Raw genomic sequence first — 72,089 nt, 5'->3', positions numbered from 1 at the left:
AGATTTTCGCTTGTCTCAAATGGGAAAGACAGTGAAAGAGGTGCTCATTGAGCATGCATATATGCACTCCGAACTACGACTACAACAGTCACCTTTGGGGTTTCCTGCTCATAGACCAAACTGTGTGACTACTATATTGCTAAAAAGTCTTTAAAGATCCTTCAAGTTATTTTGTTGACTATTTCTTGTGACCATTCTCTTATCTTTTGTTTTTGCAGATATTTATCCTTCTAACAAAAAAGACTGGCAACCAGTTGAGTGCATAATTGGTATTTTTGATGCTTTTCATGCTTCGGTGGGAGAACTTATGTACAGAACTAGTGCGAGAAGAGCTCTCGCAGAGAGGGGAGTTTTCTTTTACGACTACTTTTACAACGCCCCTTGCTTTGTCCATGGATTTGGCACTTTGAAACCTTTCCCTCTTCCCCAACAAGATTCCCGAAAGTGGCCAGTTCCAAATTCAGAAACCTCTGAGTGTTTTAAACTCAAGATTCATCAGGAAATTTTGAAGTGTTTGCGACCAAACATTGCAAGCAGGCAAGTACGAGTTAGTCCATTTATGCCATTACATGTCTTTATAGATTTCTTCCACGATGAGGGGGTTAGAAAAACAGAAACCATGTTCATCTGCAAATCCCAACCTTGCCTTGATTTTTTGGATGATAATTGGGATGTCAGTGATTCTGAAGGCATTTTGTGCAAAGTTGACAAGCGCTCGGTTGTGTGCAAGTGTATGATAGCATCACAGAATTTTATAGTTTCTTTCTACTACATGAGGTGGCATCGAGTGAATGGTCAGTTGGTAGCTATGGATCAATATTTAAGTGACAATGCTTTAAATCCCTTGATGTCCATTGAGATATGGTTTTCAAATTATTTGCTTACAGTTGTTGTGGTTAGATCAAATGTCACTTTAAGACAGGTTCGAGAGGATCTGTTAAATGAGTCCGATCTCAATTTGCCTTCAAGGTTTGAATTTTCGTTATGGACCCCTTCAATGTTGAAGCGGAGGAGGAAGTGCCTTGCTCTGAGGGTGCCCCCCAAGCCAAACTATCTCATTTTCTATACCGCATTGGGCTTCAGCAGCGTGAGACAGAGATCAGGCCGATGTTCAATCCAGATTTTTCTTTGCATGAGTGGATTGTCTCCGCGCAACATTACCTATCAGGTTTTGAGCAGACCTATCAGCAGCAAACATTTGATGGCATTGTCGAGATACAAGGAGTTCGTTTTGTTCACATGAAGGATATCAATTCGGACTCCTCGAAGAAACACATATTTTCTAGGAGTTTCCTTAAGCTGCCAGTGCACTTGCGGATAACAGACTACAAGTGTACACTTCATAACCGCAAGTGTCGAGTGGCTGAATATTATGCAGGTTTTATTTTATATTTGCATTTAATTTTGGATGAGCATGTTGATGCTGCAGAGGCCTCGCTAGAGGATCAGGCTGGGGAGGGTCAAGAGTCCAAGTCTCGGGGAAGCCTTGCCTTGCAGGTTTCAGAGGGAGTCCAGCTTCAGGTTGGTGCTTTGCCTACTAGTGTTCTACCTACCATACCTATTGGTGATTTGCAGTATCTCATGCTTAACGACATTATGGAGCTTTTTGACCTTCGAGAGGACTATTGCCTTGCCATTGTGGCACAGAATCTCGAAGAGGATGATGCTGTCATTGACCCTGAGCACGACAAGTATTCTGTTATAGATGCCCATGTAAATGACGATGAGTTCGTTGACCCTGCAAGTGCACTTGTGATGATTTACAATGATGTTGTTAGGTATGAGCGCACGCTTCCAACAGAAAAGGAGTTCATGGAAGTGCAAAAAAAGCTAGGGATTGAAGAAATGGGTAAGGCAAGCACTTCTTCATCATCTTTGGCCTCAACCTCCAATGCGTCCACTGGAGGACAGGGCGGCATCAACCTATGGAATGAGGACTTACTTGAGGAAGATGAAAACCAGAAGGTAATCTTTTTTTATTTGCCTTACTTTTTTGGTTTCTACTTATCTCATTTCATAACTTCAATTTGTTGCAGTTGGTGGTCTATGATGATACCTTCATTCCTCGCCCTCGTGGACGAGGCATGGGTGATTTAGGGAAGAATTCCTCTCTCGACCAATACTGAAAGAATCTTAAGTATCCGAGTTTTTTGGTCTTCCCTTCGTCCTTCTCCAATGACAACGCGGAGCTACCCTTCATGACATTGAAGACACTTTCAAGATATTTAGGAGGGGCCGTCATTAGGTGGAACGCAGATCAAATAATGCTTTTAAAAAAAAAGGCCGCATTGTATATGTTTGGCCAAGGGCCAGGAATGTATAGTTTGCGTAGTCGCTATTTTTTGACCCAAGCAGCATATGGTTTGGCATGCGGAATCACTGATCCTGCGCAATTACTAGAGTATGACAAGCATGCTATTTTTTGCAATAAACAACCAATTGCGCATCTGCCTACTGAAGAAATGTCTCTTGTGGCTGTGGAGGTGGAGACAAATGTACTGTCGACAAACGAACCTACAAGACTAGGTTTCAAAAGACCAAGGCAAGAAGAAGACAATAACACACAGCAGGCAAAAAGGCCAGAATATTTTGTAACTTTTCCTGACGAAGATGAAGAATAAAGAAGCTCCAATGTATATTGTCGATGCCAAAAAATATTACATTTTCTATCAAAACAATGAGTACATTATGTTTCTCACTTTTGTGACTGGTTGTCTTCTCTTGGCACAAAAAGTTATATTGTGTTACAATGCGCCATCTTTAGGAAGTCTCAAACAACTTGGGTCGGAGTTGCCCAAGTTTTTCCAATGCGTTCTTTTTGAAGTCGCCACTCTGCATGTCGCGATGCCGCAGAAGATGCCTCCCATATTTCCTTCTTCCGTCGTTTGCTTGCTAATCTCATTGCTTGGCCAATCTGACTGTCTTTGACACATTCCTTTCGGTGTGTTCTATGCATAAGTTTTTGATAAGTCCATTGATGTAGTTCCTCCAAACTGTTGGCTTTGTTTGCACCACCTCCGTGACGAGTGTGGCTGAAATAGCCAATACGGGCTTGGTAGTGAGTTTTCTCCATACCTTGTGTAGACCATATAGCCAAGCTACCATACTGCCTAGCAAACCAAGGCATGTGGTTGCATATGATATGCTGTAAAAAAAAAACAGCCTATTGTTTATATGTAAATATATAATCACAATTTTATCAAATAAAGTAATATACCATGTAATGAGTTATGTGTTGATTTGTCCATGTAGCTATGAAAGACCTGTGGAAGGTCTCCAGAGAGTCTTGAAACAATGTATAGTCAATATCTCTCCAAGTATTGAGCTCACAAAACTTGAATATGGAATCCAAACTTTTCCACACGTTCGCTTTGCGAGTCCTTGCAGCACCATTGTCTGCGTGGTCAACCATTGCATTATGCAGGTTTCTCCACCGCTTGTATCTCAATGTCAACCTTTCCTGAGCACTTTGGCTTTTGCATTGTCTGCCACTTGTTGGCATCGACAAGAAGAGACGGGCTTTCACACCGCCAATAACCAACTTCTTTGGCACATCTCGACCATTCTTAGACCTCTTCTTGTCCTGCTCTATTTTCACATGTCCTCCATGCAAGCCCATATCTAAGAAATATGTTTCCAATGATAATACAGCCCTTTGTTTTGTTGATGCTGGCCGAGTGGTCCAAGCAAAACAATTTACAGAAACATAAGTTTCTCAATGATTGTGGAGAGTGCATGCATCGTGCAAATATGTACTTTGGATAGTGGAATATCCAACACTGGGCGGAAGTTAAGGTCCTGCAAGTGCTTGTCCGGTGCTCTCCTCTAATTTCTTTTGTCAAGACCAATGACTCCTCCCATGCAATACAAACAAGGGCTTTTACTTGTTGCTCCTTGTGAGATGTTGTACATACACTTTAGGGTTTTGAGATCTCCAGCCATATGCCACTCTACTGTGTATGAACCCATGCCTAATACATCGAGTGTCTTTCCATTTCTTTGTTCGCTTATGACTTCAGGAATACTTGTTTGATGGAAAACCCAGTTAAGAATATCGAAATTCTGTGAAGGCACCTGAAATGGGAAAACCAAACCAATCAAATGAAACATGTCTAACCATTTTTTAAAGCAAAAACTTGTTGATATCAAACCTTGAATGTGGCTAATAAGAAAATATTGTTTTTGGATTGCACGCTAAAGTTTCTAGGGTTGTCTGAAGCAATGCTTTCATCTAGTGCTCTATTCATAAGTGTTATTGTGACACGCTCAACCTTTGTCTCTTTCACTAGCTCGCACTCATCCAGTTTAAGCACAAACTTCAAGACTCCAATGCATTCCTCTTGAGAAACTTCGAACAATTGAACAATATATGTCTGCAAAGCTACTAAATCATAAAATATATTATTGTATTTATCATAGACCACTTCCTCTGCTGATGGCGATCTGTACATTGCTTCAATGTGAAAAGGAGTGCCCAATGTCCGAAGCACTTCGTGGTTGACCTCCAGTCTTGTCTTTCGAATGGAGAAAGGATTTGGCAGCAACGTGTGCTTGAGATTGAACTTCTTACTTTGTTGCTGCATAGTTATGTAAAGAGAAAATTAAGTAAATGGACTATTTCCAAGTTTTCAAATGCTACACATATCCAATATACCTAAAAATTACAGACATTTGATTTGACAGGTGAAGACAATTGATTCAAACACCAGACATACCTAAAAATTGCAGAATAACCTTTGTTGGATATTCCGGCTTCATCCAGAATTGACTGAACATCACGTGTTTGGAGTTGATTCTGTTTCAAAAGAGTGTCAAGTTGCTTAGCAAAAATCTTTTAGTAGCGCTTATCGTCCAAAAGTCCGGCGACATCTTTGCGTTTCAGTATGAGACCATAAGGAATTGAAGAAGTTGGTGTGTTGCTGTCAATATTTGACTGAGGATGTAACAAACGATCTAAGCATAAATATAAAATGTAAGATATAAAACTACAAATGTAAAGATGCATTAAACCTGCTTGAATGATAATCTTACTTGATTGCTTTAACCCTCTTCTTCAAACCCCCAGAACCAACCTTCAGCTGTTCAATTTCTCGTAAGCGTCGTTCTCTTAACCGAGGACCCAAGACATTATTTTTTTCTCTGAGATCCTACGTGAGCTGCGTGATGCTTTCGTCCTTGCCTTTCAGTTGCTGAGCGCACTCTGTCGCAGTTTGCTTCAAGCAAAAGTTTTCTCAAGGTCTCTCTCAAGCTTAAGAATATCACTTTTGGCCGCCAAATGCTTGGTGTAGCCATATAAACCAGAATAACCGTCTCCTACATAGTTCACCAATGACGTTATGTTTCTGAACGGTGGAGGGGCTCGTATTCTCTGGACAGTTTGATATGCATATGATACACATCGTTTTGACTCCTTGTCTGAGTTCTGTGTGAAGATGATAATGACATTGAGACGACTTGGTGAATGAGAAAGCTCAAAACAGAGGAGAGCGCAAGAGTGGAGCAAATGGAAGAGAGCTCAAGGGAGGAGACTACGCGCAGGCGGAAAGCAAGAGAGACGTGAAAATGAGGAGAAGAATAACATTCAATGCACCTCGTTGAGCGCCAAATCTTAGTTTTGAAAAATCCAAAAGATTGAGACAATCGGCGTTCAATTCGGAGCCGTCGTATGTTATCATTGTCTGAACACTTTTTGAGAGTTTTAATAAACGTACCCCCCAAATCTGATATCCGAGTTTTTTTGAAAGTGAATATCAAAAATGAAATCAGGGACTTTTTATTATCTCTCTCTAAGCTGACCTGGCATTTCTTACAAGGCCCATTTTTGAGTCCAAACTTTTCCTAATGATAATTTATTTATTTTTGTGTGTGTGTGTGCAGAGTTGGGTGCACACATAAAGCTTCTTGAGGCTTTAGAGCGAAAAGTCTTCTCCACTGGAAATAAAGATTGATTGGTTGGTTGAAAACTAATTTTTTCTTCAACTTCTCTTCATCTTTAACTCTTTCTTGCTTCTTATGTTAGACGCAATTGGCTATTCCTCAAACCGACTCCAAAAAGCTTCCAAGCTTGTTGGACACAAAATTTCCAAAATCCTTGGGGATTCTCTTTGATCTCCAACCCTTGAGATTTCTTCGTCTTCTCCAAGATGTGTGTGTTTCCCTGCATCTCTATTTCCAACAATTGGTATATGAGCAGGCTGCGACCTCCTGGGCTTAGTCGCCGCACATGCCTGCTCACTTTCTCCGCTTTCAGTGAGCTTTGGTGAGTGTTAGCAGGTCGACAAATACTTTGGGAGATCTTATAGAGCTTAGTCTGCTCAGATTTTCCGTTCGAGCTCATTCTGGTCTCCGTTTCCACTACTGATAGTGTTGTATAGGCAATTTTGTCCTTTTGTGCAGATTTTTTGTCAGTGCCGTTTTTGCATAATATGTCCCTTATAGTCTTCTTTGGGTTGTGCTATATAGCACGCATAAGCCCCACTTTGTTTCTCCTCTTTTTGAGCAGTTTTCACATGAGGTGTAGGCATTTACTATGGCTGACAACAACACAAATGTGTTCAAGATGTTTGCTACTAAGGATAGATTGGATGGGGACAATTACCCAATGTGAGCTTACATGATGCAACATGTTCTTGTGTCAAAGGGCGTTTGGAATCTTATGCAGGGCATTGAGGCTTTCGTAAAAATCCAACAAAAATCACATTGTATGTGAAGTGTGAGGGCAATGTACTTCTCATCGTTGTTCTCTATGTGGATGATTTGCTGAAATATTGGTCTAAATCAGACACATATTGCTAAATTCAAGGCTGATTTGAATGCTACTTTCAAGATGAAATATTTGGGGTTGTTGCATCAGTATTTGGGCATATAGAGTAAGCAGTGTGATGATGGTATTGCCTTGTGACAGATAAGTTACATCAAGGTATTGCTATGTAAGTTTGGACTTGAGGATTGCAAACCTATTGCCACTCCCATGGAAAAATGTTTGAAATTGAGTCTTCATGATGCTGATGATCCTTCCAATGCCACTCTTTACCAAACTGATGTTGGATGCCTTATTAATGTATGCAACACAAGGCCATATATTCAGTTTGCGGTCTCACAAGTCAACAGATTTATGCATAGCCTAGGGTCTAAGCATTGGTAGGCTGTCAAGCGGATCTTTCGCTACTTGAGTGACACTTCACATGTTGGGTCGCTTTATCCCAAGGGGGAATCATTTCCGCCATATTTACATGCTTTTTTGGACTTAGATTGGTCTGGTTGTTTTGACACACAAGTGTCCACAAGTGGTTTTTGTTTCATGCTTGGTAGTTCCTGCATCACAGCTATGGTTGAGTGGGTATGGCTCAGATGCCTAATGACTGATTTGGGTGTTGGACAAGACATTGCCAACATCATCTACACTGACAAACATAGCACATTGGCAGTTGCAAGGAACCCAGTTTTTCATGCTCTCACAAAGCACATTGAGGTGCATTATCACTATGTTAGGGAGAGATTCTCAGCAGGAGAGATCAGCTTGGCTTATGTGCCAACACATGACAACTTCGCAGACCTTTTCACAAAGGCATTGTTCCGTGAGAAGTTTGAAGCTTTCCGCAAAGCTTTGGGCTCATTCCCCTTTGTGGATTGATCACGTCCTTAGAGCATGGCACTTCCCTATACTTGATGTGCCAGCTCTCGTTCATCACATCACTCTCAGGGGGGATTTGTTACCATATACATGTGGCAGTGATGTGTGTGAACACATTTAGGACCACTGTGACATTTTTCCCCTCAATAGGAGGTTTTTTCTCCCGTGCATTGTATATACGCCCATCACTCTAGGGATATCTTATCTTTTTATTGCACACTAAGTAGTATTACTAGTCTCTGTTGTGTGACTTGAGCTTCCTTCGTCTTCTCCAAGATGTGTGTGTTTCCCTCCAACCCTATTTCCAACATGACGTAGACAAGATTAATAGTATTAACACATAGAGTAGAGAGGTAAAGGAGCAATTTGCACGACACTGGCTTTAATTCTAGCCCCCAAAGTAGATGGCACAAGCCTCTATGCACTTGGGTATTTGAGAGTTTTTCATTGAAATAACTTGTCTTGATTTTAGACCCCTCTTTACAAGCATGTCATTCTCATCCACCCTCAACCACATTTTTACTAATTTATTCCAAGCTAAGCTATGTACAAACTTAATCTATTGGGTGGCGGCCATAATGACAACTGTAACAAAAATGTAAAATTTCTCTATAAACCTCCTTTAGCTCGAATCTACATGCCATTCATCCACATGCTAGTTAAACAACTAACCACAAGAACAACAATCAACTATAAACTATCCCCTACTTTACATGATGATGCTAAACCACACCAACATGATGATTTTTGAAGCGTCCCAAATCAATCAATCGAGGGGACATATACAATCATAATAGAGTGACTGCAACAAACCTGGTTGTTTTCCTATGACATACTTGACCTTTTGACACTTAAGACATTAAGACACATAGTTTTGAATATCCTCTTTCATTGTGGGCCAATACCCTTCTCATATGCAATTGTATACCCTTCTTGAAGTAAAATTGCTCAAGGAAATCATTGCAAGCATCACAATGAACCAGGAATGGTTTTGAGAAGTTTGGCAACACTAGCACAAGTTGAGATGTGAGATTTTCTTTGTGCATAGAGAAGGCTTGTTCTTCCTCACTAGTCCATCGATACTTAATGTGAATTTTTGGTTAATTTATGGAGTGGACCACCTATGGAAGAGAATTTGTCAATGAATTTTTTATAATGGGGACACATGCCTTGAAAGTTTCTTAATGCATGTACATTTCTTGGTACAAGCCACATGTTTACTATCTCAAGCTTTTGAGGATAATATGACTTAAATATTGAATCTCTTCTAAGCAGAAATCACTCTTCTTACAACTGATGTAAATCTTATCAAGCTTGCAATGCTAGAAGACTACCTTGACGTGCTCTTCGTGCTCTTCCAAGGACTTAGAATAGACAATGATATAATCAAATAATACTTTGTATAAGCCTTATACTACTGAAAAAATCTATGTATCGGTTAATTAAATGTGGTTGGAGATATTTTTTGCCCAAAAGGGATAACAAATGCTTGTACAAGTGAAATGTGGTGTGAAAGGCTTCTTGTACAATGCAGAGAGTAAGATGGCCCGACTTTACAATAAAGTGGGTTTAAGCCTTTTGTGAAGTTCGAGATGAGTGCCAAAGGATGAAGATTTTTTTACTACGAGAGTGGCCCTTTTAAAGACGCGATTGGCTCTTCAATGGCATTTATCACATGCTTTGAGTTTGGATGGTTGCCCAATCCAAAATTCACTGAGATTTGAACGCTAGACCTTTGAGAACACCCTTTTTTGGGTGGGCTAGCCACAATCCCGATTAGATGGGCTAATGAAGCCCAACTTGCGGAGTTGAAGTTTCAAATGAGAGGTGTTTGTAGAGGCTTTGAGATGATATGAGTAATGCAAGCTAATATTGGTTTTCTACTAAGAACCAATTTGTGATGCAAAATAGGGAAAATGCAACTATAAATATAAACAAAAGAGGATGCAAATCACCCAATGCTTAATCCAACTGATGAAACTGCCAATCGAGCACTTTAAAATGATTTAAACGCGATAGATTGTGGACTAATCAATGGGTTTTATTGGCAAATGGGATTATGAATATCTAGGCATAATTCCCCACTTATCAAGAGATTACGTTTTTGTGAAGATTAGTGGCTCAATGGGAGTCAAACCCAAGAACATTATCAAGCATAGAGTCTTCTCATTGATCAATGTGAGTTCTAAATTATTAAATCAATAAGCTCTAATGGATTAGCACAACACTAATCCTATATGGATCTAATATCACTTGTTACTCTTAATGATGCCTAATTAGTGAAGCATTCATATTGATAAGCAACAATCAATGGCACAATACACAAGAGATAATCAAAATGAATTATTAATCATGAAACTAACACTAAAAGTGTGCACAAGATTATGCTATTTAAATAGAAGTAGCAAGGTGTAGTACCAATGTATCTGGCTCCAAGAAGCACCTTGAATTATCCCCTATAAAGGGGGGTTGACCCATGAAGCTAGGCGAGTGGTTTAGACCTTTGTACAACTCATTTGGATGCTAGTTAACCTCGTGCACTCACATGGATGTCACATGGAAAGTGCCACACAGGCTATTTTGGAGTTATTAATCTTATATGAATGCATGACATGATCAATCCACAAAGGGAAGCAAGCCCAAAGCTTTGCAAAAAGCTTCAGACTTCTCATGAGGGAATGCCTTTGTGAATAGATCCTCAAGGTTGTCCTGTGTTGGCACATAAGCCAAGCTGATCTCTTCAGCTGAGAGTCTCTCTCTGACATAGTGGTAATGCACCTCAACATTCTTTATGTGAGCATAAAAGATTAGGTTTCTTGCAACTGCCAATGCACTTTGACTATCAGTGTAGATGAGAGTGCCCCAACTCCAAAATCATCCATAAGGTGTCTCAGCCACATGCATAATCGTGGCTATAAAGCTACCATGTACTCAACCTCACAACTAGAGGTGGCCATAGTAGATTTCTTCTTGCTTAGCCAAGATATGAATGAACTGGGTATGAAACATAACCACTCATGAACACCTATGTGTCATAGCAACTAGGCCAGTCCGAGTCAAAAAAAGCATGTAAAATTGGCAGCAATGATCCCCCCTTGGGATAAAACAACCCAAGATGTAGAGTGCCACTCAAGTAGCGAAAGATCCTCTTAACTGCCAACCAATTGTTAGGCCATGGGCTATGCATAAATCTGCTCACTTGTGAGACTTCAAGTTGAATGCCTGGTCTTGCATACATAAATGAGGCAACCAACAACTCTTTGGTAGAGGGTAAAATCAACATGATCTCCAATGTCATGTAGTTACTAAAAAATGGCCTCGACCCTTGCTATACCTGTTGCCACCCGATGGGATCCCCATCATTAGCATTTAAAAAAAATTTGTTGTGTTAAGGGGCAAAAGATCCATGCTCAAGCATCTCAAGACATTGCAGGAAATCGGGAGGTCATCACCGTTCAGAGGAACTAGGACCAACATTTCAAAACCCAACCGTGGGGGGGTGGGGGGGGGCTCGTAGTCACCATCAGATGCTCAAGCCCTTTGTGTCTCAAAAAGCAAGGCTAGTGGGGAAGGTGTTATCGGTGAGGAGCTGTGCATCGAGCATTTCAAGATGTTGATGGCAAAGAACACCTAAAGGCAGAGGCACCAAAAACACTATGCGAGCACCATGACACCGATTTCCCCCTATGTTTAAAATGATGCCTAGGAGCAATGGAAAAAGGCCAAGAGACAGGAGGAAGCACCGGCTTTAATATCTTAGCACATGCTAGTTCTCCCCCATGGCTCTAATAGCATGTCAAAGTTGGGACGATGCGAAAGTGTAGAGTGATGGGGAGAATACGAGAGAGAGAGAGAGAGAGAGAGAGAGAGAGAGAGAGAGAGAGAGAGAGAGAGAGAGAGAGAGAGAGAGAGAGAGAGATACTGTCGAACCAAGGCGGTGCTTACATATTCACCTTAGCAAATTTCCCTACCTAGACTTTGAAAAATAAGTAAAATAAATACCTAAAGCCAAAATAAATATTGGGATCACATTGGGCTATTCACTTGAGATGCTATAACTTTAACAATATCATGCCATCTCCATAAGTGACTTATTTTTCCTCTTAGCAACACTATTTTTTTGAGGTGTATAAGGCACTCTACATTAGTGTTTTATATCCCACAAGCATCTAGAAATGCATCAAATTCTTTTGACATATACTCCCTCCCTCGATCAGAATCAAGGATGTCCACAATACAATTGGATATATTTTTACTCTATAGAAAAATTTATTTGAAGCGCATGAACACTTCAGACTTAGCCTTAAGTAGATATACCCACATGTGCCGTGAGTAATCATCAAAGAAAGTCACGAAGTACAAATTGTTTCTAAAAGGAGTGTACATTGGGCCACAAACATCCTTGTGAACAAACCGCAACTTGCTAGTAGCCCACACCGAACCATTTTTTGGTAGTTGCATTTTTTCCAACATATAGTCTTCACAGACGTGGCTTAGATGGTGCCTCCAAAGGGGTCAATGAGGTAGCCATATTAGTTTTTTGCAAAGGCATCAAACTGGAAAATTCAGATGCCAATATGTGCATGCCATAGTTTAGCACATGAAACAACTTGAGACTTTGTAACTACATTTGCAAAGTTTTCCACACACTTTTCATAAGAATTGAGCTTGTATGGCCCACAAGAGAAGGTACCTGATGCCACAATAGTATCACTTGAAGGAAGATCGTGAACAATGCAATCCGTTGTCCATAAAAATTTTAACAAGAACAAGTGTTGCAAATGCTTTTCGACCCCATAAACTGGAGAAGAGGCAATGTGGGTGCAAGTGATAGTATTCCCATTGGGGACAACATCAAGAGAAGTGAACAATTCACGATGAGATGTAATGCGCTTTGTAGAACCATTGTCAAAATACCACACATGTGAATCTGCAGCCTCAATCATGCATGCATCATGGAGAGAAGGGTCATACTGACAATGCACACTCAAAGGCCATTCTACATCAACGATAAAATTTTCAAATCCTACAATGGGTGCATTTGAAGAAGATTCAGTTTCTTTCTTACATGTCTCTTTAGCCTTTATCATAGAACATCGCTTTATTAATGATAAGCAGTTTTGCAATAGCTGCAATGCAACTTTTTCTTTCCTCTCTTGATAAATTTACCAGATGCATTATTGTTATGGCGGCATTTGTCACAGATGGTTTGCTACCTAAAGAAGGAACATTGGAAATCTCTTCGTGCAACAACAAAAACCTGATCAACAACACATTGCTTAGCCCTATTTTTTCTTGACATAACCTCTTGTAACAACAAAGTGATCAACCCATCAAACTTCATAGCATTATCATTGCCCTGTGCAACAAGCCTCAAAGTAGAAGCAAAAGTCTGATACATATCTTATAATTATTGAAGATGGTATGCACAAGTGAATCATCGGGAATGACTTCATCGCCAACAATAAGTTTTTCGTTGATATTTTTGACTTTAGCAAGAAAAATGTCCCAATTCATCTTCCTCATGCATGATTTTCGATTCTAGCTATTTGCACGATATGATATTTTTGCCTCATTGTGATATTTCTGGGTCGAAAGAGTGCATGTGTTGATTATTAGAAAAATAGGCATTCATTCATTGACCTTGAGTTCATGTCTAGGAAGCGTTCAAAAACAAAGTCATTATCTTGTAGAGTTGCTTGGTTCAATTTCTCAACACGTTGGGAAATTCGCTCTCTTTGTTTTGCTTTGAAAAGCTTTAATTTCCCGTTACATTCGATGTCAATGCCATCCCCTCGGAGTTGAAGTACCTGACTCAAAGTCTTGTACTAACAAATTGGCTACATCTCTCTCTCTCTCTCTCTCTCTCTCTCTCTCTCTCTACCCGCGGTCAAATTACCTCTAGTCATGCCTGAGATGGAGGTAACACCCCCGATCTTGAATGCCCATTAGGTGCTTCATGAAGGCTCTAGGAAGGGTCGCCTTGTAGTTGGGATCAAAACCCATGGCAACAATTTTGTGCGCGTATTGTACCCCATAGCTAGTAATGGCCAAGAATTCCCATTAGGTGCTTCATGAAGGCTCTAGGAAGGGTCGCCTTGTAGTTGGGATCAAAACCCATGGTAACAATTATGTGTGTGTATTGTACCCTATAGCTGGTAATGGCCAAGAATGCCCAATTTTTTCCAGAATTCCCAAAATACCCCTTGTTATTCTCACAAACATCTCCAAATACTTTCCTTTTTGCAACTCTTCATCAAAAGATTTATTCTCCCTCAATAAAAAAATGATAGAACTAGGCTTTTAGATGGCATTGTGGGCCCTCGAACTGAAATGGCTTATTATTAGTAGACACAAATGTCTTTATTTGTGAAGTAATTGGTATTTTTTTTAAAATGTAGGGCACTTAAAGATAGATCTCTATTGCCGAAACACTAGCTATGCAAAATTGGAGCAATCCTCGAAAATTGATTAAAAGGTATGTTCGGAGTTTTTAAAATTTGAGGAGGTATTTTGGTAAATTTCCCCTAGCTCTGAGTCCCGCAATTTCTCCAAGCAACAAGGTGCAAACTTGCAAAGTGCGAGGAATGGAGGAGCGTCCACGTGGGTGAAGCAGCGGACCCCAAATGTCGAAACAAGAAATGCCCAAAGTTGTCTGAGCAAGTACTGCGGACGCATCACACACCGCCCTCTCTCCCCCCCCCCCCCCCCCCCCCCCCCCCCAATACACACCCACGCCTAGTCCAGTAACACCACCGCCATCAACAACAACAGCGACTACGGAACCACCCTTCGCAACAATGGCTTCAATCGCAACCCGCACTGTCTTACCCGACCTCCTCTCTCATCAAAAGGATGAAGCGGTGAAGCATACATTGCGGTCTAGCAGCCTCCTGGCTTCTTGCACACCCTCGGTACAGAGGCAACCCAGCAGCCGGAGGAACCTTCAATGCGCAGCAGTCACTGGTGGCTCAAAGCGAGATGTCGAGAAGCTTGTTGCAAAAACACAGCACCGCCGACCCAGTAAGTATCAGTGTGTTTGAAATAGAACAATCGCTCTAGACCAAAGAGTGTTGTGTGTTTCGGCGAAAGGGCAGTCACTTTTGTGACTTTTACCCTTTCTAACTTAGAGTACTTTTTGGCAGTACTCTTTGGCAGCATCTACAGTCTGCTGGTGCTACCTTTCTACACTTTAAAGCTTTGTTGCAGTTCTTTGTCATATGGAGTGTTGATGGCCTTTTTTGACACAGCTTTCTAAGTCTCTGTTTTGAGTTCATGCTTTCCTTAGACTAGTTTAGCCAGTATCCATAGTCTGCTCGTGGTACCCTTCAAGTCTTTGAAGCTTTTATGTAGTCTGTTCTTTGTCACATGGAGTGCTCATGGCCTCTTTTGTCATAATTAATTTCAAAGAATCAATGGGGAATGGATTGGGTGACACCAACTGTCAGAGTTGAACTTTCCATTGAAGTGATGGATGAAAGTCCTCTCTTTTTAATAACAACGATGATGTGTCCCCCAAGAAGACGCTGGCCCAATCGCCCTCCACCAAGGTTGTACCATAAAAGAAAAGAGAAGCTTTGGAACAAAGGAGCAAGAGAAAGAGCCATGGTCAAAGAAGGAAATGGGGGAGCCAGGAAGTCTCTTAATGATTTAACAATAGGGGACACTGCCAATCACATCCTACTGGGGATAGGTCACATTGCCTCCAAATGTTTAAAGAACAAGGTCACTTTTTTCATGTTTGATGAGTGTATGGAAACACAACTTTAGCCCTACTTCTTCGCATCATGTTTCTCTATCTTCTCCGTATTCTTCTGTGTGTAGAAGCTATGGACACCCACGCTGTATCAGTATAACTTTCAGGACCTCATCATTTGCAATGCTTTATCTGGACTCCCAAAAGTTTGAACATGCCATGCATTTCTACTGGTAGCATGTAATTGATTGTGATACATCGAAGTTTTCCATCTTCTTAAATGTATATAAGCAGAAATTTTCTAGGCATAGAGTTTGGAATGTCAATTTTGTTGCCCATTCCCAGTTTTGTAACGGAAACAATCAAGTAAACGAATGTATGGGATTTTAAAATGTTTAGTAAGGATAGGATAGGATATAAGGGGAAGCACACCAAGTGTGGTATGGGAAAGGATGGCATAATTATGAAATTATAGGCTTGTAAGTCGGCATGACTTGGGTGTTTCAATGCTCACTTTGTTGTAATTGAAGCGGTATTTTTCTATCTGGCTTGGCTTTCAAAAAACTTGGTTAATTGATGCTTTACAATTCTAAGCTGAGTACATCAATCAAAATGAGGACTTTTAATTATGTGTGCGCGTAACTGCAGGACACAGAAAGGGAGTGACACCTTCAAAGCCAGATTTGATGGAAGAGCTAGAGGAGGAAGAAGCAGCAGAGGAGGATGTTCCAAAGGAAGTTGCCCAACTGATGAATGGAGATAGTAAAACAGGATCATCAGCAGATCTTTCTGAGGATGCGAGTAATGGCAGCTTGCAGCCAGAGGATAGGCTTAGAAGTGATTCACAAGCAGAAGACACTCTCCAAGGGAACGGCAATCAAAAGTCAGATGATTCAAGTGTGTCAAATGCTGTGAATGATGCTGCAGAGGGTGTGAAAGGAGTACTTGAGACCACGGAGGATACTGCTAAGGATGTGGTTGATAAATCTGCTGATACACAGAAGCAAGTTGTCAGTGATGCTGTGGCAGGAGGCGAGAGCTTAGTTGGGAGTATTACTGATGCTGTTAATGAGCAGTCAAGTAGCTCCTCTTCTGACTCTGAGAAAGAGCTCGCCGATGACATAGGAAATTCAGTCAGGACACTTGCCGATGTCACCTCGGACACCACTCTAGATGTTGGTACTAGAGTAAATGAAACAGGGGAACAGGTTCAGCAGGATGTTGCAGAAGTGGCCTCGAATGTAGAAGACACATTGAAGTCTCAAACAAACAGTGCTCTTGACAACTTCAGTGAGCAGGCTAGTGAGGTTCAAGCTTCTGCAAAGGCTGTTGCAGATGTGGCTGCGGATACAACATCTTATGTGAATAAGAAAGTTGGTGAAACTGGGGAACAGCTGGGACAGGATTTGTCTGAAGTGGTATCAACTGGCCAAAGGCTTGTGCAGAATAATAGTGATGTTATGAGGGCACAAGCTAAGGACTTCATATCCCAAGCAGAAAGTGTACTAGAAGAAGAAGGGAATCTGCTACAGCAAGGAGCTACAAGAATTGAAAGGGAAGCCAACAAATCATTGGGTCGGGTTCAAGATTCTGTACAAAAAGCTGTGCGGGAGTCTGCACGAGCAGCTAGAGATGTTGGCATGGAGGCACTGGGAATGGGAGAGCTTCTTATGGACACTGCCAAAGAGACTATTCAGGGTACTTCTGCTATGGTTCAGAACGAAGGCATGAGAATCAACGCACAAAGAGAACAAAAAGGAAATGGATCATTGACAGAGAAACCACAAAACTCCCAGCAGGAAGACAGAAGCAATTTTACTGGGTTCAAAGTGCTGGTAGCTGGTGCCTCTGGACAAACAGGAAGGTATGATCTCTTCTGTTTTTGGTTCTGTTTTTCTTTTTTTCTTTTTTTTTGGGGGGGGGCAGGGGTTTCATTATTTGTGATGACTGATACTGCAAAGATGTGAATGAGTGCATTGTCTGTGTTTTTCTGCTAGCTTGCACATGTGCACATGGAAACACGCCTTGTGTGCAAGGGTGGTGTCTCATAATGAAAGCTTGTGGTGACATTCCCGTTTGTGAAGTTCTAGTTTATAGAATGATGGTCAAGAAAGTAGGTTGTTTCGAGCTTGTATTGAATTCTGTGTGGAAAGGGCTTTATTGTAGTTTGTGCTTAACAAGCTTCCATCATACTATGAGATGGATGCTCACTTCTTTGCCATCTCAGGCCTTGGATGAGTTACAGGCATCCAAGAAAATCTGAGTGGAAATCTTGTCTCTCAGCGGATCAAATGTTATTTTTTCATACATTGACAGATCCAATGACCTTTCAGAGGCATTGGAAGTATGATTTTGTCCAGACACGTTTTCAGGCACACAGAGGTGTCCATAGCTAACTTGCATCCCATGGATTTACACTATGACCTGCTACTCTCACAAAGTGCCAGGCTAGATCCTAAGCTAACTAAGACTGATGCTAAAGTGTAGCAGTAGCTTGTCCACGTGGCTCCAGTGCAATGCGCACATGACAACATTCTTGCAAAGTGTCCTAAGAAAGAACCTAAGGAGCAAGCTGAGGACAAGTTGGAGACTTCAAAATTAGTAGAGGAGCAGGCAAAGACAGGAAAGACAAAGCGTTCCAGGTTTTGTGGGGATGACCTTGGAGAAAAAGGATGAGAGTATCGAGCTTGCAGAGCATGGTTTAAGTATGAGACTAGGATGTCCTAAAATTGTTCGATGGAGAAGCCAAGGCCAACTTCATCTCACAAGAATTGGTGGCTTGACTTGGGATTATGCCGGAAGAAATGAGACCACAGATGGATGTTGTCACGAGACGGGCACCACGTGTCAACGGAAAAGAACAGATTGACTTTTAGCACTTCAATAACAACTGAACTGAAAGAGATAGACGAGATAGGGAGTGGCGGAGTTCCACCCGAGAGAGCAATAGCCCCAAACCTTGGCGCCCCTTTCGGTATTTCTTTATAATACTTGAACTCGGTACAAGGTCGGTACTCACGCTCTGCACCTTCACTCATAAGAGTGCCAATGAATGAGCCCTCTTCACATATGGAAAGGCCCTTGGCGTTGAAAAGCAGTTACATGAAAAGCATTCAAACTCAAAATCATCACTAGCGCACTAAAAGCTGCCAGTGCATTTTGCGAAAATCCGTACAGCCTGTCAGCGCAAAATCTGGGACTGTCCGTACAATCTACCACGTCATCATGTTAGCGCGAAATTCAGGATTCCGTACTGCTGCTACATCATCACAACCAGTGTGAATTCCAGGAATCCGTGTAGTTTCCACGTCATTAGTTCTCCGTGTGTGTGGGCTTGCTTTATTTTAATGCCTTTATGTCACTTGGGCCCCATCGGACGGTGTTTCATAAGTTGGTGGGAACTCTTCTTTAAAAATAGGCTACTCGGTAAGACTTTGTAAGTCCGTAAGCTTCTTCTGCTGCTTCATCTTCTTTACTTAGGGTTTAGGCTTCTCGGCCAGGATTTGCAGGTTGGCTCCGTTCTCCAGTGGCTTGACACGTCAGCAATTTGTGACGGATGCGGTTTTAGCGGCACCAGGGCATGATGTCCCCATTACACATGTCATTGGCAAACTATGGTTGGATTGCCAAGGGTTATCTAGGACAGGAGGGCTTCTATCATGCCACTTGAGGGGTGTGATGTACTCTTGGGGGTACCCGTGTTCCACAAGAACCATGTCGTGGTGTGTGCAAGGAAGGAAACATTGAAGAATAGAAGAACAAAGAAATCATCCTAGATGTAAAAGCAAAGGGCGAGTCCGTCCCACTTGTATCGGTTTTTAACCATTTCTATATTAATCAAATCCTTTTTTTTGTTTACTCCATCTTTTGGAGAGGTTTAGAAGAACATAATAAGTAAAATTTGTTAGAAAAAGTATAAGAACGGCAAGAATTTTTTCAAGTTTAAGTTGATTCTTTCTCTAAGAGTTTGCTTGAAGAGATGCCTCTTGAGAGACATTAAGATCATATAATTGATTTGATACTTGGCAATACGCCACGCAATCGGCCTCCTTACTACAAGGCTAGCAATCTCAAGTATTGATTGCCCTTGTAGTAAAACTGCCTTTTCTTCTTACGTAAATGGAGCTTTAGGTCATGTAGTTACTACCGATTGTTCTATCCTTCCTTTGGATTCCTTGAAAGACCTTTTCTCAAGAGGTACTAAATATAGGCTCCCTTCCTCAAATGACTCTTGCTTCTCAAAGCCATAGAAAAAGGAATTTCTAGTTTCGTAGTAAAGTTTGAGGAGTCTTTAGGAGTTCAAGGTATTTTTACCCATTGGAAGTCTGTAGTCCTCAAGAAAGCTTCTTTGAAATTAGCATCTTGCTCTCGGAACCTTTCTTCAGGAAGGAATAGCTTATCTTCTTCTGATCGTGATGCTCTTAGGAAATTTCGTGGTGATTTTGTAATCTCTTATGTAGATAAGTGCTCTAATAACTTTGTTGTTACGTGCAAAAAGTTCTATTTAGAATGCTTGTTAGGTGAAGTAAACTCTCAGACTTACAATGATTGTGATCTTTCAATGCAAGAGGTTATCTTGAAACATCAAGACTTTTGTAAGTCTTTTGGTTTCAAGCGCCAGCTTAAATTACCTTTTTTATATACCGTTTGGAAGTTCCACAAGAACCCTATAAAGCCTAGATTTATAGCTGCTTCTTGTAACAACTCTTTGATCGAGATTTCCAAATGGTCTAGTTATTGTTTCAAAGCCATGCTACCTAGCGTAAATGAATTGTGGAAAAATATGCTAAAGGAAGCAGACGTACCTACCGATTCAAGTTGGATTTTAAATGATTCAGTAGGTGTGATTCCCGTTTTAAAGTTTTGAACTCTTCAAGAAGCCTTAAGGAGAAATCTTCTTCTTTATGTCTCCAAACTTTTGACTTTACAACGCTATGCACGAAGCTAAATTTGGAGGACCTTAAATTTAGAGTCAAGTCTCTTATTTCAAAAGTTTTGCGTACAAGCTTGAGAAGGATAGGTACAAGGCATTGCTAGTAGAAAAGTAAGCCTTGAACTTTGACTTCTTATGGCTGAAAAATAAGAATGTAGATGTAGACAAAGGAAGAAAGAGATTCACCAGGATTGTAGATGACATTGACATCATATCTTGGTTAGATTTTTTTTTGGACAATTTATATATAACCATTGGCGACTTTCTTTTCAAGCAAACAATTGGTATCCCTATGGGCACCAATTGTGCTATTTTTCTTGCTAATTTCTATCTTTTTACTTATGAGTTTGATTCTATGGAGCGTCTTGTCCTTGCTAACACTTGCCCAATATTTTTGCACAAATTATGCAATGTAAGACGCTTTGTAGATGATCTTTTTGTCCCCGACGTTCCTTCTTATTAAAATTTTATGTACTTGAATTCGAGTTCTGTAGACGGAGGAATTTATCCCAAGGAGTTTTGTGAACTTAACTGTACCACAACTAGTGATTGTTCTGCCTTTTTAGACCTTAAGATTTTTCAGACTCCCTTGGGATTAGAAGTAGATATCTATGATAAGCGCCTTGAACCAGAATATGCCAATCTAAAAATCATCCGTATGCCTCACATTTTTTCGAATATTTCTCTTTTAGCTAAGTACGGTGTCATTTGCTCTCAACTATTTAGATTTACTCGTCTTTGTTCTAGTAAAATTACATTTGTTGTTCAATCTTGCCATCTTATTTCTTTACTAGTTGAAAAAGGATACTCATTCAAAAGAATCATGAAAAACGTTCGTTCATTTTTGCATCGTAGTAAGTTTATTTTTAATGTTTCTTCCTTTGGAATGTTCAAGATAATCAGTAGTAAATTCAATAGAAGTGGGGAAGCTAAAAAGCTCACTTAATGTTTGACTTAATAACACCTTGTGTTGTTGTTTTGATCTTTAGCGCTTCTAGTATTTTTACTATAGCTTGACAAATGCTAGCCTTTATCATCCCAAGGGTGATAGAAACTCAGCTCGTTGGTTTTGTAGAGTACTTTCAAAGCATGAATGACCTCTATATAAACCTGCACCTACTCTTGGGCACTGACGACGTGAGTAGGGATGTCATTGCTGTTGTCCAAGCTATGCATGATAAAGGTGATAATCTTATTCTTCCTGTTTGGACAAGCAGCGAAGTTGAGATCACATATTGTCAAGTTTGGTTCTTTGCTCTTCGTAGGTTTGTAGTAGTATTCATTTTTCGATTTCGTATTTAGCTTACCCGAGGACTTAAGAATGTGTTCCGTTAGAAGTTGTTGTGTGAAGTTTGATTTCTAGGATTAAGTTTTTAAGATGTCTTATCCTTTTTTTGCTTAAAGTTGAGTACTTGTTTTAAGCCAAGTAAGTTGCGTCAACTTATTTTACACATGCCTTTTCTAAAAACATTTTTAAGTTAATAATGTTTTGTTTTATGTAGTTTTGTTTCGTAGCAAACAAAGTGATTAGTTTGTTTGTTTGTTTGTTTTTGTTTTTCTTTTCTTTTCTTGTGTCCCTTGCGTTTATAGTTTTATGAGTGCTTTATTTCCTCTTATAATTCGTGAGTTCAGACTATTCTGAACTTATGAAGGCATATCCTTACAGAGTGAGCAAAGCCCAAAACGAAGAAATAATGAAAAAGAACTTCTTGAAAAGGGTCACCAATGCTTCTAATTTTGAAGAAAGATGGATCTAGGAGAATGTGTATTCAAGAAGAAAACATTAGAATCTAATTTTCTTATTTTTAAAGAGACCCGAAAATCACCATCAAAAACAGGTTTTCAATACCATGGAGTGATGATATACTTTTTTTTCTCTTTACGAGAAAGAGATCCTTCTATTAGTTAATGAAACTGCCCATAGAGCTACAACCACCTCTACTAGAGAGGGCTACAACAATCATAAGGGCAGACTCTCCCAATGAAAAAAAAACAGCATGTGAACAATGAGGCTAAATCAAGAGATGGGCGGAGGGAAAAGCTACGAGGTCGATTGTAGTGCTATCTGAGGACACCCTGGACCATGGTGAAGAAAGGCCCAAGGCGCCAAAGTCGAAGGAAAGCCTCTCTACGCTCCCGCATGCGGTCGGAGCTGCCCTGGAGTCTCTCGAATTGTCCCTTGAGAGTATTGATCAGCTCTAGCCAAAAATCTCGAACTGTCTCTATTGGTGGCTGGCGAGCCTCAAAGATGCTAAAGCAGCGGGCCCGCCAGATGAACCAGAGTGTCAGGCTGCAGACGAGCTCCCAACACTCCTCTCTCACTGCACCACTGTCACAAACTGCTGATGTGTCAAAGCCTAAAGAATGGAGTCAACTTACAGATGCCGGCCGAGGGGCCTAAACCCTAAGAAGAACAAGTAGCAGAAGAAGAAGAAGTCCTACCAACTTATGGGGACCCCGTCTGAATGGGCCCCAACGACATAAAGGGATTGCAGGACACACACACACTCACACAAAGCTGATGACGTGGCAAGGGTATGGAAATTCTGGAAATTACGTTGGTTGATGACGTGGCAGGCTATACGGATTTCCGCGTCATCCGCGGGTTGTACGGATTTCCATAAATTACGGACCAAAAGGTTTTGAGTTTTGAAGGCTTTTCACTGTAACTGCTTTTCAGGCCAAGGGCCTTTAAATATGAGGCTAGGGCTCATTCTTTGGCATGCTTCCTAGAGAAGGTGGAGAGTTTGGAGTACCGGCTTGTATTCAATATGAAGAAATACCGAAAGGGGTGCCAAGGTTTGGGGCCAATACTCTCTGGGGTGGAATTCCACCACTCCGTGTCGCGTGTCCTCTCTCTCTCTCTCTCTCTCTCTCTCTCAGTTCTGCTTTTATTGAAGTGCTAAAAGTCTGTTCTTTTCTATTGGCACGTGGTGTCCGTTTTGTGATAGTGGTATCAGAGCATTAGGCGTGTGCTTTTCTGAAAGCATAACGGTCTTGCATAAGAGTAGACAGAGCTATTGGAATTTTATTTGAGGTATCTTCGGCCTATGACCCCGAACTTGTTAGCCACTCCCACCCTTGCTTCATCGTGCATCGGGCGTGCTCCCGTCTTCATCGTTGTGTCTTACAGGGCATAAGCCATAAAGAACCCAAGACTTGGAATTCATGGATTCAGCAGAATACTTGCAGTTTCTGCTCAAGCAGCTTCGCGACATTTTTTCGTGGCATCCTCGGCAGAATCTTCCGATGCTGCAAAGTTTTCAACAATTTTTGAACTACATGTTACCCCCTCTGATGCCCCAGGAGGCACCTCCTCCAATGGCATCAGAAAGTACGAGAGCTTCCAACCAGCAACCTTTTGAGCCGTCTGTTCCGATTGGGGGAGTCTTCAGGAATATGGTGCAGCCATCTGACCCTGATCCAATGCAACCACCTTTGCCACCTCCATTGCCCCCACCTCCACCACCACCGCCACCAGGCTACAATGGTTGGAGCCCATATAGATACCCTTATTATCCATACCTGGGATATGCGCCTAACCAACCCAAAGATTTCAAAGATGGCGGCACGACAGTCAAATTTTTCACTTTTTTCGGGGTGAAAGATCGCAACAAAGCATTGCAGTTCCTACAACAATTCGACAACATCTATGCTTTGGGGAACAATACAGAAGAATCCAAGATTTCTCGAGCAGCGGGATTTCTTAAAGATAATGCTATGCAATGGTCGCATGCTCCAAGGACCTGGCAAGCTTTCAAGATAGTTTTTGCACTTAGTCACATGACTTCTATGTTTGAAGTCCGGATTTTGGCAGAGTGGGGCAACTTGAAAATGCTTGCCACCGAAACCATGGACGAATATAACCAAAGGTTTCTCGATTTCTCGACATGTACCTGCTGGTGTCCTTCTTTAGATTTGTTCCCTTGGAGGCCCAATGCAAGCGATACACCATTGGACTACCATCACCATTGTGGGAATATTGTCTATCCAAGCAAGTCTCCACCATGCAAGAACTTATGGACCATGCCGCGGCTGGCTACAAACTGATGAAGGGAAAGGTAGAGTTTACCACAGAAGAATCTCCGGCCACGAACCACAACTCTCGCCAACAAAGAACAAATTCTCGAGAGTCTCGTGAAAGTCAACCACAAAGGCCTCGTTTGACGCCTCAACAACGAGACACCTTACTACAAGAAGGCCGATGCTTTGGATGCTTTCAAACAGGGCATAATCATTCTAATTGTCCCAAACGCAGTGATAGACCAAAGGAGCCGACGCCCACACCAACGGTCGACAGAACCCGAGTGCCACCTCCTTCTAAGAGAGCTAGACCTTCTACTGGACTAGTTCCTGATATTTATGGCATACGCCTTGAAAGTACAAATGAATTGTGTCGAGCATATGGCAAAGTCAATGGCCAAAGCCCTTATTTTCTTTGACCCTGGAGCTACAGAGAACTTCATTCATCCAGAATTCTTAAAGCAAATGCACTTTGATTATGATGCAAAGGATGGAGAAATTGGAGCTGAGCTAGCCACAGGGCAAACTTAGAAAGTGGTACCGCTCATTGGTGCTCTTCCACTAATTATTCAAAATTATCATGGAAAAGATGATTTCCACATTATGAAGTTGGGCAATTGCGACGTTCTCTTGGGCATGCCTTTGCACGCCAAGAATGATGCAACTCTCCAGGTTCGGAACCGAACCATCACCATGATGCAGAAGGACAAGCCAATTGTCCTCAAAGTTCGGTTGTCCGAGCAAAACCTCGAATAAACTCTCTACTTGTTTTTTTTTCTTTATAGCTAGAAAGTATTGTTTGAAAATTTGTTTGAAATGGATGGTATCTGTTTTGAACTTGTCTTGGTGCCGATTTGAAATGTTTGACTCTGGTTTTAATAGTGGTTTCAATGATTGGTGATTTTACTCCCGGGTGGAGTAGTGAGAATTGTTGTTTTGCTATTGTTTGAACCTCCGAACGGCGCAGATGGGATGTCTGCGGAGCGTTTGGTTGTATGCTTGTAAAATAATTGTTGTTGTGACTCCCGGCCCGGACTTGGATGGTTATGCGGGAGGGGTATTAAGAAGTCTGAGCAGTGGTTACTCTCAGCACCTCCAAACGATGCAAGCTGCGGTCTGGGGGGCGTTTGGTTGTAAAAGGCCTCTTATATCTTCCGGTCCGGACCTTTTTAGGTTATGTGGGAGGAGTGATGAGGGAGTCGTTGAATATCTACCGGCCCGGACCTAGGTAGGTTATGCGGGAGGAGTGTGTTCATTGGCGGCTTTATGTTTCTATGTCTTGTAACATGCATATGTGAGCATTTGTGTTGCATTGTGATGTGCCAACCACTGAATATTCCTAATTGAATGAGATTGCCTGGGTATGTAATTTTAGTGCATCAAGACACTCATGGAAGATCAGTATGGTCTAGGTGTGATGGTTAGTTTTACTACGTTGGAATATCAAGAGTTCCGATCTGGACGAAAAGGAGAAGCTAACTCCTTGATCAAAAGAGCCGAAAGGAGAAACTAACTCCTTAACAAAAAGAGCAAACTGATTGTCCCTCGGAATTTTTTTTGAGCTAACTTGAGTTGTTTTGCAGATATGCAGTAATCGCGGTCGATTACTCTCTTTTAAGAAGGGAGACGTCACAAACTGCTGACGTGTCAAAGCCTAAAGAATGGAGCCAACTTACAGATGCCGACCGAGGGGCCTAAACCCTAAGAAGAACAAGTAGGAGAAGAAGAAGAAGTCCTACAACTTAGGGGGACCCCGTCCGATGGGGCCCCAGTGACATAAAGGGATTAAAATAAGCAGGACTCACACACACACTCATGCAAAGCTGATGACGTGGCAGCTGTATGGAGGTTCCAGAAATTATGTTGGCTGATGACGTGGCAGATTGTACGGATTTCCAAGTTTTGTGCTGGTTGATGATGTGGCAGGTTGTACGGATTTTTGTAAATTACATTGGCAGCTTTTGGCATTGCTTTTGGGACCAGAAGCTTTTGAGTTTTGAAGGGTTTTCACTGTAATCGATTTTCAGGCTAAGGGCCTTTAAATATGAGGCTAGGGCTCATTCTCTGGCATGCTTCCTGGAGAAGGTGTAGAGTTTGGAGTACCGGCTTGTACTGTGTTGATGCAATATAAAGAAATACCGAAAGGGGTGCCAAGGTTTGGTGCCAATACTCTCTGGGGTGGAATTCCGCGGCTCCGTGTCGCGTGTGGTCTCTCTCTCTCAGTTCTGTTTTTATTGAAGTGCTAAAAGTCTGTTTAGTCTGCTCCTTTCTATTGGCAGGTGGTGCCCGTTTTGTGACAACCACTCCTGTGGAGTCATCTCTGTAGCAGGCTGGAGTGTAGGTCGACCCCCCTTATCACTATCATCCTGTTGGTGGAGGATAGCTCAAACTGTAGTGCCGGGCTGGTTAGAGTGGACCAAGCAGCTACCCCCCAAGTGTACTGCCATGCTGTGGAAAGAGCTAGCATCAGCCGAAGGACACGAAGCCAAACCTGCTGTGCCATAGGGCAGTCCCAAAGATAATGGCGCTGACTCTCCACTCGATGGTCACAAGCTACACATGCTGTCGAGAGACCACTATGTAGAAGCCAGCTCCCCACTGCTGTAGCTCTATGTGTAGCGAGCCATTGGAACAAAGTGATTCACAGCGGCTGTCTGGCGTCCCACAGCCTCGCCCAAAAAAGCTAACAAGAACTCATGTGTGAGACCCTCCTCCTGCCAATGAGGTGCTGCAGCAGTACGAGCCTCTCTGTGCTCCCAGTATGTGACGTCCCAGTCGAACAGTGTACTGAAAGAAAGGGACACCTGGATGGTCGGTTGAGGAGAAAGGGTCCCTCTAAACCACTCTCCAGGATCCCACTACACTCGTGCCAGTGGAAAGCTCTCCTAAGCCCACAGCCTCCAATGGCCCGTCTCAAGAGCTGCTGGGTCAGGATCTATGACACGAAGTCCTCCCACAGATGCCCGCAACTTTGATCCTCTGAAAACAACACTCTGCAACCCGTGGGGATTCAATTGAGACTCTGTGGACCCGACCCTCACCCTGTAGCTCGAAAAACATGTAGAGTACCGTCTCCGAGCAAGCCCGAGTTGCGATGAGGACCTCCCGTCGCGTGAAGGCCCCCCTCTCATGCCCTGTATAGCTGGATGCTCTGAAGCTCATCTGACAAACCTGAGAACTGTAGTCAGTCATTCAAAGTGCGTGTTGGACCCTCTGCCACGGGACCCCAAGAGACATGAGGCCTACTACCAACCAAGTGGCCTCTTGAGTGCTGACCATGGGGTTCCAAACAAAGGGATGTCTTAGGTGCTCCTCTCTGTGCAAGTAGGCTGGTGCTGCTACAGGCCTCTCCGCAGCTGCTCCCAGGAACAAAGAAGGCTCATAGAAAAATGGTCCTCTAGTCTTCTGCTCATGCCAACTCTACGCATCTCTATGAAAATCCATATGGTGGAAGGTCTCCAAGGGTCTCCAGCCTGAGGCACTCTAGCTCTAAGCCGCTGAAGCAAAAACTCCTTCCAGCGCTCCTCCCCTGGAAGCAGTCCTCTGACAACAAACGAAGGGCTCTGCTCTGCTGTGCAGGGTCTATGATCCCCAACCCCCCCTGAGAACAAGGTAGAGTGATGACCTGCCAAGCCACTTTGGCTCGGGCTATTTGAGTATCGCGCCCTGACCAAAGGATTCCTGATCAGCCTCTGTACCTGGCTAATGCAGGAGCTCGAAAAGATTCAACAAGATGTAATATACCACATAGTAGCCAACAGCACCTGGTTGGCCACTACAACTTTGCCTGCCAAAGAAAGTCGTGCCGTGCTCCAATGTAACAGCTTCCTCTTGATGGATAAGAGGAGGGGAGAAATCTGATGCTCAGGAGACAAGTCCAATCCAACGTGACAGCCCAAGTAACGAACAACAGTCCCTATGGGGATCCATTTGAAACCCTCACGTGGCACCCAATCAGGCGTTGGAGCACTGCCAACTGAGAAAGGCACTGTCTTCCTCCAGTTGATCAGTGCGCCGGATGCACAGCGAAAGGTCTCAAGAGCCTACTCACACCTGTGTAGGCTGGCCTCCTGGCCCTCCAAGTACAAAGTTGAGTCGTCTGCAAACTTAGTATCCAGTAACTTATCGCCCCAAATAGAAAGCGCTAAGCCGCGTAAACCAACCTACTGTGAAGCCAAAAATCTGCTCATCGCCTCAACATAAAACAGAAAGAGGAAGGGGGCAAGAGGGCAGCCCTATCTGACCGAACGTGTGAGCATGAATGGATCTCCTCTACCTCCTGCCAAAAGCACCTGATTGTGTGCACGTCTGTAAAGAGCTGACACACCTCTGATCCAGGCATTTGAGAAGCCCATCCTGCGAAGAGTGCCCTCCAAAAGTCGCAATCAACTCTATTGTAGGAATTCTCAAAATCAAGAAGAAGAATCACTAGATTCTCACCACAGAGGCGCGCGAGGGCAGATGCCTCCCAAAAAGTAAAGATGTTATCAAGGATAGTGCGCTCCTTGACAAAACCTGTCCGAGTCCCATGGATAATGCTGTCTAGAAGTGAGCCTTGGCAAGAATTTTGTAGGCTGAGTTAAGGACGGTGATGGGTCGCCACTGCCGAATCTCATCCAAGGAACCACCCTCCTTGGGAATGAGGTAAATCAAACCCTCACTCATGTTGTCAGGCATCTCTCCGGTGTGTAAGATGTATTGAAAAGCGCTGTAGAGGTCTGAATCAAGCAAGTCTCATTTCTCTTAAGAAAAAACTGGGAGTCATCCTCACCTGGACAGCTACCACGGGGAAGTGCTCTGAGGGCCACGTGGAGCTTCTCTAGCTGAAGAGGCAACTCAAGCCTCTGACGCATCTCGTCAGTCACAAGACAAGGCATCTGTGCCTAGACCAACTCTCTGCATGCATCCTGACGCTCCGACTTAGGCTCTGTTGACAACAGGTTAGGTAAAAGTCAGTAGCAAGTGCACACATGTCCTTGGCTCTGAAGCAACTGACCCGTCAGGCCTCCTAAACGGGCTGACACTAGCGTGCGCATGGCGAGGTCCCACAGTCTCAAAGAACGCCCCCGTAACTCTGTCACCCACCTGGGTCCACTGAGATGCCTGTCAACGGAAAGCAAACTCATGGCGCCTCTCCTCTGTGCTAGCAAGCTGCTGGCGATCTTGTTGCAATTGCTTCTCCAACCAGGGACTGTCTGGGTGCTGCTCTTGCATCCTCTGTAGGGAAGTAACGCCGCGTCGAAGACGCTGCTCCTCCTCCCTCGCTGCAGCCAAGCGGGCCGTAGACTCATGAAGAAAGAAACGGCTAAGCTGAGCAAGTCCAGAGGCCACTCTGTTAGCAGGAGAGTCCTACGTGTCCAAGCCCCCTATCCAAAGGGTCACCACTCGCTCTCTGAGCTTAGAGTCCAACAAGATCCTCTCAGGGATGCGTAGCATCATGCTGCCCCTCCTCTGTCTATCTGTCACTGTTAGGATCACTCGTGCATGGTCTGAAAAGGATGTCCCAGCCAAGATGCAAACTGACCCACTCCAGTCACAAATGTGGTCACTAGCATAGAAGCGATCTATCCTAGATATATTCACTCCTCCAACTCTACGATCAGAACGTGAGAAAACAAGGCTGTCAGGGGGTCGTACCAAACCTGAGTGCTGCCAAATATCAGAAACCCTCATAGTCACACAAAACCACTCCCAAGCTACCAGCTTAGCCCCGTGTACCGTGACATGGCCACCTCCAATCCGATCAAAGGGGTCCTCCAACATCTTGGAAGTCTCCCCCAACACACTACTGCTCTGCATGCGGCAAAGACTCCACAACCTGAGACTAGAACTCTGCCCGTGCACTTGCCACATTGGGCGCATAAATGTTCAGGAAACCCTCAAGGCAACCCTGATCTTGCATAGTAATCCACTGAGCTTTGCCTGGTACAATAATACCTTTGCCCACAATGGCCTGCTGCAAAGAATCCACAATAGTCATACATACCCCTCCCTGGATGCCTCCAAGCCCAAATGCAGCTGACTAAAACGTCTCATAGCAACCACGCAAAATCTGACCACACCGTCTAATGCGACTCTCACAAAGATGATGCTCCTGATGTCAATCTCACCACCCACAAGGCATCTTTGAAGCTCTTGACGCAGTCGACCCCTCTGACGCTTAAACCGGGGCCCTCCTAATCCCTGCACATTCCATGAGATGATCTTGTGAGATGCAGCGGAAGTGAATGTTGATATTGCTCAAGATGAGTGCTCCGAACTAAGATGAGTGCTCCGAACTGTTCCTTTTACTTACGGAAGGGAGAGCCTTCTGTTCCTTTAGAGAGAGAATGCAATGATCACAAACAAAGTGAATGCTACTGTGAATGAAGGTGGAGAGAGAGAGAGAGAGAGAGAGAGAGAAGAATACGACACCAGGCGGTTCTCAAACCCTCCTCCAAGGGCTCCCCTCTCTATTGCGAGAGAGATCAATGCTATAGATTGCACAAATCTGGTATAATGGTCTAGATGCAATGGACTTGCCGAGGATGTCGTCGTCATCATGGCTGAAAGCTGAAAACGCTAGGGCTGAAATGCTGAAATCTGGAAGATGCTGACTTTCTGCTGAATACTGACACTATGTCGATGAGGATGGCGATGACGACTACTCGATGACAATGCGCTGAAAACGCAGATGCTGAAATCTGAAAACAGCGGGCTGAAACTGTAAATGCTGGCTGACCCGATGGTACGGCGACGATCTGTTGCGGGTAGGTCAGATCTGCGAGGCTAGGGGCTGGATTTGCAATGGCTAAATGCTGAAAACTGAAAACGCTGATGTGCTTGGCTGATCTGGCGCCGGATTCTGCAAACGCTAGCTTGATCTGCAAACTGAAAACGCTAGGCTGATCTGCTATTGATGAAATCGCTAGGCTGAATCTGCTATGGATGGAAATGCTAGGATGAATCTACTGTGGATGGAAACGCTAGGGAGAATCTGCTACTGAAAACGCCAAGGGAGGGAATTTCAAAAACGTTGGCTGCTTCTGTTGGCTGAAAATGCTAGCGCCTTCTGCCGGTCTTGCTGAGAAGCTGCACTGCAAGTTGCCTGAGCTTCTTCTGCTGCCTCTTCTACCTCTACTGAGTGACCATTCGGTTTCTTTTATATTTCCTTAGCAATTTGCTCTACTTACTTTTCCAACAAGTCACTTATTAATAAATAATTGAAAAATGTGTATTTTGGCAAAAAGGGTTTTACTGAATGTCATGCTAATGATTATGCTGTGTGCAATCAAAGGATATGCAACTACTCTTAAGTGTCTGGACATGCATGGCCTGCTCACAGGCTCACAAAGGTGCCAGAACACTTCCCAAGTTGATGTCACAAACTGCTGACGTGTCAAAGCCTTGAAGAAGGGAGTCAGCTTGCAGATGTCGACCGAGGGGCCTAAACCCTAAGAAGAACAAGTAATAGAAGAAGTCCTACCAACTTATGTCCGACGGGGCCCCAAGTGACATAAAGGATTAAAATAAAGCAAGATTCAGAACTGATGACATGGCAGATTTTTGGAAATTGCGCTAACAGTGATGACGTGGCAGGTTGTACGGATTTCCACGTTTTGCGCTGACTGCTGACGTGGCAGTTATACGAATTTTCGTGATTTACGTTGGCAGCTTTTTGGCTTTGCTTTTGGACCAGAAGCTTTTGAGTTTTGAAGGCTTTTCACTATAACTGCTTTTTAGGCCAAGGGCCTTTAAATATGACGTTAGGGCTCATTCTCTGGCATGCTTCCTGGAGAAGGTGCAGAGTCTGGAGTATCGGCTTGTACGGTGTTGATGCAATATAAAGAAATACCGAAAGGGGCGCCAGGGTTTGGGGCCAGTACTCTTTGGGGTGGAATTTCACCCCTCCGTGTCGCGTGTCGTCTCTCTCTCTCTCTCAGTTCTATTTTTATTGAAGTGTTGATGCAATATAAAGAAATACCGAAAGGGGCGCCAGGGTTTGGGGCCAGTACTCTTTGGGGTGGAATTTCACCCCTCCGTGTCGCGTGTCGTCTCTCTCTCTCTCTCAGTTCTGTTTTTATTGAAGTGCTGAAAGTCTGGTCAGTCTGTTCTCTTCTATTGGCACGTGGTGCCCATCTTGTGACAGTGGTATCAAAGCATCAGGCGTGTGCTTTTCTGAAAGCATACCGGTCCTACAAAAGAGCAGACAGAGCTATTGGAATTTTATTTGAGGTATCTTCGGCCTCCGACCCCTGACTTATTAGCCACTCCCACCCTTACTTCATCGCGCATTGGGCGCGCTCCCGTCTTCATCGCTGCGTCTTACAGTGCATAAGCCATAAAGAACCCAAGACTTAGAATTCATGGATTCAGCAGAATATTTGCAGTTTCTGCTCAACGAACTTCACGACATTCTTTCGCGGTATCCTCAGCAGAATCTTCCGATGCTGCAAAGTTTTCAACAATTGTTGAACTACATGTTACCCCCTCTGATGGTCCAGGTGGTACCTCCTCCTCCGGCATCAGAAAGTACGAGAGCTTCCAACCGGCAACCTTCTCAGCCGTCTGTTCCGATTGGGGGAGTTTTCAGGAATATAGTGTAGCCATCTGACGGTGATCCAGTACAATCGCCTTTGCCACCGCCATTGCCCTCACCTCCACCACCACCACCGCCACCACGCTACAATGGTTGGAGCCCATATGGATACCCTTATTATCCATACCCGAGATATGCGTCTAACCAACCCAAAGATTTCAAAGATGGCGGCACGACAATCAAATTTTTCACTTTTTCCGGGGTGAAAAATCGCAAGAAAGCATTGCAGTTCCTACAACAATTCGACAACATATATGCTTTAGGGAACTATACAAAAGAATCCAAGATTTCTCAAGCAGCGGGATTTCTTAAAGATAATGCTATGCAATGGTGGAGTTCAATCGCGACACAACCGCATGCTCCAAGGACCTGGCAAGCTTTCAAGACAATTTTTGCACGTAGTTACATGACTTCTATGTTTGAAGTCCGGATTTTGGCAGAGTGGGGCAACTTGAAAATGCTTGCCACCGAAACCATGGACGAATATACCAAAGGCTAATAAGTCCGGGCTGGAGGCCATAAGATCCCTCAAATAAAATTCCAATAGCTCTGTCTCCTCTTTTATAGGACCGGTATGGTTTCAGAAAAACACACGCCTAATGCTCTGATACCACTGTCACAAGACGGGTACCACGTGCCAATAGAAAAGAACAGACTGAACAGACTTTTAGCACTTCAATAACAACTGAACTGAAATAGAGAGAGACGACACGTGACACAGAGTGGCAGAATTCCACCCCAGAGAGTATTGGCCCCAAACCTTGGCGCCCCTTTCAATATTTCTTTATATTGCATCAACCCAGTACAAGCCGGTACTCCATACTCAGCACCTTCTCCAGGAAGCATGCCAGAGAATGAGCCCTAACCTCATATTTAAAGGCCCTAGGCCACAAAAGCTAAAAAGCCTTCAAACTCAAAAGCATCTGGTTCAAAAGCAAAGCCAAAAAGCTGTCAGCGTAAATCACGGAAATCCGTACAGCTTGGTACGTCATCAGTCAGCGCAGAACGCGGAAATCCGTACAGTCTGCCACGTCATCATGCCAGCGCAATTTTCAAAAACTGTTGTACAACTATCACGTCATTTGTTTTGCGTGGGTGTGTGCAGGTCCTGCTTTATTTTAATCCTATGTCACTTGGGGCCCCATCGGACGGGTCCCCATAAGTTGGTAGGACTTCTTCTTCTGCTACTTGTTCTTCTTAGGGTTTAGGCCCCTCGGCCGGCATTTGTAAGTTGGCTCCCTTCTTTAGGCTTTGACACGTCAGCAGTTTGTTACAGATATGCTGTAATCGCGGACGATTACTCTCTTTCAAGAAGGAGAGATGTCACAAACTGTTGACGTGTCAAAGCCTTGAAGAAGGGTGTCAACTTGCAGATGTCGGCCGAGGGGCCTAAACCCTAAGAAGAACAAGTAACAGAAGAAAAAGTCCTACCAATTTATGGGGACCCCGTCCGATGGGGCCCCAAGTGACATAAAGGATTAAAATAAAGCAAGACCCGGAACTAATGACATGGCAGATTTTCGGAAATTGCGCTAACAGTGATGACGTGGCAAGCTGTACAGATTTCCACGTTTTGCGTTGACTGTTGACGTGGCAATTGTACGGATTTCCGTGATTAGGCTGGCAGCTTTTTGGCTTTGCTTTTGGACCAGAAGCTTTTGAGTTTTGAAGGCTTTTCACTGTAACTGCTTTTTAGGCCAAGGGCCTTTAAATATGAGGTTAGGGCTCATTCTCTGGCATGCTGTGGAGAAGGTGCAGAGTCTGGAGTACCGGCTTGTACTGTGTTGATGCAATATAAAGAAATACCGAAAGGGGCGCCAAGGTTTGGGGCCAATACTGTCACCAGGAGGTGTATTTTTCCTGTTGCCTTCCGTAAATAAGTATTAGATATATTTATTTTATTTTTACTTGTTTGTCCCAAAACCCTTGAAAAGGTGCAAGTGGACATTGCATGGCCAGTGTGAAACGGCTGCAGCCAAATGGGTTTCTTACATCAGGGATCTAGGTCGGTCAGACAGGGACTACCCGGGCCAGTTAGCACTGAATTCTGATGAGTATGGAAGCTCGTGTGCGCCAAACTGGAATTTGGGCCACTCGTCAAGTCACTACAACTTTATAAGTTGAAAGGGGCTAGTAAATTAACCCACATTGTAGATGTTGGTCAAATGGTAGTCTTCAATGATGGTCAGGAGACCGATAGGGACGCCATGGAAGCATCTCCTAAAATTTAGGGAACTGCTATTTTTGACCGGAAAATGTGTTCGTGTCATTAGCTCTGGAATGACAAGGGGAACATTTTATTGCTCTGCTGCCAAGTCAACTGACGCACCAGTTGAGATATTTTTAGCAGGGAAAGCCCAAACTCGGAAACCAGGCGACGCGTCAGCCTGTGAGCGATTCTGCCACTCTGGGAGGCACAAACGAGCTGCATATCAACAAAGGGGGCGCCATTTTCAGCCTCAAGTGGATTGTAGTAGGTACAGAAGCTATGGAATGCTTACCTTGCCCTCTATGCACAGTATGGTGACGGGAGTGATGCCCCGCACGCTACATACTGCTCTCTTTCTCCCCTACGTATAGTATGTTATGCCCCATTAGTGGGCTTCTCATTTGACCTATGTACAGTTCTGGGGGTTTATGCGCGTTTGCCAAGGCAAGAGCCTTCTGAACAGGAACCGGATTAGCTAATTGCTAATCCCCCACAGGTACGCACAGTTCCATCACGAAAGATTGCGAGTTTGGAGAGTTTTCTCTCGTGAAAACTCGTCCAATTCACAGGGGAACTGTCCCATTGCGTGCGGGAGCCCTTGGAACACGCGTAGGCGTGTTCGCTCCGCTAAAAACGATCCGAAACAGGGAATTACAGCTTGCTGTGTTTTTCTGCAGGTGTAGGGTTTCGCACCTAAACTGCAAGGGAACATCGGTGGAGCCTCGTGAGAGCCTTGGGATGCGTGTACAGGCTTTTGGGCTCCCGGCAGTGAGAAACAGAGAATTACAGCCCGCTGAATTTCTGTGACAGCTCACCAGAAAGCTTCTAGATATCGAGGGAATCCGTCCTAGACAGGTGTTTTTGACCTACAGGGGTTTTTGCGCCGTTATGTTGTTGAAATCCGGTCGAAAACCTGCGTTTTCAGCCCTCGCCAGGTTTGGACAGCTTTGTGAAAGCTTGTGCTAAGTGGTCGGATCGTCTACCTTAATTTGAATAAAGAAATACCGAAAGGGGCGCCAGTCTTTGGGGCCTACAGGGTGTCGGTCTCGTGTGCGCAGTGACATTCTAGTCGCTGGACGCAACTGTGTTCTCTTCCCTTCTTAGTGCTCTGTGTAAAGTTAACAGGTAATTGAAATAGTACCGCCCTCTACGTTGTATAGGCCGGTTATATGGTTCCATCGACGGGATAGTCACTTTTTCTTCAAAAAGTGCAGCGTGGATTGTTGTGGGTGAAAGCAACACAGAGCTTGTCGATATGGCAGAGAAGAGAGACCAAGTACCTGAAGAGGGATCTTCCTCACATGGCACAGAGAAAATTCCTTCAACTCTTCAAGAAGAGGACAGGTTGTTTAGAACTCAACTGCGTTGTTGCATGGACATGTTTCAGCAGTTGGCTAACAACCCAAGGATGCAGGAATTCTTACAGGCTCCGACACAGAGTTTTCAGCCTCCTACACAGGGCATGACTGAGCGGTTGCAGGAAAAGGAGATTTCCAATGCGCAGAGGACTCATGATGCTCGAGGGAAAGCCCATGTGGTTGAGCAACTAGCGGTGTCCAATGATCCAAAGCAACTTGCTTTAGCTGGACAGGAACCGTTTGTGAATGGTCAAGGGAGCAATGAACAGGCTATGCGTCAGACCCTTCCATTACCTAATACTTATCCTGGTTATTTTGGAGGTGGTTCAGTGTTTCAAGCTATGGTTGGACCTTCCACAGGTTATATGCCAGGGAATGTGTTCGGGACAATGCAAACAGGCATGGGTAACCCTATGTACGCGAACATGGGTGTCCAACCAGGTTTTCAGGGTGCCTATGGCCAGTTTCGAGTGCCTGGAACACAATTTGGTATGGCTGGTTTTTCGCAGCCATACGTACAAAATGTAGATATGACAGGGAAAACAGTTGATGCGAGTGTTGGAATGAACACTCATGGAGCACCACTGCTACAGGCACCTGTTTATGATAATGTGGCTCCTTTGAGTCAGCCTAAGGATTACAAGGAAGGTGGTCAGGGAGTGAAGTTTGAAACTTTCAGAGGAACTGAGGACCAAGTAAAGGCTTTGACCTTTATACAGCAGTTCGATGCAGCTTATGCTGGAGGCAACTTCACGGAATCTTCAAAGATACGCAAGGCTGCCACTTTCTTGAAAGGGAATGCGCTGCAATGGTGGACCGCATTGTTGAACCAGGGTCAAGCCCCAACAACGTGGGTCCAATTCAAACAACTTCTTGCGCCTGCATGGTTGACAAACACTTTTGAAGTGGATGTGATGACGGAATGGCACGAGTTGAATGCTAAACAGTGTGCAGATCTGGAAGAGTACAATAAACGGTTTTGGGCTGCACTGTTGCCAGTCACCTCTTACAGGTCTGTGCCATTGTCAGAAAAGATTGAGAAGTACTGTTGTGGATTGCCCAAGAAAATCAGGGACTACTGCACAAAGACTACTGTCATGAATATGTTTCAATTGATAGAGAACGCAAGAGTGGCCAACAATCTGTCGAAGGGAGATTCCGATGGATTTAATAGCCACAAGAAAGGGTCCCAGGGCAAACAGTTTTCAGCCAAGGGCAATGTTGCAGCAAAGACTTCTGAGCCTCCCACAAAGAAGCCCTCCACTGAAGAAGGTGATACGTCCAAGAAGCAGTCTAAATCTTCTTCGGAACGAGGACAAGGACAAAAAAGACATTTTTCTGGCAAAACTTTTCAAGAAAGGAAAGCTCTTAGGGAGGCCAAGAAATGCTACATTTGTGAACAGGAAGGACACTTTGCAAATGAGTGCCCAAAGAAGAAGTCACGGGATAAGGATGACAAGTCAGACCATAAAGGGAAGAAGCCAAAGCCGAGTGCAGGACTTGTTCCAGATTTGGTTGGAGATCAGCCAAACACAGATGCCACGGAGCTGTGCAGAGCTTGGGGCAAAGTTAGAGACCAGACAGTGCTGGTTTTCTTTGATCGAGGAGCGCGTGCAAATTTCATATCACCAGAATTGGCATCAAAGTTGGGCATTCGTGCAGAGGAGATGGGTATGACAGGCGAAGCAGGTTTGGCATGCCTAGGACATTCAGAGCCTGTTACTCCCATTCTGGGAAAGCTTCGTCTGCACATTCAGAGCTATGTGGATGCGGAAGAATTTCATATTATGCCGCTTGAGGGCTGTGATGTGTTATTAGGTATCCCATGGTGTTACAGGTTGCATGCTATGGTGGATACTTACAACAAAAAGATTACCCTTGTACATAGAGGAAAGGCTCATGTCCTTGATGTAAAGCTTAAAGGCGAGTCTGTTCCAGTTGTTTCTGCTTCTGCTATTTCATCTGTAATAAAGAATCATCTTTCTGCGTACTTGATCTTTGCAAAAGAAGTACCTCAAGTTGTATCTAATTTGTCTACCTTAGATAAAGACAGGTCAACTTTTTTGAGTGGTTTCGGTGATTGTTTTTCGGACTCTTTGCTAGGGGAGTTACCTCCCGAGAGACCTGAGGATCATACTATAGATCTTGTGCCAGGTTCTAGTCCACCGAATAGACCACCATACAGGGTTAGTGCAGCCCAGCAGAAAGAGATTATGGGTCAAGTCAACGAGCTTTTAGAGAAGGGGCTGATTCAGCCCAGTTCATCCCCTTTTTGTTCGCCTGTACTCTTAGTGCAAAAGAAGGATGGTTCATGGCGCATGTGCATTGACTATCGCGCCTTGAATAAGAATACTATCAAGAACAGGTTCCCCATACCAAGGATAGATGACATTCTTGATCGGCTTGAGGGAGCGTCATTGTTTACAAGAATAGACCTAAAGAGCGGGTATCATCAGATACGCATTAGACCAGAAGATGTCCATAAGACTGCATTCAGGACAACATTTGGTCTCTATGAGTTTCTTGTCATGCCATTTGGTCTCACAAATGCTCCTGCCACACTTAATAGAATGATGGACAGAATTTTTAGACCACATAGAAACTTCGTGGGTACCTTCTTTGATGACATGATTGTCTACTCAAAGTCTGAAGAGGAGCATAGGGATCACTTGACCGCAGTTTTCAATGAGCTATGCAAGAATAGGCTACTCATCAATGCGAAGAAAAGTGAGTTCTTTTTGCAAGAGATTCACTTCCTTGGGCACATTGTTTCAAAGGATGGGGTACGCATGGATCCCGCTAAAGTGGAAGCAATTAGGTCATGGCCAGACTTGTAGTCCGTACTTGACATTCGAAGCTTTCTAGGCTTATGTTCCTATCACAGGAGGTTCATCCGAAATTTTGCTGAGATTGCTTCTCCACTCCATGCACTGCAAGGAAAAGGAGTTACTTTCAAGTGGACAGCCAAGGAAATTTTAGCGTTCAAACACTTGAAAGAGAAGCTGACTTCAGATCCGGTAATTATTTTGCCAGATCTTTCTAAACCTTTTGTGGTTCAATGTGATGCGTGTGGCCATAGTCTTGGTGCAGTTCTAATGCAGAATGGCCGAGTAGTCGCATATGAGAGCAGAATTCTTTTGAAGACTGAAAGGAACTTGCAAGTCTATGAGAAAGAACTGCTGGCAGTAATTCATGCTCTCACTAGTTGGAAACACTATTTGCTAGGGGCTGATTTTGTTGTCCAAAAGGATCATCAAACCTTGCGATATTTTCTTACACAGACGAAGTTGTCTGAGAAGCACATGCGATGGGCAAACATCTTGTCAATGTTCCATTTTCAGATTGTGCATGTGCAAGGGAAAAAGAACGTGGTGGCTGATGCGTTGTCACGAAAGCCCCAAATTTCAGCAGTGTCAATTCCGTACCATTGTGAACTAGACGAAATGAAGACACAATATGCTGAAGATTCAGATTTTGCAAGGATCTATGACCAGCTTGTTGATGGGCAACATCATGAGCACTATATGCTTAAGAATGACTTTCTCATGATGCATGGAAAGTTATGCGTTACTAAACAGTTACGGCCAAAGATTTTGATGGAAAGTCATGCTCCACCTTATGCTGGGCATCGTGGGATTGATGCGACAGTGAAAGGGGTTGAGGCATTCTTCTATTGGCCAGCTTTGCGTCAAGATGTTGACACATTTGTAAGATCATGCTTAGTATGCCAAAAAGTCAAATTTGACAGACAAAAGCAACCGGGATTGTTGCAGCCATTGCCGATCCCTGATAGGCCATGGGAAAGTATAGCAATGGACTTTATCTTTGATCTTCCAAGGACGCAAATAGGAAATGATGGGATTTGGACTATCATTTGTAGGTTCAGTAAGCAGGCCCATTTCATTCCTGTTAGGAAGAAGATAAAGCCAGAACACATGGTCAAGATATTCATGAGCAATATCTTTAAATATCATGGGATGCCTCAGTCAATTGTCAGTGACAGGGATCCACGTATGACGAGTCTTTTCTGGAAGGCATTGTTTGAGAACATGGGCACTACGCTCAAGTTCTCTTCTTCGTTTCATCCGCAAACTGATGGACAGTCAGAAGAGGCAAATTCTACTGTCTTGGACCTGCTCAAATGTTATGTCTCAGAGCACAAGGCAACTTAGGAACACCATCTCCCATTGGTTGAATATGCTTACAATAACACTGTGCATACGTCAACAGGTAAGGCACCATTTGAGATAGTGGAAGGAGGAAAGAAAGTCCCGCCCATTTTGCAGACTAAGGACAAGATATTTGAGGGAGACAAGTATGTGCAAGATATGGATGAAACATACAGGAAGATAAAGATTGCTCTTGAGAAGACTCAAGCTAAGCAAAAGAAAGCTGCTGATCGTCACCGTCGTGAACTTGTATTTTCACTTGGTGATTGGGTACTTTTGCGCTTTGAAAAGGCCAGGTTAAGGAAAAGGAAAGGCAAGGAACGCCTATTTCCTAAGCTCAGTATGCGATATTATGGTCCTTTTCAGATTTCAGAAAAGATCAGCGATGTAGCTTACAGGTTAAAGCTACCAGAAGGCTGGAAAATACATAATGCTTTTCATGTCAGCCTTCTAAGGCCCTTTGTTGGTGATGTTCAGAGAATATGCTTGATGAGGAACAACCCGAAGTGGAAGAATTGGATGAAATCCTTGTTCCTGAACAGATATTGGCACATAAAGAAAGAAAGGTTAGAGGAAAGGTTGCAAGACGCTATTTGGTGAAGTTCAAGAACTATCCATCATTAGATGCCAAATGGATGGAAGAGTCTGAATTGCTTGATTCACCTCAGCTATTGCAATTGTATCTTGAAGTCTTTCAAATGGAACCCACAGTGACTTGATGCAGCCTTTTTGGAGCAAGGCAAGAGCATGGTTCATGATGGTCAAGAGAGTAGTTAAGCAATTGTATCTACTCTTTCCATACAGAATTTAGCTAGAGAAGTTTGTGCTCAAGAGTACACTAGAAGACTTCTATCTTGATATATGTGTCGTAGCCAGGTTAGTGGGATTGTTTAATTGTCCAACGCTACATTTCCGGAAGCATGTATATCTTGGATTCCCATCATAGAATATATGTGATATCAGGAGATATCTGTATGTATTATTGGCATGCAAGCGAGGTCGCTTGCAGTATTTCAAGGGTGGGGTGTGTCACCAGGAGGTGTATTTTTCTTGTTGCCTTCCGTAAATAAGTATTAGATATATTTATTTTATTTTTACTTGTTTGTCCCAAAACCCTTGAAAAGGTGCAAGTGGACATTGCATGGCCAGTGTGAAACGGCTGCAGCCAAATGGGTTTCTCACATTGGGGATCTAGGTCGGTCAGACAGGGACTACCCGGGCCAATTAGCACTGAATTCTGATGAGTATAGAAGCTCGTGTGCGCCAAACTGGAATTTGGGCCACTCGTCAAGTCACTACAACTTTATAAGTTGAAAGGGGCTAGTAAATTAACCCACATTGTAGATGTTGGTCAAATGGTAGTCTTCAATGATGGTCAGGAGACCGATAGGGACGCCATGGAAGCATCTCCTAAAATTTAGGGAACTGCTATTTTTGACCGGAAAATGTGTTCGTGTCATTAGCTCTGGAATGACAAGGGGAACATTTTATTGCTCTGCTGTCAAGTCAACTGACGCACCAATTGAGATATTTTTAGCAGAGAAAGCCCAAACTCGGAAACTGGGCGACGTGTCAGCCTGTGAGCGATTCTGCCACTCTGGGAGGCAAAAACGAGCTGAATATCAACAAAGGGGGCGCCATTTTCAGCCTCAAGTGTATTGTAGCAGGTACAGAAGCTATGGAATGCTTACCTTGCCCTCTATGCACAGTATGGTGACGGGAGTGATGCCTCGCACGCTACATACTACACTCTTTCTCCCCTATGTATAGTATGTTATGCCCCACTAGTGGGCTTCTCATTTGACCTATGTACAGTTCCGGGGGTTTATGCGCGTTTGCCAAGGCAAGAGCCTTCTGAACAGGAACCGGATTAGCTAATTGCTAATCCCCCACAGGTACGCACAGTTTCATCACGAAAGATTGCGAGTTTGGAGAGTTTTCTCGCGTGAAAACTCGTCCAATTCACAGGGGAACTGTCCCATTGCGTGCGGGAGCCCTTGGGACACGCGTAGGCGTGTTCGCTCCGCTAAAAACGATCCGAAACAGGGAATTACAGCCTGCTGTGTTTTTCTGCAGGTGTAGGGTTTCGCACCTAAACTGCAAGGGAACATCGGGGGAGCCTCGTGAGAGCCTTGGGATGCGTGTACAGGCTTTTGGGCTCCCGGCAGTGAAAAACAGAGAATTACAGCCCGCTGAATTTCTGTGACAGCTCACCAGAAAGCTTCTAGATATCGAGGGAATCCGTCCTAGACAGGTGTTTTTGACCTACAGGGGTTTTTGCGCCGTTATGTTGTCGAAATCCGGTCGAAAACCTGCGTTTTCAGCCCTCGCCAGGTTTGGACAGCTTTGTGAAAGCTTGTGCTAAGTGGTCGGATCGTCTACCTTAATTTGAATAAAGAAATACCGAAAGGGGCGCCAGTCTTTGGGGCCTACAGGGTGTCGGTCTCGTGTGCGCAGTGACATTCTAGTCGCTGGACGCAACTGCGTTCTCTTCCCTTCTCAGTGCTCTGTGTAAAGTTAACAGGTAATTGAAATAGTACCGCCCTCTACGTTGTATAGGCCGGTTATAAATACTCTCTGGGGTGGAATTTCGCCACTCCCTGTCGCGTGTCGTCTCTCTCTCTCTCTCTGAGTTCTGTTTTTATTGAAGTGCTAAAAGTCTGTTCAGTTTGTTCTCTTCTATTGGCACGTGGTGCCCGTCTTGTGACAACTGACCTGAACCCTAGACGTGAGATAGCTTGTCCACATGTCCATAGGGTTAGATGTGCACGTGACATCCCCTCCCTATCAAAGTGAGGTACTGGTACCGAGCTGTATGGCGTTGAGGGAATGCGCCAAGAATTCCGGGAATCTTGAGAAGAACTCTTTGCCGGCCCACTCTGATGCGTGCGTCGTGCGATATTTGAACTTCATGAAGGTCTGCAATGCTTGCTTTGGGCCGCGCCGAAACCGACACAAACTGATCTGTTGCAGCTTCAATGATCCAACTGCAGCTATGGTCGTGGGTACACCTACGTTAAGAATCTCCGAGGAGGAAAATTTTTGAAGCCATTGCCAACACAAAACCATAAACATACCCTTTCCATGTAGAGTAACTGGAAAAACACTATGCTTCCTAAATGACTTTGCATGCAATGCAGCTGAACAAAGTGATGGAGTGCCAAGCCGTTCACCAAACACACGCAAAAAGTGAAATCGAAACTTAACTTTTCGACCTAGACCTATCAACTATGGCAAATTAGAACGCAGATGACGATGCTTGATGGACAATCTTGCTCGTGCTCTTTTTGAGACTTTTTTCTTTTCGAGAGTGATCCGCATACATCCGTGCTCATCCGTGAGTGAATCATGTGCATCGTACAAAACAACATGCATGTGAAAAGAGAACACATAAAGACGGTGACGAAAATACAAGAAACAGTCACAAATGAGAAACTCAAACCATGCGTGCTGACTAATCATGCGAACAGACAATACTTCCTGAGTGGGTTCTTTGGACCTCGGCTCGAGAGCCAAGATCCGTCCTGCGTGATTGATCGTATCTGCAATGAGGTTAGCTTCACTAGAAAAATCACTACTCAAATCATTATCCTCGCGAACAATTATATCTCTATCATGCAAAAAATGTGTGTCTTGCTTCAGAGAAGGAAGGACTGAGAGAGTCTCCTTCTCATGTTTCTTTTCAAGGTTTGCATGCACATTAGAAATGAGAGGTAAAGAATGAATACCCTCCTCACCACGAATGATAATGGGAGAGTCACTTTTGGCAATTAGAGTGAGCGTATTATCTGCCCAATCAATGGGAGGGTTATGCTCATGAAACCATCGAATGCCCAAAATCATATCACATCCTGAAAGAGGAGACACGACAAATTGTCAGCGGAAGGAAGCTTGTTGAACAGTGAATAACACATCAAGGCACTCTCGTGTAATGAGAGTGCATACCGGGAGCGAAGCCCAACACCTCGAGAGGAGTTGTCTAGCTAACCTCCAAGCCGGCTCTTTCTACAAGAGAGGCACCAATCACATCATGCATACTACCTGAATCAAAACAAGATCACCATGCGTTGACCATTCACATGACCATAACACTTCATGAGAGACTCATCAGGTAGATGATCATTAGAAACTTGGGACAATGCAAGAGAGAGGACCCTCCGCTACCGTACTTGTTGAAAAATCAATAAAGAATGAAATACAAAAAGGGGCGTCAATCTTTGGGGCCAATTCATTTGGAAGGGGAACTCCGCCATTTTGTGTCGACATCTCTCTCTCTCTCTCTCTCTCTCTCTCTCTCTCTCTCTCTCTCTCTCTCTCTCTCTCTCTCTCTCTCTCTATTTTCAAGTTTTGTTGTTGATGTTTCTCACGTATGCTGCAACTGGTTTCTTGCTTGGGGTGTCCAAGGCTTTTACACCTCGCCTGGAGGGTGTCATCCTATGTAGTAAAGCCTGCCTGCTCTTCGAAGAGAGTGAAATCGTCCCCATATCTCATGGTATATTGGGCACCAGCATATGTAGTGCTTCTATGTCTCTGGCTCTAAGTCACATAGCTGGCATATCTGCTCCTCCGGGGTTCGCGAAGTATATCTCCCTGTCTCTATGTGTAGTTGATGAGAGGAGGTGCGAAGCTGGTTGATCACACATCGAAGCCCATGCGAAATGTGTGAGTCCATGTATCTCGACCATAAAATAAATCCATCCTCGGTAATATTGAGAAAATGCTCTTGGGGGGGGGGGGGAGAGAGAGAGAGAGATGAAACCTCTTTAAAATTCCAAAATGATCTATGAAACCAAACTGATACAATGTTGGTGGTTCTAATAGAATGTCTGGGTACAAATATAAAATGAAGTAAAGTGAAAAACTAAATTCTTAACTGCTAGATCTGAACTAAGCAGCTAGCTGGTGTAGGATATGAGTAGGGGGGTGAAAGTAGTGATTGGGGGCTAATAGAACACAATGTGGGTGTGCGTGTGGGAAGATAATGGGTGAGGGCTGATACAAGATGAGCACGGTGTACAATCCTCAAAAGAACTAAATCATAGGAGATCCATCATCGGTCTCTGGCGGATCTCATCAATATGTTCCATGGTCAATAGTCTGACTGGGCATCGTGCACGTCCGGCCGAAGTGATCCGAATCCTCTGATGCAGCCTCCGTCGATGCTGTCTAGTCCTCCGTAGTCGTGGGCGTCTAAATCTCCCTAGCTTGGTCGCTCGATCGATCAATGTGCCTCTGGAGTTTGGTGTGAGGAGAATGTGAGCTCTACTATGGTAGCTGCTCCTCTGGTTGTCCAGTGTCCACTCTAAAGAAGTCTGTGATCTGTCTTTGAGACTGGCTAGCCTTGCCTCTTATCAGGTTTTGTGTGTGTGTGTGTGTGTGTGTGTGTGATTAACGTCTTCAAAAGGCCAAAGTGACCTATGAGACTAGAAAGTTACAATGTGGTGGATCTGATACAAAGTCAGAGTCAGAGTAACAAGATGACAAAAATGAAAATGAAATGACAAATGTCACAATAAAATACTATGGAATCCTAAACTACTAGGTGTGAACTAAGCAGCTAGATGGAATAGCTAGATCACAAGAGATCAAGCATCAGTCGTCACTTGCGGATCTCATCAATCTCCTCCATGGTCAGTAGTCTGACCGAGCGTCATGCATGTCGAGCCAAAGTGATCCAAATCCTTTGATGCAGCCTTCGCCGATGCTGTGTAGTCCTCCGCAGTCGTGGGCGTCTGGATCTCCCCAGCTTAGTCGCTCGGTCGATCAGTGTGCCTCTGGTGTGAGACGACGAGCTCTGCTGTGGTAGTAACTCCTCCCGGTGTCTAGTGGCAGCTCTAAAGAAATCTGTGATCTGTCTCTGAGACTGGCTAGCCTCTCCTCTCATCAGGCTCTCTCTGTGTCTGCGTAGCTCGAGCAAAAACAAACCCAAGCATCTTTGATCCTCGTACTGCATGACTCTGGAGAATGGTCCAAAGCCCTCTCTGAACAAGCAATGGAAGCGACCTCGTATCTCGTAGTAGACGGGGCAGTGGCATGTGTAGTGCAACTCTGTCTTAGGCTCGATGTCACACAAGGAGCATGTCCTGGCCTCTGCTGGTACTCCGCTGTATCTCCCAGTCTCGATCCGCAGTTGGTGTGAAGATGTGCGTATATGGCCGATAGCACATCGTATCCCATGAGACAAGTGGGTGTCCATGTATCTGGGCCTCGTCACAAAACCATCAACCGTAAGCTGGAGGAGATGCTCTCTGTAGAAAGCCATCTTCGTGCCCAGCTCCTGTGCTGGCTGTATCCATGTCCTCCTGGTGTCAAGCTGAGTCAACTCCTGGCGGATGAGCCTGGTGATCTCGGACTGTGTAAGAGTCAAAGAGGGTGCATCAAGTGAGTACTGGAAGGGAGGCAATCTGTCTATGCTGAACCCATGCGCCTGAAACCATGATGTCATCTCCCCATACCAGCATGCTGTATCTCCCTGTATGGCTAACTGTCGAGAGGACTCAAGTGCAAGGCGGGCATATTTGTCTCTGGGAAGTTCCCACATGCGGTGTATGGAGGAGACAGATCTGGTGAGCGCCTTGACCACTAGTGGGGGGGCAGCTAGCTCTGCTCGAACAATAGCAAGTGGTACTGAGGCCTTGGCTCTAATGAGCCGTGAGATCATAGAGACCAGAGGCTTCTCCATGCCCCCCCATCCATCACTGCGGCCTGTCCTCCCGTGATGATCCAATGAAGGTCCCCAAATCTCAGCTCCAGAGTGTCAAAGAGCCAGAGCTTCGTCCGAGGCTCCTGAAACTGAACCTGTGAACACATTCTTTCCAATCTACCCAATGCTGCATGGGCTCTGGTCAGTCTAGTCTCTGCTGCCCTCCTCAATGAAAATGCTGGCCCACTAAAAACCACTCCGAGGTAAGTGTACGCATCTGTATACTCCAAAGTCTCCTGGCCGTATGTGAATGCTGGCGCTGACCTCCTGATCCACTGTGGGGTGGTATTAAATACCATGACCTTGGTTTTACCAAGGTTGACGGACAAACCACTTTCCTGAGCAAACCTATTCAAAGCATCCAAGTGACGTTGCATCCCCTCAGGAGAGTCGGAGATCAACACAATATCATCAGCATATAACAATAATGGAATCCATGTCCCTGCCAGCTGTGCACCTCTATCACCATCTCTCTCAATGTAGTCAGAAACCTCATCCACATACATACCAAATAGAGTAGGAGAGAGCGGGCAGCCCTGCTTCACGCCAATAGGGGAGGTGCGTACCTGCCCCACTACTGACCTGTATAATGCCATGACCCCCCAAATGAGCTCTGTGGGTACTCCCATTTGGTGTAATCTACGCATCAATCTAGCTCTAGGCACTGTGTCAAATGCTTTGCGCAAATCCACAAAGCTACAATAGATCCATCTCCCACGTGATCTACCCTCCTCAATGATGGCTCTGAGTGTCAAGACGTGATCAAGAGTAGAAAAACCCTCCTGAACCCTGCCTGTCCGGTTGCTCGTATCCCCTCCCTCTCTGCCCATCTACTCAGCTGCTGCTCAAGAATAGATGCGTACAACCGTGCCAATGTGTGTCCAATCATGATAGTGCGATAATTCCCAGGCTCCATAGGGTCTCCCGACTTGAAGATAGGTACAATAGTAGATAGGCTCCAAGTATCAGGCAAGCCCTCACACATGGCATGGTTAAACATCACTGCTAGAAGCTCTGCTAGTAGATCTCTGGCATGCGTGAAATGCTCAACCACTAAACCATCATGATCATATGCTCTCCCAGTCCTCATCCTGTCAATGGCCTTCCTCACCATCTCCGTGGTGAAAAAAGCACATGTGTGTGGGCATGGATCGGGAGGGTCGGGAAGGGGGGGGCTGCTCAGGAACTGTGTACAGAGATGATGTGTACTGGCCCCAGTCCTCTGTAGAAGTGATGGCGGGGGGGGAGAGTGCTCCTGAAAGAGCCGCCATGCCTCACGTGAGTCCTGACTCAAGAATAGCTGATATAGATCCTGCTCTAGCCGAGCCAAAAATGCCCTCTTCTTCCGCCCCACTAGGCGTTGGAAGTCAATTTGTGACTGTCTGTGAGTGATGTCCCCCAAAAGCACCTCCCTCTGAAGTCTAGCTCTAGTGTCTCGGCATTCCTCATCATACGAACTGTTCTGGGGCATGCTCCCCGAACGGCGTCTCTGCTCAGGCTGGGTATGTGGGTATTCCTCTGTTGCTGCATCATGTAGTGTTTGTGTCAATATAGTAGTAAGCTCCTCGAGAGGTCGCCCTAGCTCCTCTGTGCATAGGCGTCTGTAGATCCCATCTATGTATAGAGAGTCTGTCTCCCGTGTGAAGGTGTAGCGAGTAGGGGCTGTTGTCCGTAGCCTGTGTGCTACACTAAACTGAAAAGAGATGGTCATTCACACAAGAGCATGATCCACTGCCACACCAACAGGTCTGGGTCCAACCGTGAGATCCTGGATACTAGAGATGAGGCTCGGCTGTGCCATGACATAATCCACTGTGCTGGCTCCATGTCTGTGTGGAAAGCATGTAAAAACCCCTGAAGCGGGAAATCTCTGTAGGCCATTCAAGATGGCCAATCCATGTGCAGTCCCCATGTCTATCAAGTGTCGTCCATACTTGGTGTGTTCTCCATCTTGTGATAGTCTGGATAGGCCTGTCTTTGCAGCATCCAGCTCTCTCAGCATCTCCTCTGAAGTATCATAAAATACTGTCTGATGATGGGCAGTCCTAGCATTGAAATCCCCTAGAATGATGATGTCACCATCTCTAGAGAACTCCCATATGTCATCATCCAAAATAGAGAAAGGGGACTGTCCTCTGGGTGGTGCATACACTGACGTGCTCGGGGGGAAGTAGCAAATAGCAATGTAAAGATATTTGTCTGTCTCTGCTCTCAGTCTCACCCACATGTACCTAGCTTGCTCATCTCTGCGGGCTATATGTATCAATGGCTGCAACTCCTCCCTGAATAACACTGCCACTCCTCCTGATCCCCGCCCTCTGTGCTCTGATCGTGTCTCCTGTCTATAGGCAGTCTCCCATCTATATCCACTAATGTGAGGCATAGACTGCCCAGGGGCTTGATGTGTCCCAGAGTAGAAGACGATGTCTCTTCCACTGAAACTATCCTCAAAGGCGCCCACATCAAGTCGCATAGATCCATTACAATTCCACGTGGCATCTTTGAGGGTGGTCCCATGGGTCTCGCACCGTCATGTGGAGCGCCGCTCTACAATCACAACCCGGCCATCTCTGTAGAAGGCCGTCTTTCCCTTCTCCCTTGCCGCTTGAATCTCTGGCATTACCTCTCTCATATGCGCAAGCTGTGTGAGAGTGAGGTCATCTCCAAGGAATATGCCCGTTTTCTTTAGTGTAGGACGCTTCTTCAAGAAGTCCTTTGCCTCCATGGATGGGAAACGGATGATTAAAGCTCTCCCTTTTGAAGTCTCCCCATTGCCTTGTGTCTTCTTCCCCACCCTCCATGCCTTTGTATGGGTAGCCTCACTACCCATCATGCGGAGAAGTTCTTCAACTTCCCCTTCCACATCATCTCGGTCTTTTAGACCGGTTACTCTTATATGCAAAGCTCTAGTTTTCCTTCGCTGTTCTTCTTCTAGAGTCATGTTGATGATTGTAGGAGTGGGGACAGATGTGGTTTTTTTCCCTTTGCCTTTCTTAGCGACTTCTATCCACTTCTCGGCCTCATCCGCCTTCTTTTGCGTCTTCGTGATCACATCCATCCACGAAGACGTCTTTACCATCTTTTGTTTCTCCTCCTCTTTGATCATCCGTACCTGCTCTTTGAAAACCTTGATTTCCTCTACTACCGAAGGCTGGAATTCTGAAACCGACCCGTGGTGGGGCGGTAGGCGTTGGCTTTCATCCGAAATTCTTTACTTTAGACACACACACAGAGCACTTTGCAAAGGAGACCTGTAACGAGAATTAACACTTAATCACACACACGGCTCGGAAGCTAGAATGCTCCGAGCAGACGCCGACAACCTGTAGGCCCCAAAATTGGCGCCCCTTTCGGTATTTCTTTATTCTTTAGGAAGGTAAAGTACAAAGAAGAGTCCTGGGAATCCTTTGACTGTATCCCACTAGATACCTCCTGTTTTTGCCAAATTTCGGCAGCATAACAGCCCCAAAACTTGCGCGAAATCAATTCCCCTGCTGGAACTCGCTTCTACTGGCGTATACCCTCTGATTCCTGCCCAAAAACAGTAAATTCAGCATGCTGTATTTACTGGTTTCTGCCCTGTTTTCAGCCCCAAACAGTCCCCTATCTGTCCTCTGCCAGTGGGGCACGATTCCCAAAGGTTCTGGCGTCCGTATGACTGAAAAACAGTAAAATTATAGCGCTGATTTTGCACCTATATGGTGAGGTTACGACCCTCACCAGTGCCTGCTTTGGAGTAGCAGCTAGCGACCCTTGTTCCTGCTCAAGGAGGCTCTTGCCTCAGCACAAAAGCATGAACCCACACAGCTGTACATTAGTCAAATGAGGAGCCCTCTTGTGGGGCATCACATAACTGCACGTAGGGGGGAGAGAGAGCGGTGTGTAGTGTGCAGGGCATCACTCCTAGCACCACACTGTACATGAGAGGGAAAGGAAGTACTCCATAGCTCTTAACCTGTGACAGGTTCTCAATGAAGCATCCCCCCAGCATAAATCAAGCATCCCCTCTTCTGCCCTTGACTTGTAATGCATCTGTGAACAAATAGATGCAAAAAGGGGAAGATTTCCATGGCTGCCAAAACCTGCGTATCGCTGAAAACGCAGCAAAATAGCCCTGTAAACACGCATCTGATGTCTTCCAATGTTGAAAATGAGCTCCTTGGTCCAAGGTTAAGTCATGGGAAGCTAAAAAATGGAGAGAAATGGCTGAAAATCACAGTTAACAGCCTCCAAAACTGCTCCAGAAAGTCAGTTACGGATTCTCTTCTCCCAAACTTGGTAAATTGACCAAAAAGTGCCACTTGGCACTCATACTTCCCCGCATTGGGCTTCCTGCTTAAAAATCTCTCAACTGGTGCATCAATTGACTTTGCAGCAAAGTAATAAAATGTTCCCCTGGTCATACCGAAGGTAATGACGCGAACACATTTCACGGCCCAAAATAGCAGTTCCCTAAATTTTAGGAGATGCTTCCATTGGGCTCCCACTGCTCATCTGACCATCTATCCTCATTGGGACCGCATCCAAAAGTGCAATGTGGCCCAACTGTCGGATACTTTCTGTTGGTGATCCCACCTTGACTTTATGCCTTTATTGAGTTCACTTCCTAGTATCCACCAACTTGCTAAGTGCGACGGGGGGACCTACATGATCTTGAACTGAGCCTAGACATCCTTTTACTTTACGAGTTCCAGTGCCGACCAACTTCCCATCTGCGAGTGAAACTACCGTTCACATTGGCCATACAATGTCCGACCATTTGCAACTTCAAAAAGAGGGTCTCAAAAATTAAACAAAAATCATTGGAAAGAAACCAACAACTAAGGTTAGCAGTTGCCACGTCCTCGTGACATACCCCCCTCTTGAAATCGCAAACGTCCTCGATTGCATACCATAAATACATGCCATAGATGATCTTGTGTGGTAAGCACCCTTTTATCATCGCATGTATCCGCAAGAAAGATTGTCAAAACATATGTACAAATGACTTAATGAGACCTTCATACTTTTGTCAAACTGTACACCGCCGTTGGCACTGATTCCTTGAGTACATTTGATGTGCTAGCTCTATCATTACCCCTCCTTTGCAGACATTGGGTTGGGGCATACGTAGGCTGTAACCCAAAGGCCTCAAGATAAAGCTGCAATACATTTGGTGACTCTGACAGTTCATGCTCTTCCATCCACTTTGCATCCATAGGCGGGTAGGTCTTAAACTTCACCACATAGCATCTTGCAACCTGTCCCTTAACTTTTATGTGTTGCAAAAGGCTCTTGCCTCTGCAAACGAACATAATTCCACAACCTGGCGTACCACCCACGACCAAGCAAGCTCAAATTTCAAGATGATTTACCAAGGCGTCATAGAATCCAAGCAATCGCCTCAGAGAATCGGCAAGCAGCGTGTCACCTGGCAGACCCACATCACTCCCGAAGGAGATCTAGTGGCCAATCTACCACCGTGAGACCTCTCCCTATCTCATCTTGGTTCATACTTGCAAACCCTAAAAACGCAGCAGAAAATCATCCCTAATTTGATCACGTTTTAGCAGGGCGTACATGCGGAATTTCCTATCTGTCCTGTGAAGAGGAACCCTCTTCCATAATGCCCTTCCCTTTGTCGGCCATAGTGTAATCACGCGTTCCTGTACTCTGTGTCTTTCCCCAAAACAACCAAGGCTCACTCTTTGAGGAAAAAGTGATTGATATCCCGGCGATGGAACCTTGAAACCGACCCGTGGTGTGGCGGTAGGCGTTGGCTTTCACCCGAAATTCTTTACTTTAGACACACACACAGAGCTCTTTGCAAAGGAGACCTGTAACGGGAATTAACACTTAATCACACACACGGCTCGGAAGCTAAAATGCTCCGCGCAAACGCCGACAACCTGTAGACCCCAAAATTGGCGCCCCTTTCGGTATTTCTTTATTCTTTAGGAGGGTAAAGTACAAAGAAGAGTCCTGGGAATCCTTTGACTGTATCCCACTAGATACCGCCTGTTTTGGCCAAATTTCGGCAGCATAACAGCCCCAAAATTTGCGCGAAACCAATTCCCCTGCTAGAACTCGCTTCTACTGGCATATACCCTCTGATTCCTGCCCAAAAACAGTAAATTTAGCATGCTGTATTTACTGGTTTTTGCCCTGTTTTCAGCCCCGAACAGTCCCCTAACTGTCCTCTGCCAGTGGGGCACGATTCCCAAAGGTTCTGGCGTCTGTATGGCTGAAAAACAGTAAAATTACAGCGCGTACACAATGCTGATTTTGCACCTGTATGGTGAGGTTATGACCCTCACCAGTGCCTGCTTTGGAGTAGCAGCTAGCTACCCCTGTTCCTGCTCAAGGAGGCTCTTGCCTCAGCACAAAAGCATGAACCCACACAGCTGTACATCAGTCAAATGAGGAGCCCTCTTGTGGGGCATCACATAACTGCACGTAGGGGGGGGAGAGAGCAGTGTGTAGTGTGCAGGGCATCACTCCTAGCACCACACTGTACATGAGAGGGAAAGAAAGCACTCCATAGCTCTTAACCTGTGGCAGGTTCTCAATGAAGCATCCCCCCAGCATAAATCAAGCATCCCCTCTTCTACCCTTGACCTGTAATGCATCTGTGAACAAATAGATGCAAAAAGGGGAAGATTTCCATGGCTGCCAAAACCTGCGTATCGCTGAAAACGCAGCAAAACAGCCCTGTAAACACGCATCTGATGCCTTCCAATGCTGAAAATGAGCTCCTTGGTCCAAGGTAAAGTCATGGGAAGCTCAAAAATGGAGAGAAATGGCTGAAAATCATGGTTAACAGCCTCCAAAACTGCTCCAGAAAGTCGGTTACAGATAATTGACCAAAAAGTGCCACTTGGCACTCGTACATGCAATTTCTCCGCATTGGGCTTCTTGCTTAAAAATCTCTCAACTGGTGCATCAATTAACTTTGCAGCAAAGTAATAAAATGTTCCCCTGGTCATACCGAAGGTAATGACGCGAACACATTTCACGGCCCAAAATAGCAGTTCCCTAAATTTTAGGAGATACTTCCATTGGGCTCCCACTGCTCATCTGACCATCTATCTTCATTGGGACCGCATCCAAAAGTGCAATGTGGCCCAACTGTCGGATACTTTCTGTTGGTGATCCCACCTTGACTTTATGCCTTTATTGAGTTCACTTCCTAGTATCCACCAACTTGCTAAGTGCGATGGGGGGACCTACATGATCTTGAACTGAGCCTAGACATCCTTTTACTTTACGAGTTCCAGTGCCGACCAACTTCCTATCTGCGGGTGAAACTACTGTTCACATTGGCCATACAATGTCCGACCATTTGCAACTTCAAAAAGAGGGTCTCAAAAATTAAACAAAAATCATTGGAAAGAAACCAACAACTAAGGTTAGCAGTTGCCACGTCCTCGTGACAAATTCCCCCTCCTCTAGTCCACTGCTCGCTCTATTAGCAAGTTCTCGCGTGAGAGCTGAGACCTCTTCTTTAAGTGCTTTGGAGTCCGCCTTAAGTGCTTGTAGCTCTGCGTGCAGGTCCTCTTTCTCTTTCTTCCACTGCGCACCTTTGTTGAGAAACATTTGAAGAAGGTTGGCCTTCTCTTTCCACCATCCCTCCATATCTGCTTTCCAGTCTTTTATCTCCCTCTCCATTTGTGTAATCCGCTTGTTTGTAAGCACAAAGGTTGCCTTCGGATGGGGCTTACACACGGGCGAGGCAGTCATGACCTCCATCAAAAATACAATCTGCACTTTTGCCAAGTCAACCCACTATGTCCACATCACACATACATCCCTGTCCCGCGTAATGTATACATAGGGTTTCCCCAAATCAATCATACATTCTTGATGTTTGCTTTTCTGATTTTCTGCATAATTTTTGCTAGAGTTGTTTTGCCTTTTTTCAAAAATCTCCAAATAAAAAATTGGGGGATTTTCCTGTTTTTTTATATTCCTGTAACTTTGATTTTTTGGCTGTTGGGGGGAGGGGAGAGCAATGCAGCAATTTCAGCAGCAGCACGAGCAGTTTCAGAAGAGCCCTAGCGATGGCCTTCTCCACGCTGCCAAGCCACACACACACACACACACACAGATGAAATGATATATTAATGTCTTCAAAAGGCCAAAATGACCTATGAGACCAAGCTGTTACAACTTAGTGAATCTGATACCATGTCCGGAATAAAAAAGAACTGAAACAAAAAATACTACTACTACAAGCTGGGACTGTACTACAATGTGTAGTACAATGAGAGAAGGGGGAGGGGGGGGGGGAGAATATGGTAGAGATCCATTCTCATCTGTATGGCTCAAATCCTCTACTGTAGTCTCCATCGATACTGTGTAGCTCCTTTCCTCAATCGCAGTCGTCTAGATGTCCCTAGCTCCAATGCTCGGTCTATGAGAATGCCATTAGTGGTAGTATGACTGTGGGCAGAGCTTTGCAATGGTGGCTGCTCCTGTGGCTGCTCTTCTGGGTGTCCAATATCTAGTGTAAAGAAATCTGTAATCTGTCTTTGGGACTCTCTCTCTCCAGCTCTCCTCAGTAAAGTGTCTCTATGCCTGTGTAACTCAAGTAGGTACAGTCCAAGACATCTCTGATCCTCATAACTCATGACCCTAGATAGAGGCCCAAAACCCTCTCTGAATAGACTGTGTGTGTGTGTGTGTGTGTGTGTGTGTGTGTGTGTGTGTGTGTGTGTGTGTGTGTGTGTGTGTGTGTGAGAGAGAGAGAGAGAGAGAGAGAGAGAGAGAGGAAATGAAATGAAATGAAATGTTATATTAATGTCTTCAAAAGGCCAAAATGACCTATGAGACCAAAAAGTTACAATTGGTGAATCTGATATCATGTCTCAGGAAGGAAAGTACAAAGAACTAACACTAGAAACATTAAGGAAATGAATCTAAAGCTGATTGGGGGGGGGGGGGGGGGGGGGGGGGGGGTTGGTGGGTTCAAATGAGATCTCTCATCGGTCGCTGTCAAATCTCATCCACATCCTCCATGGTCAGTACTCTGGTTGGGCGTCTTGCATGTTGAGCTAGAGTGATCGGTATCTTCTACTGCAGCCTTCGTCGAGGGTGGGAGACCCCTCGAGGTCGTGGGCGTCTGGATTTTCCTAGGTCCATGGCTCGGTCAATCAACCTACCTCTAGTGTGGGTGGGCTCTGAGATCTGCTGTGGTGACTGCTCCTTTGCCTCTCCCCTGGCTTGTGTAAAGAAATCTGTGATTCGTCTCTGAGACTCTCTCCCCCCTGATGTCCTCAGCAAGCTCTCCATGAGTCTGCGTATCTCTAGCAGGAACAATCCTCGTATCTCATGACTCTAGAAAATGGTCCGAAGTCCTCTCTGAATAGACAGTGGAAGCGGCTGTGTATCTCATAGTACGCCGGGCAATGACATGTGTAGTGCAGCTCTGTCTCTGGTTCTAAGTGACGTAAATGACATATCCCGGCCCCTACTGGCACCCCTCGAAATCGGCCAATCTCGATCTGGAGCTGATGTGAGGATGTGAGTATCTACCCAATAGCGCATCGTATCCCATGAGATAAGTGTGTATCCATGTATGTAGGCCTAGTCACAAAACCGTCCTTAGTGAGTTGGAGAAAATGCTCTCTGTAAAAGGACATCTTCGTTCCCAACTCCTGTGTCGGCTGTATCCATGTGCTCTTGGTATCTAGCTGAATCAGATCCTGGCGTATGAGTCTGGTGATCTCTGTCCCTGTGAGAGACAGGGAGGGTGTATCTAGGGAGTATTGAAACGGAGGCAATCTATCCATGCTGAAACCATGTGACTGAAACCATGCTGTCATCTGTCCATACCAACATGTTGTATCTCCTTGCAGCACTAGTTGTCGAGATGACTCCAGGGCGAGCCGAGCATATTTGTCCCTGGGGAGATCCCATAAACTGTTGATAAAGGATACTATCTAGTCAATGCCTCAACCACGAGGGGGGGGGGCGGCGGCTAGCTCGGCTCGGATAATCTCATGCGGCACTGAGGCCTTAGCCCGAATCATCCGAGCGATCATAGAGAACAGAGGCCTCTCCATACATCTCCATCCATCTGTGTTGCCAGATCTCCCATGATGGTCTACTGAGGGTCCCCATACCTGAACTCCGTAGAGCATAGCTGAGGTCACTAGAGTGTCAAAAAGCCATAGCTTTGCTCGTGGTTCTTGGAATTGAACGTGCGAACACATCCTCTCCAGTCCTCCCAAGGCTGCATATGCTCTTGTCAGTTTAGTCTCTGATGCTCTCCTCAGTGAAAACACCAGTCCATCAAAAACTACCCCAAGATAGGTATATGCATCTGTGTACTCCACAGTCTCCCGGCGATACGTAAATGTGGGTGCTGAGCTCCTGACCCACTGTGGTGTGGTGTTGAACACCATAACCATGTCCCAAGGTTGACAAACAATCGGGATATAGGTAAATAATTCCCAAGACTCTACTTTGTAATTTACCCTCTCAAAGTATAAAGAAATACGGAAAGGGGTGCCAATTTTGGGACCTACAGGTTGTCGACGTCTGCTCGGAGCATTCTAGCTTCCGAGCCGTGTGTGTGCTTAAGTGTTAATTCCCGTCGCAGGTTTCCTTTGCACGTTCTCTCTGTGTGTGTCTAAAGTAAAGAATTTCGGGTGAAAGCCAAAGCCTACCGCCCTACGGGCCAGTTTCATGTGCGATACTCAGTGTACTCATCTTGTGATAGTCTGGATATAGGCCCATCTCTGTAACGTCCAGCTCCCTCAGCATCTCCTCGGCAGTATCATAAAATATTGTCTGGTGATGGGCACTCCTAGCATTGAAGTTCCCTAGTATGATAATGTCACCATCCTTAGAAACTTCCCATATGTCATTATCCAAAATAGCAAAGGGGGACTGTCCTCTAGGTGATGCATATACTAACGTACTAGGAGGAAAGTAACAAATAGCAATCTAGAGGTCTCTGCCCGTCTCTGCCCTGAGCCTCACCCACATGTACCTAGCTTGTTCATCCTTGGGTGCTATATATATCAACGGCTTTAACTCCTCCCTGAATAGAACTGCCACTCCCCTTGAACCCCGTCCTCGATGCTCCGATCTGGTCTCCTGTCTGCAGGCTGTCTCCCATCTATATCTGCTCATGTGTGGCATGGATTGCTCAGGGGCTTGATGCGTCTCAGAGTAGAGAATGATCTCTCCTTGTGAAACTATCCTCAAAGGCATCTACATCAAGGCGAAGTGACCCATTGAGAGAGAGAGAGAGAGAGAGAGAGAGAGAGAGAGAGAGAGAGAGAGAGAGAGAGAGAGAGAGAGAGAGAGAGAATGAAATGAAATGTTATATTAACGTCTTCAAAAGGCCAAAGTGACCTATGAGACCAGAAAGTTACAATGTGGTGGATCTGATACAAAGTCAGAGTCAGAGTAACAAGATGACAACGATGACAAAAATGAAATGACAAATGTCACAATAAAATACTATGGAATCCTAAACTACTAGGTGTGAACAACAGCTAGCTAGGATAGCTAGATCACAAGAGATCCAGCATCGGTCGCTGGCGGATCTCATCAATCTCCTCCATGGTCAGTAGTCTGACCGGGCGTCGTGCATGTCGAGCCAAAGTGATCCGAATCCTCTGATGCAGCCTCCGCCGATGCTGTGTAGTCCTCCGCAGTCGTGGGCGTCTGGATCTTCCCAGCTCAGTCGCTCGGTCGATCAGTGTGCCTCTGGTGTGAGACGACGAGCTCTGCTATGGTAGTAACTCCTCCAGGTGTCCAGTGGCAGCTCTAAAGAAATCTGTGATCTGTCTTTGGGACTGGCTAGCCTCTCCTCTCATCAGGCTCTCTCTGTGTCTGCGTAGCTCGAGCAAAAACAAACCCAAGCATCTCTGATCCTCGTACTGCATGACTCTGGAGAATGGTCCAAAGCCCTCTCTGAACAAGCAATGGAAGCGGCCTCGTATCTCGTAGTAGACGGGGCAGTGGCATTTGTAGTGCAACTCTGTCTCAGGCTTGATGGCACACAGGGGGCATGTCCTGGCCTCTGCTGGTACTCTGCTGTATCTCCCAGTCTCGATCCGCAGCTGGTGTGTGTGTGTGTGTGAGAGAGAGAGAGAGAGAGAGAGAGAGAGAGAGAGAGAGATGCTCCTGCTCCCTTTGTTTGCTTTGTATTTCAGGCTAGTAGTAGAAAATCTAGTATCGGAAGGTGCATCAGTTCGAGCATTAGTACGAGATGTCTACAAAGCACGTGCAATATCACAACTAAAAGACTGCGAGGTAGATTTGCTCAAGGGCTGGTGGTGTCTGTGCTTTATTGGAACAGATTGTTTAATGAACGAGGGCTGATTGTGTCTGCCCTTTGATTCAAAGTAGACTTTTTACATGTTCTCTGTATATTTGTTTCTGAATTCAGTGCGTTGAGGCTGACTTGTACAATTATGAAGCAGTGAAGAGAGCTATTGGAGATTGGTGAGTGTTGAACTTTTTGATCCTTCGAAGATGAATTCTCGAGTTTTTTTGACAGACAGAATTGGTAACTCCTTGATATCTGTTATTTCTGCAGCAATGTGGTCATATGTGCCATTGGAGCAAGGGCTTTTGCATTTGATCCTTTCAACACTTATCAAGTAAATTGTCTTTCCGATGAACTTGTGTGCTTATGTGGCTTGTTCTATGTTTATTGTCCTATTCACATATTGTATATGCTTTGTAATTGAATGTATAGCACTACTTGAGAATTTTGCACCGTTGAAAGTGAGTTGATTTGAACACAGGTCGAGTATGAAGGTGTTCTTAACCTAATATCAGCAGCCAAGAATCAAGGGAAGGTTAAGAAGGTAAATTTTGTTTTGTAGCATTGCCATTTCATTGCAGGGAATTTTCATGCATTGACACATTGTTTGATTGATTGCAGTTTGTTCTAATTTCTACAATTGGTGTTACATATTTTCAGCTGGTTCCATTGATCTTCTGGTACATTGTTTTGGTTTTGCAGCTCTCCACTATTTATCAATTTTATTGATGGGAATCAACTTTTTTCTGTTCAGGAAAAAGCAAGCGGAGCTTTACTTGCAAAGATCTGGCCTCAATTATACCATTGTGAGACCTGGTGGCCTAAGAAACACAAATGGGGTATTTTTCTGAACTCGAAGCATCTTCTTTATGTGAGATGGTGCAGTTCAGGTGAAAGTTATACAAGCTTGTGGGTTTTCTTTCTCTTTTATCTTCAGCCGGAAGATGTTGTCATGCAAGGCGCGGATTCTCAATTTTTTGGAGGCATCAGTCGAAAGAAGGTGACCCCTACTCTGATGTTTTGTCATTTTGATAGGATCAATATTCAAAGTCTGTTGATTTGTGTGGTTCTAAATTTATCTGTTTTGCTTATGTTGTAAATTTGTCCGACCATTTGAATAACCTTGAGACATTCATCAATAAAATTTACATGAGTTGTTGCACAAAGAAACAAGGAAGGGGAGAGAGAACTGCTAGGAGGGGGGTGTCTTAGAAGGGAAGGGGGGTGGGAGTTCTTCCATCCGCGTGACTACTGCTAGCAACAACCTTCTCAAACAAGAATCTAGATAAACTTCCCTTTGATGCCCTCTCTTTCTAGTATTGTCCCTTACATGTTCCATGAGCTATATTTGCGTTTTGCCTGTCATCATGGTGGTACCAATATTTAGTAACAACCCACCAATTTCCGTCTTGCACACAAGACATGACACAAGCCCTAACAAGCATAAGGAATGAACAGTAAGCTTACTTCCCTGGCAGAGAGCCAAATACAAGCCAACCCCTCATCCTAGGAGCTAGCAACAAGTGGGTCAAACCTCCAGTAGCGTCCCAGACCACCAGCTCACACCTTCTTGGTGCGGGGATGTCAGTGTGACATAAAAACCCATCTCATAGGTGTGAAACCTTGAAACCACAAAACTTGAGAATTGTGTGTGGGTGTGGGTGTGTGCGCGGGCATGCATGCAATACGACAGCACGCACGTGACATATAAAAAATATATATATTGCATGTCGAAAACATATATTTTTATGAAACCTGTTTCACCTTTTTTATGCCCTGAAATGTTCCAATACATATGTCACACCCTGTTCAGATTTCCAATTATAGAATGTGTAAACCCGCCCACCCAGTCTCAATGGATTGCTCCTCTCTTCTCCTTCCTTAAGAAAGAAAGGTAAAAGAGTGATTGAGTAAAACCATTGTTCTCTCCATTGTGACAAAGAGTGATATTTTCTATCAGCCATTTCTCTCTCTATGGCATGTAATAGCAACGGAAATGCAAAATTGTTAGGTAAAGGCGGTGTGCCTCACCGTGCTTTGCCCATGTCCGCCGGCCAGTGTCCGGCTGCCCACATTTATCTCCTTATTCTTTATACATACAAAGAATAAGAAGCTCTCACTCACATTTTCACATGGTGCTCACACAGTGAGATTTAGGAGCTCCACCCCACATCCTGTGTCCTGCTCTCTGTCTCCCTCTCTCTCCTTCTCACTCTCCGCACATGCCGCATCGAACTGTTGGATAAAGGCCAAAACTTTGTCCGTAGCACCAAAGGTACCATCATAGGTAAGGAAAGAGATGCTCTTCCGCAGTGCATCCGCGCACTCACAATTGGTATCAGAGCCATGGTGACCGCGGAGAGCACGACGGCTTTGAGAGCTTCAAGGCGATAGCTCGCTTGCTCTCGGCGGTGGAGAGATTAAGAAAGCTTGGAAGCTTTGTGAGAATGCAATGGGAGCTTGTGAGCTCATTTGAGAGTGATGTATGCTCTTGTGGAAGCTCAGAAAGGAGTGTGGAAGATTGTGTGTAAGTGAAGGTGCTGCCCTAAAAACTGTGTGCGCAGCAGCACTGTTTTCAGATTCTTTTTTCTCCTTGTAGAATGCAGATCTGAGAGTTCTGTTCAATTAGCCTATTTGTTTCGACGTGGTCTACAACTTTGCAGAAGAAACTTTTTGCAAATTCCTCACCGTTCTGCTGATATTCAGCTCAGACTGACTGTATACAGAAATTCCAGATTTTTTGTTGTCGCATTGTGTGCGAGTTTGATGCACTTTTGGAAGCACGGGAGATGCTTGAAGTTGAGTGCATAAATTTTGAGTTGAAGATGCAATTGTAGCTTGTGTTAAGCTTGTGGTTTGAGGGTTTTTTGGTAGACTTGGGCAAAGAAGTACGAAGGCGTTTACACACCACCGAAGCGGTCTCTTGAGAGACGCAGTTTTTTGGGCAGTCAGGTAGAGCAGATATTTGTGTACTAGATTTGCAAGTGTTTGCAATGATGTATGCAAAGTGTGGAGATTGGTGCATGCATTTGGAGTGCAGTTTGATGCGCTTTGGTTGCTCATGGTTTTGAGCGTGCAGTCAGTTTGGTTATTGGTTTTGTGGCCGTTTTACTGACAAAACTCTGGCAAAATTTTCCCAGGAGTTTTATGCGCATTGCTGGTGCGATCGAGATTGCGATTGCTTATAGCACTCCGGATTTGTGTGCAGTGTTTTTCCTTTTGGATGGTGCATTGCGAGCATGTTTTGCTCTGCTTTTTTGGTCTTGAGCTGTGTGTGCTCGGCCATTTGGAGCTTCCAGTTTTGACTCCCAACTATAGGTTGAGTCTAGTACTCCCACAGGTGTTGCCATTTGCAGTTGAGGACATCTTCTGCAGTGTTTTGGCTTGCATACCGGTTTCGACACAGCAGGTGTCTTGAGCTTTTGCTTTGTGTATGCTTTTGTGGGATAGTGGTTGGAGATTACTCGCCATAGTTTGTGATCGAGCTTGGCTCTCACATTGACAAGTTTTGTCAGTTTGGACACAGTTTGGTGTTCTTGTACCCACTCTCGTAGGAGTGAGGATTTATGTATGCTATGGTTATCTGGCACATTGGTCATTCATTGACACATTTTGGCAGCAATTTTTCACTCACATATGTATGTCATTTGTAGCGCCGTTGAGTGATACTCTGGCTAGAGCGGTTTGGCTCTTTGTATGACTTTGTGAGGTGTCCGGACGAGTACATTCCCGGATTGGCCATTTGGGCATTTGTTGTTTCCATGCGATTTACTGTTGAGTTTTTGCTCCAGTTACAGAGGAGACTCTGCCAAAATTTTGCCAGATAGGTATGCCTATTGTAGAGGCTAGTGCGCTTGACCTCTTGGTCACCTTCTTTGCTTGAGACAGTGGTTTACTCTCGGGTGGGAGAGTTTTGTTATCTCAAGCATTGTTTGCCATAGTGTTAGGCAGTTTGGATTGCGGCGTGTATTCCGCATCCATCTCTTTTGCCCGCAGATTGCGGTTCTAGTGGGAGACCTTCTGTTTACTTTGTGCATCGAGCTATTCCGCACTTGCTTTTTTGGTTGTGTCTCAATTGTGTGGTTGCCGACAGTTTTTTGGATTGGTTTTACTGCTCTTTGGTTATACAGGTTGCCAGACATGGCAGTACGCACGTCAGAGTTTGAGCTCTTTGTTACAAGATTTGATGGGTCAAATTTCGCTTGGTGGAGCTCGCATATGCTTGATGCATTGACTTGTTTGGGCCAGGCGTTGCCACTGCAGGGCAAGGATGCAAGGCGAGAGTCCATGTCTGACAATGTGTGGGAGGACTTGGATGCACTAGCGCGGTCGATGATTATGTTGAGCCTAGTAGAGTCAGTCTATTGCATAGTTATGCATGCACGTACAACTAGAGATTTATGGCAGTTGTGTCAGAGATATGGCACCTCACAGTCCAGAGATGCGCCTAGAGCGAGATGCAGGTCTCAGAGACGGAGACTGCACACTTATTGGCATTGTGGACACGCATGACACATTCAGAGGCGTTGTTTTCGCAGGATGCAACAGCGCAAACGTCAGTACAGGTTGGATGCTTCAGCTTTGACTACATCGGAGGCAGTTGTTGTGTATGAGGCTACACATGACGGTGAGGTCGTTCTTGCTTCCATGTTTACTCCTGAGGTTCTCATGTCATGCGATGGCACATTACCTTCGCAGTGGATGCAAGATACTGATGCTTCATTTCACGTCTCGTCGAGACGCGAGTACTTTTGCTCGTATGCTAGCGGTTTGCTTGGACATGTGCGCTTGACTGATGGTTCAGTCCATGACATTGTTGGTGCAGGAGATGTTCGGATGTCATTGCCGAGTGGAGCAATGCTAGTGCTGAGGCATGTTCGCCATGTGCCGAGTTTGACTCGGAGTTTGGTCTCCGTGAGTCAGTTAAGAGACAGTGGGTGCCATGTTGTGCTAGATGAGCACGGTTTTAGTTTGCATCCTGGACAGCTTGTTTTAGCTAAAGGTGCTAGTGTTGATAGCACATATCCAATGCATGTTAGTCACGTGAGAGATGGCACTATCTCTGTGACATTGTTGCAGCCATGTAGATAGCAGAGACGGGTTTCCTTTGCTAGTGGGTTGCATGCTGCCTTGCCTTTGTGTCAGCAGAGCAGTGAGACAGTTGTGTGTGTGCCTACTGAGGTTAGGCAATTAGAGCAGGCAGGCTCTTGTGAGACACAGCAGGTTGTGCATCTGTCTTGTGGTGACATTCACGCAGACAGTGGTATCTCTGGGGATGCACAGCTTTGCCAGTCATCAGTTGAGATGACATCTATTGAGCCAGAGACCGATGCATTGTTCTATGATGCATCTGATACGTTTGAGGACGACAGTGCCTTCAGACAGCTGTGTGATTGCAGTGGTGTTGATTTTTCGGTTTTGCAGTCATTCTCAGCAGATATGCCTTTGCCAGAGAATGCTGACATAGTGATGCATAGTTAGGTGGTTCCTGATGAGGATGCAGATGGCACTGAGGTTGCTGACAGGGATAGGTTGGCACACATAGTGCATGTTTCGTCGGCTTTCGGGTCTCTCATGTCTGACCTTTTGGTCTCGAGACCTGATCTTGCTTATGCGGTTGGTGCATTTGCAGTGGGAGTTGTCAGTCGTGCGATGACTGACACTGGCATTGTGCATTGTGGAGCCATGCAGGTTGTCACTCGATACCTGCATCAGGAGTGTCGTCGTAGCTCTAGCCGTAGTGGTATGCATGTTGCATCTACACTAGAGTAGTTACAGAGGTGAGCCAGTGGGCATAGGTTGAGAGCCGTCTTCTCTCACCTCTTGTATATACTAGTTGTAGGCTAGTCTTCTCGCCACTTATCGGCACACAGCCGTTAGTGGGAGAATGTTAGGTAAAGGCAGCGTGCCTCACCGTGCTTTGCCCATGTCCGCCGGCCAGTGTCCGGCTGCCCACATTTATCTCCTTATTCTTTATACATACAAAGAATAAGGAGCTCTCACTCACATTCTCACATGGTGCTCACACAGTGAGATTTGGGAGCTCCACCCCACATCCTGTGTCCTGCTCTCTGTCTCCCTCTCTCTCCTTCTCACTCTCCGCACATGCACCGCATCCGCGCACTCACAAAAATGGCTGTTCTCGGCTGGCATGATACTCACACAATTTTACTTTGTGGTGGTTGTGACAGGTTGCAGAAGTGTGTGTATCAGCACTCGTTTCTTCAGATGCATCTGATAAAATTGTGGAGGTAAAATGATATTAGCCTTTGGCGACTGTAGATCATTATAGGCATACTTTTTGGGTATTGTACTTAACACTAAAAATGAAGCATTTTTCTTCAAAGAATCATCAAAATAGTAACACAACCAGAATGCCATCTAACCATATCAATTGTCTTTAAAAATGTAAGTGAAACTTTTGTGGTAGAATGAGTAATCTTATTTATGACTTCAATATTCCGATTTTAAAGGTTAAGTTGTAATTATAACCCTTTCATGATGAAAAATATATGGCCCATAGTTACCTGAAACTCTACTTTTTCCCCATTTCCATTAATGTTACCGCTTTTTGTTTCCTATTGTTTCTATTTTTGTTCTCGGTTCCCTATTTCCTGTAACATAGAACCTCTTTTGACTACAGGTGGTTGCTGTGCCTGGTTCTCAAAGAAGAAGCATAGTCGATCTTTTCAAGCAAGTATGAGAGTCACAAAGAGCTTGAAGTGAATCTTAGCGGCTATTGCAAAATGTACTATTACTATTATGCAGCTAGTTTATTGGAAACTCTACTGGAACACCGGCTGTTTATCATGGAAAATGTGGGCAACCCACCATGTATCCATGCATGGTTGAGCTGAGTAGCTGCCAAGAAGATCCTGGCTGGTGGGAGAATTCATGAGTAGAATATTGAAAATATAGAGAAATTTTTGTAAGTCGGTTATTTCATCGGCGGTAAAGTGAAAGATGGGATAACATGATTTCTTCATGTAAAGATTGATTAATCAAGGCCTTGAAATGGTTTTGTATAAAGATTGATTCATCAAGGACCTCCGAAGTTCTGGATGGGTGCCCAAAAGTGTTGTATTATTATCTGGGCTTGTAAATATCTGTGACTTGTGATGAGGACATGAATCAAAGATGGAGCATTCTCAATGTATATACTATTCATAAAATATCGCCTTTGACATACCGAGAAGAAAATGTATTGCAGTCAAATAATGCTCCAATGAGATATGGAGTAGCAGTTCTGAACTTCTTCATAACTCATTGGAAGACCTTAAGCAAATGGAGATGTTTTGGTATCATCTAAAAGGGGTCCATAAAAAATCTTGCCCAAACGGTAATCGATTTGTACATAAACCCACTTTTTTGGAGCCTCAAATAAGCGAGCTTCAAAACTATCTTGTTTTTTAATTTGCGAAAATAAGTAATAAAGATCTGAAGTATGCCATTTTAGTAGTCAGATCATCACCACCATCAAGATCTAGCTTAAAAGGTCACATTTTTGGCATTGTTCTCTCTTCTGCTTGCTACAATCGTAGTATGCCATTTTAGTAGTCAAACCATCACCACCATCAGGATCTAACTTAAAGGTCACATTTTTGGTAATGTTCTCTCTTCCGCTTGTTACAATCGTAGTATAGCGACACTGAGATTTTGGGGGGGGGGGGGGGAATCACCATAATAAAGAAAATCCTATCATGTGTGTTCATCAGTCCTTGAACGCACACGATTTGTAGGTTTTACCTATAGTGGGCCTAGGCTTCATGCTAATGAAGACATGGTTGCCAGCTATGGGGCTCGAGGTCTCTTAGCATTGTACCTACAATATTAAAACTTCTCGGGCATTGTTCATTTTTTATTTTATTTTACTTGATTTTCTTTTCTACCCAAACGTTGGATTAGATCCACCAAGATTGTATGGGTTTGGTCTCATAGGTCATTTTGGCCTTTTTGAAGGCATTTAAGATAACATTTCATTTCATTTCTCTCTCTCTCTCTCTCTCTCTCTCTCTCTCTCTCTCTCATTGTTCCATGCCCAATGCGCTTGTCTTGACATTGTCAAGACACAGTCCCTTGAAACCTTCCCTTGAAACTTTTTGAAGATTGGTCTCATAGGCCATTTTGGCCTTTTGAAGACGTTAATATAACATTCTCTCTCTCTCTCTCTCTCTCTCTCTCTCTCTCTCTCATTCTCATTGTTCCACGTCCAATGCTCTTGTGTTGACATTGTCAAGACACAGTCCGTTGAAACACGACTTGTTATAAAGGTATGATAACCATCCTTAATATCCTTGCTATTGCATGGCTCATCCAACTAGGGAGTGAATAATCATGTGATCACGTAAAATTTTATGTGATTGCAATGTGTTATTGTCATATTCACTAATTACACTTTGCATGATTACATTTAAGTTGGTACCAGATTGGTGACTTGATAACTCGTTTGGGTTTTTGAAAATTTTCAGAGGTTTGTCGAGAAAAATAAAAAGCCCTACGCAAAAACGAAAAATCCCGTTGAGTCCGCAAGATAATAAAAAAGGGGCCTTGGAACATGTATTGTATATACATGTATATTCAATGTTAGTTTGAGTGCTATGTACACAAAGTATTTGGTCGATACCATGATCGTACAGAGTATTTCCTCTGTACTTCGTATAAAAATTTTCATGATGTCTATAAATGTTCGTGTTGACTGTTTTCGTTAAACTGTCTCATATCAAATTATAACATATAAAAAAAGGAATCATAATTATTTGTCAACTATCTCTAAACTTTATTGAAAAACCAATATTTTGTTCACAATATAATGCTATTTTTTTCTTTATTGAACTTTGGATATCAATTCATCACAAAATTAAACGTCAACTCTCTCTTTCTCTCTCTCTCTCTCTCTCTCTCTCTCTCTCAAACTTGTAATGAGTCACAAAAACTGACTTGAACCACAAAAATTGCTTAGATCATAGACTTTAGTAAATGAGATACTACTTCTGTATATAACATCAAAACCTCATAAAACTTTTTATATATGAAATTAAGAAAAGAAAAGCTCAATTTACATATGTATGAATCTTACAATTGCCATGAAAAGCTCAAAAATAAAAACTTTAGCTCAAATTGACAAATTATTTATAAGATTGAATTCTAGTACTTAACTTGGATGAGTAAAAAATATCAACAGTCTTAAAAGATTTAATTCTCTTTCAAAATAAACTGACAAAAAATGATCCGTTTTTGTAAATTCTCTACCAAAAATGACCATGGAGAGATAATTGCATACCTTTACTTAGCTTTGTACCATATTTTATGAACTTTAAATAGATCGAGTGCTACCAATCAAAATGTGAATCAATGTACTATGGTTTAGCATAGGTTTTCTAAATGTTACATGTCTTTAACTTGTATGGCTCGAAAGATTGATTTGATGTATTTGATTATCCTTGTCGTCATAGTTTGTGCCATATTTTATCAATTTTGGACATAAGTAGTACTAACACAATCAAATTGTGAACCAATGTCCTATGGTTTATCATAGATTTTTGAAGTGGTACATGTCTTTAACCTGTATGATTCAAAACATTGAGTCAATATATTTGATTAGCTTTATCGTCATGGTTAGTGGCATACTTTATCATTTTTGGACATAATTAGTGCTAGCAATCAAAGTGTGAATCAATGTTTTATGGTTTCTTTGAGAAGTGCAATCTCATCTTTTGACTTCACATTTTGATTGTTAGCCAAAGACATTGATTCACATTTTGATTGCTAGCACTAGTTTTGTTCAAAGTTAATAAAATATGGTACAAAGCTAAGTGAAGGTATACAACTATTCCTCCATGGTCATTTTTGAGAGATAATTTGCAAAAAAAAGAGAATCAAATCTTTTAAGATTGTCAATATTATTTACTTATCCAAATTAATTAGTAGAATTCAATTTGTCAATTTGAGTAAATTTTTTTAAAATTTTGAGTTTTTCATAACAATTGTAAGATTCATACATATGTAAATTGAGCTTTTCTGTTCTTAGTTCCATATATGAGAAGTTTTATGAGGTTTTTATGTTATATGCAAAAGAAGTGTCTAATTTACTAAAATCTATGATCTAAGCAATTTTTGTGGCTCAAATCAATTTTGTGACTCATTGCAAGTTTTGTATCCCTTGAGAGAGAGAGAGAGAGAGAGAGAGAGTTAAAGTTTAAATTTATGATTAATTGATATCCCAAGTTCAATATGCTAAAAAAATTAGCATTATATTGTGAAAGAAATATTAGTTTTTCAATAAATTTTGCTAACATGATAGAGATAGTCGACAAATAAATCAACGGATAGTTGACAAATAATTATGATTCTTTTTTTTTAATATGGGTTATGATTCAATGCAAGATACTTTGACAAAAAGAATCAACACGAACATTTATAGACATCATGAAAAATAGTATACAAAATACTCTATGCTCACGTTATCGATCAAGTATTTGGTATACATAATATTCAAACAGACATTGAATATACATGTACATACAATTTATATGGCGTTCATATGGTCTGTTCAACGACCTGAAGGTCACATGTATGCATAAACACATGCTTATTCAAACAAATGACACATATTAGTCAAGTTACCGACTGAGTGCCGCTAAAATCTGAAGATTGTTTAAGTACGAGCATCATATGGATGCGTTACTGAACGATGCCCATATGTTTTCTTTACATTGGAAAGGAAAGTTAACTCACCATAATTATACTAGTATCATCATGTTACCGATGTAGTACACATACGATGAGCCAATACTTACCACAAGGACACCATATTCCCTACGTAACCGAGGTGATATCTCCGTGCTAAGCACCGTTGAGTAGAATGACTAGTGCACACACCCACCATTGTGTGGTCAGCTACCCTCCTATTTTTGTGCACCACGATACATGGTACAATACAATCGCCTGAATCATGTGCTCTGCTACTCTTCTAGTGCTACTCATTGCAATGTAGAGCACACTCCCACATGACCCCCCCCCCCCCCCCCTCCCTCTCTCTCTCTCTCTCTCTCTCTCTCTCTCTCTCTCTCTCTCTCTCTCTCTCTCTCTCTCTCTCTCTCTGTGCTCTGAAAATGAGTCCTAGAGAGCTCTCCCAAGGCCCCTTTCTTATTGTCTTGTGGACCCATCGGGATTTTATGCTTTTTCGATGCTTTTTCTTGGTGGGCCTGTCAAAAATTTTTCAAAAGACCACTGGGCTTTTGGTGGGTTATCATGTCACCAATATGATCATGCAGAGTGTAAATATGTGAATATGATAACACATTGTAATCACATAGAATTTTACGTGATCACATGATTATCAAATCCTTGGTTGGATGAGCCATGCAATAGTGAGGATATTAAGGTTAGTCATCATACCTTTATAATGAGCATGGCTTAGGCATTCAAGGTTACAAGTCGTGTTTCAAGGGGCTGAGTCTTGACAACATCAAGACAAGGGCATTGGGCATAGAACAATGAGAGAGAGAGAGAGAGAGAGAGAGAGAGAGAGAGAGAGAGAGAGAGAGAGAGAGACAAAGAGAAGAAATGAAATGTTATATTAAACGCCTTCAAAAGGCCCTGACCTATTAGAACAAACTCATACAATCTTCCAACCATACTAGAGTATGTGCATACAACGTCAAAATGTGCCTTACGAGAAGGGTACTCGGTAGATCAAGTCTCCTAGCAAGCCTTATTATAGTATGGAAAGAAAGTGATCCTTGGGACCTGTGTAGTTAAATCGATGCATCGGACAATGGATAGATGAAATGTTTGCATATGTTGCTCTGTTTGCAAGCTGTTAAACTTTGTTTTTGTCCCTCCCTCATAGAATTTTCCTACATAATTGATGTGTTCTGGAAATAAAAAAAGCTCTTAATGGTGTATAAGCTGCAAACACCAAATGAACCTAATCTAATTCTGACAGCTTCTACTAAGGCTTCATGGAGAATGCCAATCAAATGCGCAGACTTAGCATTCAATGTTGATATGAATGTTCACGTGCCTCTGACATTCAACTTGTCACTGATGGCTCCGTGCGTATTTTGCACTATTTTTATTTGTTTGGACAAATTGGATTGATCTTGCACTTTCACTCTCATTCATCTTCATCTACTTTTCCTCCCACTGTTTGTCACACATCTCTACCCGTGTCATATTGGATGTAGGAGAAATGTCGTCTTTCAAATCTCTGCAACGTATGTTCATGCTACCAAGCACCATTGTGATTTTGTGAGACAAATCGAATTCTATGATACATGCTGGCACCAATAACTCATGGCACATAGTGCTAATGTAATCTTTAATAAAAATATCGGTTTGATTACTCCGCTGGATTATGACATCTACGTACATTGAGATTGTCTATATGCACTCTTTGTAAATTATTTGCATGACGATCTTTTTCTTTGCAGACATCATTTCTACACTGGTCAATAAAATAATGATTTAAATGTTACTGCATAGCGCATCTAGGTTTCATACATGTGAAACTATCAAAAT

The 72,089-nt window shown here is 43.9% G+C and overlaps 1 protein-coding gene across 4 annotated transcripts; it reads left to right on the top strand.

Moving 5' to 3' along the window:
* The first annotated feature begins 14,335 nt into the window (after positions 1–14,335).
* On the top strand, positions 14,336–66,878 carry LOC147433824 (uncharacterized). 4 transcript variants are annotated; one of them, XM_086490436.1, is made up of 11 exons: positions 14,337–14,656; positions 15,978–17,193; positions 59,452–59,551; positions 59,688–59,743; positions 59,838–59,901; positions 60,049–60,111; positions 60,189–60,247; positions 60,322–60,406; positions 60,505–60,567; positions 65,759–65,818; positions 66,211–66,878. In XM_086490436.1, the coding sequence occupies exons 1-11, from the start codon at positions 14,434–14,436 to the stop codon at positions 66,268–66,270; spliced, it is 2,049 nt and encodes a 682-aa protein (XP_086346562.1). In that variant the 5' UTR covers positions 14,337–14,433; the 3' UTR covers positions 66,271–66,878. The 4 variants fall into 4 exon arrangements, with proteins under 4 accessions (XP_086346563.1, XP_086346562.1, XP_086346564.1 ...); XM_086490438.1 differs by lacking the exon at positions 14,337–14,656 and adding an exon at positions 14,999–15,358; XM_086490439.1 differs by lacking the exon at positions 14,337–14,656 and adding an exon at positions 15,433–15,569.
* The last annotated feature ends 5,211 nt before the right edge of the window (positions 66,879–72,089 follow it).

This window comes from Adiantum capillus-veneris, chromosome 19 (assembly GCF_014529385.1).
Source record: "Adiantum capillus-veneris isolate H3 chromosome 19, ASM1452938v2, whole genome shotgun sequence".
In the NCBI taxonomy this organism is placed as follows: Eukaryota; Viridiplantae; Streptophyta; class Polypodiopsida; order Polypodiales; family Pteridaceae; genus Adiantum; species Adiantum capillus-veneris.
The sequence above is the reverse complement of the archived record's forward strand: the minus strand, read 5'-3'. Positions and strand labels throughout refer to the sequence as shown.

Excerpts from the sequence above, each read along its gene's own strand:
- LOC147433824 (XM_086490436.1), top strand. The coding sequence starts at position 14,434 with ATGGCTTCAATCGCAACCCGCACTGTCTTACCCGACCTCCTCTCTCAT. Across the intron at positions 14,657-15,977 it reads AACACAGCACCGCCGACCCA|GACACAGAAAGGGAGTGACA; the intron begins GTAAGTATCAGT and ends GCGTAACTGCAG. Across the intron at positions 59,552-59,687 it reads CACAACTAAAAGACTGCGAG|TGCGTTGAGGCTGACTTGTA; the intron begins GTAGATTTGCTC and ends TTCTGAATTCAG.